Source organism: Thalassophryne amazonica, chromosome 1, assembly GCF_902500255.1.
Source record: "Thalassophryne amazonica chromosome 1, fThaAma1.1, whole genome shotgun sequence".
NCBI classification, from domain to species: domain Eukaryota; kingdom Metazoa; phylum Chordata; class Actinopteri; order Batrachoidiformes; family Batrachoididae; genus Thalassophryne; species Thalassophryne amazonica.
Window position 1 is genome coordinate 97,018,847 of NC_047103.1, and position 72,089 is coordinate 97,090,935.

The 72,089-nt window shown below is 43.3% G+C and overlaps 1 long non-coding RNA gene across 1 annotated transcript; it reads right to left on the reverse strand.

Moving 5' to 3' along the window:
• Positions 1-13,037: 13,037 nt before the first annotated feature.
• Positions 13,038-34,788, reverse strand: LOC117519976. The gene is made up of 4 exons (XR_004563498.1): positions 34,776-34,788; positions 34,589-34,597; positions 31,514-31,518; positions 13,038-13,210 (listed from the first exon to the last, which is right to left on the reverse strand). It is a non-coding gene; the product is annotated as an uncharacterized LOC117519976 (long non-coding RNA).
• Positions 34,789-72,089: the final 37,301 nt, after the last annotated feature.

Below are 72,089 nucleotides of genomic sequence, written 5' to 3' on the forward strand. Positions count from 1 at the left end.
GACTAGCATATGGTTGAATGCTTATTAAAAAATTGAGGTTTTACATAATAAGCTGACTACATTCAGTCACATAGATAGTGACAAACAGTAATTGCTGTAATTTTACCTCTTTCACAATTGAGTCCAAATGAAACAATCAAAATGTGCTTGACGTATAGTCTTTCAGCTGTAAATCAAGGGGTTTAACAAAAATATGACATTAACCATTTAGGAGGGTGGCTGGGCACTCCCTTAGAGATAGGGTGAGGAGCTCGGTCACTCGGGAGGAGCTCGGAGTCGAGCTGCTGCTCCTCCACGTCAAAAGGAGCCAGCTGAGGTGGCTCAGGCATCTTTTCCAGATGCCCCCCTGGACGCCTCGCTGGAGAGGTGTTCCGGGCACGTCTCATCGGGGAGGAGGCCCCGGGGAAGACTCAGAACATACTGGAGGGACTACGTCTCTCGGCTGGCTTGGGAACTCCTCGGGGTTCCCCCGGAGGAGCTGGGGTAGGTGTGTGTGGATAGGGAGGTCTGGGCGGCTTTGCTTGAGCTGCTGGATGGATGGTTTGACTCATTTCTGGAAACAGAAATTGCATTCTCCAAATAACATAAACAAACCTTCAAACCACTTGGCAATTCACAACAGAATTGAATTTCTCGTTTAAATCATCAAATTATAAATATCTTAATATGTGTCTCAATGTCTCAGTATATCTTTGCAAATGATTAAGTACAGGTCGTCTACAGTTAACATACATTTAGCACAATGTCCAGGTGAACAGATCTTGTTGATCTAAACTGATGTTGCTTTTCAGTCTAATGGTTATTTTCTCCAAAACATGACAGCATCATTTCATTGTATAGGTTATCACATGCACATGATCACATGTCTGTTCAATTGTCAAAATAAGTCAAGAACACATTACCATGAATACCATATATGAGTCTTTTGGACCATTTGATAAATTGATTTCAGTAATTTACAGTCAAGTGAAACTCGAACTTGACTAATAATGGAAGAGTTTCACACACCTCAGATGACCAATCAAATAGTATGTTCATTACCTGGAAAGAGCTGTCCATGATTGTGAATGCTGCCAAACGTATATATAGAGCTTGACCAGGATCAGTGCAATTTCCAAACATGGGGCATCTGGCCAAGTAAATGAACAAGGGCAACTGCCTGCTCGAAGAAGCAGGCAGCTGCACCTGACAGAGTAAAGGTGCATGGTGGTGGAATAAGGGTAAGAGGCTGAGGAGCACTAAGACACCATTATAGACACTATTATAGACCATTTTATCAACCACTGTCTCACAATGGTGGGGGCAGGTCGTGCCTCACTCTACAGTGACCTTCATCATCCAAACCTTTTGCAGGGAAAATAGGTATATACTCAGTCAATGATGGAATTATATGTCGTATAGGACGGGACACTGTACCTAAAGCAAGAAATGTACTTATTTACTTATTTATTCATTTAGTGTACAGTATGTGTGTATGTGTGTGTCATCAGTTAATTTTGACTGAATTTGGACTCAACATGGTGTAATGATTGAATACATTTTGAATCTTTTTTTTGTTTGTTTTACATTTTTCAATTGAGTTTTACCAATGTCTGCTCAGCTCTGGTCCTTCACTACAACTGATATACAGTTGTGCTCAAGCGTTGACATACCCTAGCAGATTTTTTTTGTTTTGTTTTTTTGTCCATTTTTGATAACACAAAAACTTTTCTATCACTCATGGTTAGTGGTCGTATGAAGTCATTCATTGTCAAACAACATATTTACTCTTTTTTTAATCCTCATGACAACAGATACTACCAAAATTCCCCTGATCAAAGTTTACATACCCCAGGTCTTAATACTGTGTGTTGCTCCCTTTAACATCAATGTCAGCTTGGAACGTCCAGGTACGGCCCATGTGCAACTTCAGGGCTGATGAGTGCAAATTTTCTTCCAGTATTTTCTGATAACATGCTGTGTTCATCCTGCCATATATTTTAAACAAGTTTCCTGTGCCTTTGTAGCTCACACATCCCAAAAACATCAGCAATCCAACTCTGTGCTTCACAGTAGGAAGGGTATACCTTTCATCATAGGTCTGGCTGACTCCTCTCCAAAAGTAATGTTTATGATTGTGGCCAAAAAGTTAAATTGTGGCTTCATCACTGCAAATGACTTCACTCTTTGTGCTGTTTGGTGTATTGTAAGTGGGGAACTTTGTGGCATTTGTATAGTAATAGCTTTCTTCTAGCGACTCGACCATGTGACTACTTATTGTGCATCTTGGAACAGCCATGCCACTTTTTTCAGAGAATCCTGTATTTCAGCTGAAGTTATTTGAGAGTTTTTCTTTGAACGCTGAACAATTTTCCTGGCAGTTGTTTCTGAAATTTTTATTGGTCTACCTGACTGTGGTTTGATTCCAACAGAATCCCTCATTTTCCACTTAATTCGAGTTTGAACACTGTTGATTGGCATTCTCAGTCCCTTGGATATTTTTCATATACCTTTCTTTTTTTTATGCAGTTCAGTTACCTTTTCTTTGACAATACTTTTTCTTTCCCTATGACTAGTGGTGGGCACAGTTCCGCTAACCTGCTAACCGGTAATTAGCAAAGCTAACATTTTTGTTAGTGGATTAACTTTTCAGCTAACTCTGAAAACCATCAGTGGACCAATTAGCTTCTGCTAAATTTAGTTCCAATAACTTTCAGTCTGCTAATATTTCTTTTTTTTGTTGTTGTTTTTTGCTGGCATAGAGATAAAGCTGAATGCTGAGAAACATCTGTAAAACCTAAATCCTACATGTTAATTCCTGTTGTGTGCTTTGCAATAAACAGACCACTGTGAGAAGCTCAGTCCTCCCCCAGTAAAAGTGATAAGAAGAAGAAAAAACACCATTTACATTCAACTAGAGTGCCTTGATAGAGAGAGTGGTGACATGACAAGTAAAAAAAAATCAGTCACATGACTCATGGTGCCATCTTAGGTTCAAAATAGCATTTGCTGTTAATCTGTCTGCATGGAAATCCAGCTATTTTTTATTTATTTGCTGAAAATGCCAGGTTGCTGTGCATTTGGAGACACAAACAGACACAGGAAGGGCTTCAAGATGTACAGATTCTGTTCAGATCCGAACAGAAGCAAAATTTGGGAAAATAATGTCAGCCATGTGGGATGGAAGCTGACATCATTGTCAAATGTTGGAGAGTTAAATTTATTGTTCAGTCCCATGTAGAGTAAAACTCACCTAAACTGTCATCGTATAAACCAGATATTCACAGTCACTGGACAAAAAAAGTCCCAAAGTTTTTGTATTGTTTTCCATGTAATAAACACCGTATATAACAGATTTTGTACAGCGGATTTTTCACTCACATCGGATAAAATGTGCCATCCGATTACAATGTATTTCCATTAAATCCCTCGCATGTGGGAATGGAGTCATTTTCGTGATTAAAAGCCCGGCCATTTTATTATTTTTTTTACATCGTGCTCAGACTTGGACCTGCAGCAGCCTGACGGGCGCTGCAGGCTGATAACGGATCAAATACATTTGGCAGAAAAAAAATCAGAGAAAAGTTTGACCCAGTCATTAAACGAGGCGCAGGTCCCAATTGAAGATTCCCCATAGATGTTTGGTGCCTCCTCACTGTAACTAATCTGTTACATATGGCTCACAATGGATAAATATATTTCCATTAAAAACCCTGAGCAGTCTGGACGTGCAGAGTTACAAATTGAAGTTCAGCTCTGACACTTGCTGATTTGACGAAAGTGGGACCATTTTTCCAGTGGGAGCCATTTTTTTAAAAAGTCAGACCGTTTAGTTTTTTCAAACTGTGTTCAGACTGGGACCTGAAGCCTGACGTGCACCTGTTAAATCAGGCACAAACTGCTGTGATTTGACATGTTTCTGCTTTCAGTCCTTCATCTCCCATCATATTATAACAGTTTTTATAGGGTGCATGCTGATAAATGGATCAGAAAAGTCCACACATTTACAGCACAAAGTTGGTATTAGAGAAAAATGTACAGCTTACCTTTGATTTGGAGGTGAAGATTGTAGAAAGAAAAGCTTGTTGAGGGTCAAATTCTAGGGCGTAATTTTGGGTAGGGACGCTAGGGTCACGTCCCTACCAATATTCAGCCCCCTACTGTGTAATCACGACCAATAAAACGTAGATATCCTTGTCTGATTAGCAGTGATGCCGGTCTAATCTGACCACTTTTTTTAGTAACGAGTAATCTAACGTTAATCTTTCCAAATCAGTAATCAGATTAAAGTTACTTCTCCAAATCACTGTGCGTTGCTATTATTTTTGCATTATGGGTTGATAGCAGCATTAAACTTGGTCAGTGGGCAGGGGGTCAAGGTTCGACTGAACTACACACTTTAAGCGAGCTGTGAGCTTTTCATCCGCGTTTTTCTGCAACAGCTGTGACTCGTCCTCACCTCTTAAAGCACAGTGACAACAGCACACCTGCACTGAGCTTTACAAAGACATTTTTATGCTTTTTTTTTCTCTGAGCCGCTCCGTATCTGCTGCTAAAAACAGCTGATCCTCCGCGACGCGTCAACAACTAACACTATTTTCCACTCAAATGCACCTAAACTCTCTTTCTGAGGACCACATGATGTGAAAATGCAATAAAACTTTCTTACCTGTAAATCTGGTCATGTTTTCTGCATAAATAAATGTTATCCATTCTTTGTGCTCAAACGCCAAAGCAGGGGTGAATCCAGATGGAATGGGGGCGTGGGGCAAGGATGTGCCCCCCCCTCCCCCACAACACCCCTTGATTAAAGGTCCAGTTTTGAAGCCTTTTTTTTACTACAACTACTAATACTACTTAAAATAATAATTTCGACAAGTAAAATGTTTAGAGAGAATTTAAATGTTAGAAAAATGTTAGAATGAATTTAATAGTTACATTTACATTTAGTTACAAGAAAGAGGTCTTTATTTTACTTTTTATAAAACAAGTATTTATTTTCATTGAAGCCAAGAAAGGGTGACTATAAAGTGAGTTTTGGTAAAACAAGTATCATTGTCATGTTGAGGTGGCAGAGGGTTGTTGTCGGCATCTGGGGAAAGTAACTAAAAAAGTAACTAGTAATCTAACTTAGTTACTTTTCCAATTGAGTAATCAGTAAAGTAACTAAGTTACTTTTTCAAGGAGGAATCAGTAATTGGATTACTTTTTCAAAGTAACTGTGGCAACACTGCTGATTAGCTACCCATTTCTCGCTAACTTGGTTGGCTATCCCACTTGTCACTCCAAGCAGCACACTTCCCACAGTGGCCGCGCCCATCGACCCCTATCCCCCCCGCCCCTATCTCTCTCTCTTGAGCTAGACTTCGGTGATATTTGGTAATGGATGACGGCCCCCCTCCCAAGAAACTAGATATTCGTTCATTCTTCACAGTCAGTAATGTAAGTGCAGGGTCTCCGTCAAGCTTTACAAAACTAAGCAAAATCCCTTTCATGAATGGAAACCCTTCTTAAAAGCATTAGGCTTCTTCCTTTTCCTTTTCTCTCAAAAATTCTTGAAAGGGTAGTTGTAAAACAGCTAACTGATCATCTGCAGAGGAATGGTCTATTTGAAGAGTTTCAGTCAGGTTTTAGAATTCATCATAGTACAGAAACAGCATTAGCGAAGGTTACAAATGATCTTCTTATGGCCTCGGACAGTGGACTCATCTCTGTGCTTGTTCTGTTAGACCTCAGTGCCGCTTTTGATACTGTTGACCATAAAATTTTATTACACAGATTAGAGCATGCCATAGGTATTAAAGGCACTGCGCTGCGGTGGTTTGAATCATATTTGTCTAATAGATTACAATTTGTTCATGTAAATGGGGAATCTTCTTCACAGACTAAAGTTAATTATGGAGTTCCACGAGGTTCTGTGCTAGGACCAATTTTATTCACTTTATACATGCTTCCCTTAGGCAGTATTATTAGACGGTATTGCTTAAATTTTCATTGTTACGCAGATGATACCCAGCTTTATCTATCCATGAAGCCAGAGGACACACACCAATTAGCTAAACTGCAGGATTGTCTTACAGACATAAAGACATGGATGACCTCTAATTTCCTGCTTTTAAACTCAGATAAAACTGAAGGTATTGTACTTGGCCCCACAAATCTTAGAAACATGGTGTCTAACCAGATCCTTACTCTGGATGGCATTACCCTGACCTCTAGTAATACTGTGAGAAATCTTGGAGTCATTTTTGATCAGGATATGTCATTCAAAGCGCATATTAAACAAATATGTAGGACTGCTTTTTTGCATTTACGCAATATCTCTAAAATCAGAAAGGTCTTGTCTCAGAGTGATGCTGAAAAACTAATTCATGCATTTATTTCCTCTAGGCTGGACTATTGTAATTCATTATTATGAGGATGTCCTAAAAGTTCCCTAAAAAGCCTTCAGTTAATTCAAAATGCTGCAGCTAGAGTACTGACGGGGACTAGAAGGAGAGAGCATATCTCACCCATATTGGCCTCTCTTCATTGGCTTCCTGTTAATTCTAGAATAGAATTTAAAATTCTTCTTCTTACTTATAAGGTTTTGAATAATCAGGTCCCATCTTATCTTAGGGACCTCGTAGTACCATATCACCCCAATAGAGCGCTTCGCTCTCAGACTGCAGGCTTACTTGTAGTTCCTAGGGTTTGTAAGAGTAGAATGGGAGGCAGAGCCTTCAGCTTTCAGGCTCCTCTCCTGTGGAACCAGCTCCCAATTCAGATCAGGGAGACAGACACCCTCTCTACTTTTAAGATTAGGCTTAAAACTTTCCTTTTTGCTAAAGCTTATAGTTAGGGCTGGATCAGGTGACCCTGAACCATCCCTTAGTTATGCTGCTATAGACGTAGACTGCTGGGGGGTTCCCATGATGCACTGTTTCTTTCTCTTTTTGCTCTGTATGCACCACTCTGCATTTAATCATTAGTGATCGATCTCTGCTCCCCTCCACAGCATGTCTTTTTCCTGGTTCTCTCCCTCAGCCCCAACCAGTCTCAGCAGAAGACTGCCCCTCCCTGAGCCTGGTTCTGCTGGAGGTTTCTTCCTGTTAAAAGGGAGTTTTTCCTTCCCACTGTAGCCAAGTGCTTGCTCACAGGGGGTCGTTTTGACCGTTGGGGTTTTACATAATTATTGTATGGCCTTGCCTTACAATATAAAGTGCCTTGGGGCAACTGTTTGTTGTGATTTGGCGCTATATAAAAAAATTGATTGATTGATTGATAGGCACTAGGCAGGTTTTAGCAATGTGGCAGGACGCATTGTTAGAGCTAGGCTACTGCACAGTTGCAGGGAACTTATTAAAAGACTGCGCGGGCGGACACAATAACAGACAGACAAACGGGAATCGATTCATTCACGAATAGGGATGGGTATCGAGAACCGGTTCCTTTCAGGTATCGTTAAGAAATGATTCTATCCACTGACATCAATAAGCTTTTTGCTTAACGATTCTGTTATTGGTCCTTCAGAGTCGCCGTTATTTTGGGGGGTGTTTGTCAGGAAAATGATAATTTCTCTACATTGATTACAGACCCTGCAGCGGGTCCGTAATCAACTTTTCTGCAGCGCGGCTTTGCTTTGAACCTTGAACCAATCAAAGCAGTGGTTCGCAGATTGAAACAGTGCTTCGATTGCTTCATTTATTCTTTCTTTCTTTCGCTTAATTTCCCCCCGCTAACACCCTAAAGAACATACATCTGTGAGTATTATTTACCTTTTTTATGTTAAACCGACCTGTTATGGTCTTCTGAAACAGTTGATAGATGTATTTTATAACTTAAAAACAGGATCGATGCTAATGCGTTAGCATGTCTATGGCATTTTCAATGTTAAAAATTAGCATTAAGCAGTTGCAGCTGTCATCACGTTCGGGTGCATTTGTTTTCAAATTGTAATATTTTTTAAGTTTATTTTTGTTTATATATTATAATCTAATGATTATTATATACAATATATACTTATTATATACAGTTTTAGAGAAAGCGACAAAAAGAACCTGAGTAGAAACACAACAGAAAATATAAAACCAACTAACAATGAACATACATAAATACATACATACATACAGAAATACATAATTGTTTCCTGTGAACACCTCGTGACTCTTACACCTTCATTTCATCCCTGTCTTATTTAAGTTTAATGACAATGTGTTACGGTCAAACTATATTTTCAGTTTGTTAATTTCTTCAGTGATTTCCTCCAGAACTATCTGCCAAGCTAGAAAACTGCTGAATCCTAGTAAGAGCAGAATATTACTGGAATGAATTTGAATAAGGAAAGTTGGGTTTTTTTTTTCTCACTAAATGGATGCTGCACTCACTGCAGTTTATTGTCTGGAATAGTCCAAGATTGCATTTCACAGCTTCTAGAATTCATTTTCGTGCAGGTGGTGTTGGGGGGTAATTTTGGGTTTCAGCTTTTTTGTTTTTCATCACTTTCATCCCTGAATATGTCAATCGTGAGTCACTTTTGTGCAGATTAAAGTTACTAACTGGGACTCCTGTCTTGTTGCGAGAAAGAAACGAGAATCATCCTCTGTTCTGTTTACACGGCTCCAAACGCTGCGCGGCTCTCTGCCAAGTCAAGTTAGAACGATAGAGTCCAGTCGGAATTAATAACTTCAAAGCAAAACACCGTTTTGTTTATTTTTATTTATGTCCAGAGATCAAGGATACAGTGACCAATTTCATATTTATTTACTTTAAGACTCAGTGAAATACATAGAAAACCTGTAAAGCCTACTTTTAGTACAAAATTCACGAGGTATCGATAAGGAATTGGATCGATAAGCAGAATCAATAATGGCATCGATATCGATAAAATCGTATCAATACCCATCCCTATTCACGAACATCACAACACTAGCAGATAGGGTCATTGCAATACTTCGTGTTAAATATCCATCCTCGATGAATTCAATTTAAATGTATAGCTGGAGCAATGTTGGGTTAGTTGCTTTGCTCAAGGTCACTCCAGTCATGGATGGAGGTGTAAAGAGACGTAAGGTTGGGATTTGAGCCTGCAACCCTGTGATTGAAAGACCAACTCCCTAACCATTGGGATGGCTCGTTAACCTATAACATCTGCATGACATGAACTTATGATTGGTAATGCAAAAAAAAAAAAAAAAATCTTTGTCTTGGAGCACTTTTGTGTCCCCACCAATATCAAAATCAGAGTTACTCCCTTGGTCAAATTAGTCCAGAAAAAAAGCATAATCCAGAGACGGAGATCTTTAAAACCATCACGCACGTCATTCCATGACATGAAGTTACAGAGCTGCAGCTGCATAAATCAGGCTTTAAATTAATTAAATAAATCATCATAAATTATAAATGTATGTAAATCTGACAGCTTAGCTATTTTTATATTTATTTTGTTAGCACCTGTGCCTGGATGTGTTGCTGTATGTGGTTAAATGATTTTTTTTAAAAATGTTGAAAACATTGAAGGTTCATTCAGTAGTTCAGCACAGTTGGAACCAAATGGCACCAAGTTCTGAGTTGACACCACACTCTCTAATCAAGGCACACTACTTTCAACATGCTGATACTCACAGAGTGTGCAGGAGTCATGAAGCGCAAAGCACCTTTCACTCATGGTTTCATTTAAAACCAAGTAATTCCGAACAGTTTAGTGAAAATAACGGCAACTCTCTCATTTTTACAAAGTGAAAATATCACCTATATGTTTTAGTTTTAAAGTGTAACAAGTGTAAACTTGTAACATCTGCTAAAAGCACAACCTGCTTATTCGACCCGATACCAACAAAACTTTTTAAGGACCTGTGGCCCACTCTTGGGCCGACTGTGCTGGAAATTATTAATCTGTCATTTTACCTCGGGATCTCTCCTAAATGTTTCACATCTGCAGTGATTAAACCATTACTTAAGAAATCTAATATTGACACAAGTGTATTGAAAACTTATAGGCCGATATCAAATCATTTTGTTCTAAAATTCTGGAATAAGTGATTTCAGAGCAGCTCATGGACCACCTTACTGAGAATAATCACTCTGAGCCACTGCAGTCTGTATTTAGAACATATTCCACAGAGACAGATCTGACTAAACTGGTAAATGAGCTTGCACTTGCAATGGATTCATACACCACTGTGGTTCTAGTGCTGTTAGATCTTAGAATTGTGTTTGATGTGGTGGATCACTGTATTCCACTTGATACGCTGGAGAATCATTTTGGGATTACTGGGAATGCCCTTGAATGGTTGACATCATACCTAACCAGTTGTTCTCACTGTGTCTTGTACAACAACATTACCTCTAACCTTGGTGACCTGAAATATGGGGTTCAATCTTAGGCCCCCTGCTGTTCTCCTTTTATTTAGCACCCCTTGAGCACATATTGTGATGTTTTAGGGATTAGCTTTCATTGCTATGCTGATAATACTCAGTTGTACATGATGAAAACTGCTGGTAACCTCCTACACATAAAATCCTTAGAGGATTGCCTTGCATCAGTGTAAAGATGGAGGTGCAGCAATTACTTACTTTTAAACTCGGACAAAACTTAAAAGATGGTTCTTGGTCCAGCGAGACACCGGCATTCATTTGACCAGCTGGTATTTACCCTAGGCTTGTGCGTCACAAATCACACTGTCAAAGTGGGGAACCTTGGGGTGATTTTTGATCCCACATTGTCCTTTGACCTACATATTGGAGATATTATGAGGACTGCTTTCTTCCACATGCGAAATATATAAGTGATTCATCCAATGCTGTCTACTGCTGATGCTGAGACCCTGATCCAAGCATTTGCTTCTTCTATACTGGATGACTGCAAGGTTCTATTTTCTGGTTTACTGCAGTTCAGCATTAGGGGTCTCCAACTGGCTCAAAATGCTTCTGTCAGACTCTTGACAAGAAGAAGTAAGTTTGATCACAATTCACCCATTTTGGTGTGTCTTCACTGGCTTCCTGTCACATGATATTATGGTCCTGCTATTAAAGTATAAAATTATTTGCGGACTAACACCTCCCTACTTATAACTGCCACTGACACCAGGGCTATTGAAAGTGTGGAAATCATAGGTCCTGTGCACCCTCATTTTCCTTTACGACTCTCTGGGCCTGTGAGTGAGTGATTGAGTGAGTGGGTGGAGTGGAGCAGAGCAAAGCAGGTGGATGGGTCCTTGGTGTGAGCAACCACTGTTCCCGCACAAGGTTGTAACTTTGTGCAGGGACTGTACCCACATTCCCACACATTTCACCCTCTGTCCCCAATCTTGGGGACCTGACACTACAAATAGCTCTGTCAGTATGGTTCCATACTGCGTAACATGTTTTTTGTGTCTTTTTCCAACTACATTTATTGCAAAACAATAGAAAAAGCCCAATTTTCATGCCAAACTTTGTTTTTTGGGGCTGCATAACAATTTTATCCCCTCAAACACCTATTTTTGACAATTTTCTGACTTTTTAACAATAAAACTAAAATACGCAACATAGCTGCAGCAAGGTTTATTTTCAAACATTTGAGAACAATTTTACAAAATTAAAAATGAACAGTTTTCCTTGATTTGCGAATGTGCAATGAATCACTTTCCCTTATCAGACCCCAAATGTAGTCCCCCATCATGTTTTCATTGTAAGATCCCTGATATCTGTGTTCAAAGTCCATTATGTCTTGGTGGAAGTGCTCCCCATGTTCTTCTGAGTATACCCCCATGTTGTCCTTAAAGTTGTCAAGGTGAACATCCAGAATGTGGACCTTCAGTGACATCCTACAGCCCATTTGGATATAGTTTCTCACCAAAGTCTCAACCATCCATCCATTTTCTTCCGCTTTATCCGGAGTTGGGTCGCGGGGGCAGCAGCTCAAGCAAAGCCGCACAGACCTCCCCGTCCACACACACCTCCCCCAGCTCCTCCAGGGGAACCCCAAGGCATTCCCAAGCCAACCAGTTCCACATAATTGTTAGCCTTGTGGTTGCCCAGAAACCCATGGACAACATCAACTTTTCCATGCCTCCTGTTTCTTTGCTGTCAGTTTCTTTGGAAATTCAGGGCACTCTATGATTTTCTTGACTTGCTGTCCAATGAAAACACCAGCTTTCACTTTTGCCTCTGACAGTTTTGGGAAAAAGTCTTGAAGATACTCAAATGCTGCAGACTCTTTGTCAAGTGCTGTGACAAATTGTTTCATGAGACCCAGTTTGATGTGCAGAGGAGGGAACAAAACTTTGTGAGGATCCACCAATGGCTCATGTTTAATATTCTTCCAACTGAGAATTCAGTCCTTTCAGGCCATTGCTTCCAGTGCTAATGTGCTGCCCTGTCTCTACTGTCCCAAAGGCAGAGAAAACAGGGAAACTTGGTGAAACCTCCCTGGAGTCCCATCAAAAATGCCACCATTTTGAAGTCCCCAATGACCTCCCATCCATACTCATCATAGTTCAAAGCTTCCAGCAGATATGTAACACTGTAATCCTCCTTGAGATGCACTGAATGAGCCAAAGGAAGTGATGGATACTTGTTACCATTGTGCAGTAGCACAGCATTCAGGCTTCTGGATGAGCTATCAATGAAGAGTCTCCACTCATTTGGATTACATGCAATTCCAATTGCATTGAACAGTCCTGAAATGTCACAACAATGGCACAAACTCTCTTCCTTGGCAAAGAAGCTAGAGAAAAGTTGGTGACGTTTTCTTTGGCTTGTTACTTGCACACTTTTCATCCAACAAGTCACGCCATATTCTTGGAACAGCAAACTTCATTGCTCTCTTTTCCCCTCTGTTGTTTAGGTTGTTTAATTTTCTTTGATTAAAGAGTGAAATATTCATGAACAAAGGAGATTCTTCAAACCTCAGTAAATTATTTTCCTGTTCTTGAAAGTTCTTGCTCAATCTGTACAAATGAGGAAGGTTTTCATAAATATAATTGCTTTGTCAACATTGTATTATGTTTGAAATGATGTTTGAACCCTTTTGACATGATCACAAAAAGAAAATATGATGACCACAACTCTGACAAATGGACTTAACTTTTCCAGAAATTAGCAGTGACCACTCAGTGAATGCAAAAACTGGTTAATTTGCAATTTCATTGTCCTGACCACAAAACCAAAGTTTGGAGGTCAAGACCACTCATTTCTCTTTTGATTGGTTGTGAACAAATGGGAAATTATGGTTTCAACCCAGGAACAAGACAAAAGTGAAAATTTGTTACTTAGTTGATAAAGATGGCAAAGTGATTCTCTGTTCAGGCTGCCTTACAGTTGATATTGGAAGAGACAGAGGGTTTTGATGGTAATGCAGAGGAAGAAGTTTCAGAATGTGAGGATTACATTTCTGAAACTTCAGAGACTGACACTGAGTTTGTAGAGGAGGATGGCATCAGGCAGCTCTGAAGCGTGAAAGAGCCTCAGGACCAGCCCTTCAGCAGCCAGGACTAGTTTGTGATGTGTGTGGACCCAAGATGGACAGAAAAACACAATATACACCCAGTGCATATGTACAGTAAGTACATATGCAATATACACACACAGTGAAACTCTGCCCTTCGTGTGGTAAAGTCTGGTATGAAAATGGCTGAGTTCAGTGGAACTAATGTGTTGTTCAGACAGATGTTATGTATAGACTTACCTGAGTAGGTTAAATTTCTAATGAAATTGAAACAAATAATACACTATAATTTTAGAAAAACTTAATTTGTACATTTCTTAATTATTTTCCAGTTATGCCTGTGTTATGATGCATTTCCTTATTTTCTTACAACCCCAATTCCAATGAAGTTGGGACATTGTGTAAAATGTAACTAAAAATAGAATACAATGATTTGCAAATTCTCTTCAACCTATATCCAATTGAATACACCACAAAGACGAAATATTTAATGTTCAAAATGATAAACTTTATTGTTTCTGTGCAAATATTTGCTCATTTTGAAATGGATGCTTGCAACACATTTCAAAAAAGTTGGGACGGGGCAACAAAAGACTGGGAATCTTGATGAATGCTCAAAGACCACATAACTGGAAACAGGTGAGTGTCATGACTGGCTATAAAAGGAGCATCCCCAAAAGGCTCAGCCATTCACAAGCAAAGATGGGGTGAGGATCACCACTTTGTGAACAACTGCATGAAAAAAAATAGTCCAACAGTTTAAGAACAATGTTTCTCAACATTCAATTGCAAGGAATTTAGGGATTCCATCATCTACAGTCCGTAATACAATCAGAAGATTGAGAGAATCTGGAGAACTTTCTACACATAAGCGACAAGGCTGAAAGCCAACACTGAATGCCTGTAACCTTCGATCCCTGTCTCAGTACTGCATTGAAAACCGACATCATTGTGTAAAGGATCTTACCCCGTGGGCTCAGGAACACTTCAGAAAACAATTGTCAGTTAACACAGTTTGTCGCGACATCTACAAGTGCAAGTTAAAACTCTACCATGTAAAGTGAAAACTATACATCAACAACATCCAGAAATGTCGCTGCCTTCTCTGGGCCTGAACTCATTTGAGATGGACAGACACAAAGTGGAAAAGTGTGCTGTGGTCTGATGAGTCCACATTTCAAATTGTTTTTGGAAATCATGGACGTTGTGTCCTCTGGATAAAAGAGGAAAAAGACCATTCAGATTGTTACCAGCACAAAGTTCAAAAGCCAGAATCTGTGATGTCTGTATGGGGGTATGTTAGTACCCATGACATGGGCAACTTACACATCTTTGATGGCACCATCAATGCTGAAAGGTACATCCAGGTTTTAGAGCAACACATGCTGCCATCCAAGCAACGTCTTTTTCAGGGACGTCCCTGCTTATTTCAGCAAGACAATGCCAAGCCACATTCTGCACATGGTACAACAGTGTGACTTCGTATTAAAAGAGTGTGGGTACTAGACTGGCCTGCCTGCAGTCCAGAACTGTCGACCATTGAAAATGTGTGGCACATTATGAAGTGCAAAATATGACAACGGAGACCCCGGACTGCTGAACAACTGAAGCTGTACATCAAGCAAGAATGGGAAAGAATTCCACCTACAAATGCTCCAACAATTAGTGTCCTCAGTTCCCAAACGCTTATTGAGTGTTGTTAGAAGGAAAGGTGATTTAACACAGTGTTAAACATACCACTAGAGGATTTGCAAATCATTGTATTCTGTTTTTATTTACATTTTGCACAACGTCCCAACTTCATTGGAATTGGGATTGTACATTTTAATTAAAATATAAACAAAAACAAGTTGCATTTCTTTCATTAATGTGATTTAACAAAGGTAAAAGGAACAAACTTAAGTTATGTGTTGTTTATATTACTTGCAACTGGGATGGAGTAAACATCTGCGGAGTAGTTTAACAAAAAAAAAAAAAAAAAAAAAAAAAAAAGATTATGTTGAATCTAAATCCCCAAAATGCCAGAGTCAGCAGGACTCCCTGTGTAACAAAAAAGACCCTAAGAAGGTTAAATTCATTTTATTAGCAACAGAACAGATCTTGGCCTCAACTTTATCTAAATTCTTGGTGTGTTATTGAAGCTTAGGGCTAGCGGCTGGTGATTGCCTTAGTATTTTCTCTGCTTTCTTGTTAATACTGATGAATTATAACTTAGATGTAGTTTTCCCAGCTGACTGATTCTGCTCTTTTTCTCTCTGATTGTCATATAGGATTGCAGGATTAACGGTTACAGACCGCAGAGTGCCGGACTGACCATGAGATGCCATGTCTGAAGCCGATCCAGTACACTGCAGTCGATGTATGGAATGGACTCTGCCACGGGAACAGGCCCACTGATGACATGAGGAATGCTGAATGACCCCTGCCTGTGGAATAAATACCTTCATGGACTTTTCATCAAATGCATCTTATTTTGTTGTGTTATGTTATTTTGATTTTCTGTTTTGCTTGAGGTTTCTTCCTCAATATCACGAGGGGGAGTTTTTCCTTACCACTGTCACCTATGCGCTTGCTACAGGGGTTGGTAAGGTTAGACTTTAATTATGTGATGTGCCTTGAGGCGGTATTGTTCTGATTTGGCACTATATAAAAGGAAATAAAGTGAAATTGTCTTCCTTCAGTTGTCCACATGTCCCTACTTCCCTAGCTGACCTCCCTAGTGGTCTCCCTCGCCACAACTGCAATGCTTTTCCAGTTGTCCGAAATCACTTCATGTCCATCCAGTGCCTATCTGAGCTGCTCCCTAAATTTCACATGGGAGTTCCCATGGGATAAAAAGCTTTTCATCCTACCATCCCTGGTTCTCAAGACCAGGCACCTAAGTGGCTCGACTCTCTTTTTTTTTTCTTAAAGATATTTATGTGTACCTTAGTAAACACTAGTAGAGTTCCACCTTAGATTTGGAATGTATAATAGAAGATATATCTTACTGAATTTTCATATCAATATGATATATGGTATGACTATGATTTGACACAAAGTGCAGCAACAGTGAAAATTAAACATTCTTAAACAAAACAGTAATAATACCACACTCATTTTGCACTCATCATAAGGTTAGGATACTGTGCCCTCCAAAAGTACTGGAACACTTGGAATTTCATACATTTTAATTTGTTTATGTCATTTTAAATACAAGTAAAACAAACAAACAAAAAAAAAAATTTCTAAAATTATCTTCCTCAAACTCAACTGAAAGCAAATCTCTAAAACTTGATAAAACCTGTAAATAACAATCAGTTTTATTGGCAGTTTTCTTTAGACAAGTCAGGGGATGGAAATATAAGTGATAAGAATAATAAATGATAAGAATGGTTACAAAGGTCAGTTTCAGTTTGTACAGGAGTCAAAAGTTAAAGTTGCTCCATTAATTTTGCTCCAGCTGTATTTGTGCTGAATTTGATGCTTATATCACCATTTGAAGGACTGTTTCAGTTAAATGCTGCACGAATAAGCCAATATGTTTGCAGTCTTAAACAGCTAACAGACAGACAGGGCAACCTGAATTAAAGGAGAAATGCTGCTTTTAACAACCTGGACCTCATTTCTGGCATAAAATATGCTCGTTTACTCATCAATATAAGTTTGGTGTGATTAGAAGTCCATAGTTCAAACGACATGTTCAGTTCAAATCTGGAGCAAACATTTTTCTTCTTCTAACGTGGATTAGAACTTTTTGTGGTACACAGCACAAACTACTGGACAGGAGGAACCTAGCAGTCAATGTGACTCGCTGATTTGAAAATGCAGCTCTTCTAACCAGACGTGTGGTGCCATGACATGTCAATCATCTGTGTCCAATCAGATTTCAGTGGAGTCCAGTGAAACCCCGGCCTCCTCTCTAGCTCCACCCATGCCAGGAAGTGTTCAACATTTCCTGTTTCACTGTGACTGAGAATTTGGCACTTCCTGTTTCAGCGTGAGCTTGCCACTGAGTTCCCGCAAGATTCCATGGGATCACGTCTGTCATACCAGGAAATGTTGACATTTGAACATTTCCTGTTTTACTGTGGACTTGAATTTTGGCACTTCCTGTTGAGGACGCTCTGTACCATGAGTGAGCTTTGCTCATATAAAAACTGGAAAATATGCCAGATTGTAAAGCTTAAGGGCAGCACGGTGGCTTAGTGGTTAGCACTGTTGCCTCACAGCGAGAAGGTTGTGGGTTCAATTCCCCTGGCCTTTCTGTGTGGAGTTTGCATGTTCTCCCCGTGTTTGCGTGGGTTTCCTCCAGGTGCTCCGGTTTCCTCCCACATCCAAAGACATGCGGGTTAGGTGGATTGGAATCTTTAAATTGTCCGTAGGTGTGTGGGTGTGTCTGTGTTTGTTTGTCTGTTTGAGGCCCTGCGACAGACTGGCGTCTTGTCCTGGGTGTACCCCACCTCGCGCTCTATGGCTGCTGGGATAGGCTCCAGCCCCCCACGACCCTTAAATGGACTAAGCGGTAGAAGATGAATGAATGTAAAGTTTAACACCTGCAGATGCTAAGTCGGCTAAAAGTTTCGTTCCAATGCTCCTCAGTGCACTCATGCAGGTGTTCCACCTGCTGCTGTACCTGATGTTTGGGAAAACGAGTGAGACGAGAGCCGTGTGAAGCCCCACATCTGGCTCGCTCAGTCTCCTCCTTCTCTCTGCACCACTCCATGGCACAGAGCCCAATGAAGCATGCGGTCTCAGAGTTCTTCTGCTGTGGAGCAAACTGGAGCGATCTGAATTATTCAGCAGCTGATGGATGAATATGGGTGTGTGTGTGTGTGGAGACAGTTAGCCTCATTCACAACATGACAGAACTTAACGATGCACTGTTACGATAGCGCGCAACAACTCGCTGAACATAACGCAAGAACATTATTCTTGACCGTGCATAATGGATCCTGATAATTCTCCAGCAACACGTGATTAATCGTAATGCATGGTAACAGGTTGCAGCAGTTCCTGAGGATACCTGATACCTCCGGCCTGAATCATCACATTCATGATCAGTGGCCAAGAATGTATACTTCGTGGCATTCATGACGTGCCATCGTTATGTGTAAATGCAGCATAAGCAGGTCACTACCAGAAAGAGCGCTCTGGCTACCGTCGGTGTGAAGAAGCCTCACCATTACAGGCGGGCACCGTGGCACTGAGAGAGATCCACCACTGTCAGAAATCCACCAAGCTGCTGATCTGCAAGCTGCCCTTCCAGCGCCTGGTGATAGAAATCACTCACTCAGGACTTCAAAACCGACCTCCGCTTTCAGAGCTCCACTGTGATGCTCTGCAGGAGGCCAGCGAGGCTGACCTGGTTGGCAGCTTGCGAATCAGCAGCTCGGTGGATTTCTGATAGTGGCGGATCTCTCCCAGCTTCATGGTGCAGGGCCTGTAACGGTGAGGCTTCTAAACACGGATGGTAGCGTTGGCTTTGGCTTTATGCACGGTCTGCTTGGTTCTGGCCATATTAAAGCTTCCTTCAGATCTGCTGAGCCAGGTCTCTCTGCATTGTTCAGAAAACTCATAGCACTCCACTGCTTGATGCACAATAACTGCTGGCAGCCTGTTAAATCCTTAGATAGGTAGCCTATTTAGGAAACATGAAATTAACCTAACATCTATTAGTAGGCCTATGCCCACTTCTGAATCGTGTTGCATCTGGACGTAATTAATGAAAGGTCATTATTTTACACATATCAGACATTCCACAGGTTAATCATCTGTAACAGATTTGGAGAACAATTGAATTGTATTTACGCATTTACCCGATCAGCAATATGTTGCCAACAAGCCTGTCTTGCTTTATTGGCAGACGATGTGTTCGATTTCCCCCTTAACGTTAATTTAAATTCCTCGTAGCTCCGCATAATAATCGTGCATTCTTCTTCGGTAAAGTAAGGTGACCGCGCCATCACTGAAAAATGGTGATGTGTGCTGCAACCTGCCCCTTTTATGTGAACACGCACAAACTCCAGTTAGGTTAACACAGGTTCAACAAATCAACATCTTATTCAGCGTCGTAGTACCGATTAGCACCACTTGAGAACACCAGGTTTTGTCAACCCGGTTTAAGAAGTTAACCCTGGGTTACATCTGAGTAAGTTAACCCTGCTTCCTAGTACAGGCCCCAGGTAACTGCATCAGAAACTTTCCAATCAAAACAATTGAATACTCAGCATGGCAGCAATCAATGTATCTGAGTGACTGCTCTTCTCTTTTTTATGGTTCCTTTTGCTTTTCTCTTGGATTGACTGACACTGAACTCATTTGTTTATTTTCCTTCACTCTGAGTTTTCTTTTAACTGCCGCACTGCAGCTTCTGCCCTTACCAAAAAATAGTACTGATAAGTATATAAAAAGTAAACTGGAAGTATACTTGAAACATACTTGCATATACTACTTTTTGGTAAGGGTGTTGTTCTGGTTTTGATCCCCGCCTGGACACCTCAAGGTCATTTGGTGTTGGTTGTGACAGGTGTTTGCTTTTGTTAGCCACCATGAACTCATGGTTGACAGAGAAAGTATGCACAAGCTTACTGTGAATATATCTTTTAAACACTGCTGCTGTTCAATAACTTTGCTTTGGAGCAAGTACAGGGTGTCCCAAAAAATGTGCCACCAAAATAAAGCCATAGAAAATCTATACACTTTTGGATACTGATATCCGTCATATGTCATCTAGAAGCATGTCTCAGGGAATTTCATATCTGGTGTTCATTTCTAATTTCACCTGTTTGTCAGAGTTTTGTATGTGCTCAATATGTGTTCAATATGTGCACCACTCCTCTGGTTTGGCCAGATCTACCTTTGTTAACATTGTGAACAGTTCTTTCAGTTTGAAACTTTTTTACACTCCTCCATATTGTCTTTCTGTCTGGTGCTTTCCTAACTGCAAAATGACATTGATATTGTTGTTGGGTTTGTACGATTGACTTGAACTCAAAGTAGAATTGCCCCCGTTTCCTTGATCGATTGTAAGCGGCATCCTCATTGATGTCTTGATGTCTAAAAAAAAAAAAAGAAAAAAAAAAATGAGAGTCAAACGATTTTGTGGCACTTTTTTAGGACACCCTGTACATCTGCAGTGTCGTTGAATAACACAAAATATGAGCAGGCACCAGCGTGTCAAATCATCCAGCTTTATGAGGTGGTGGGGGGGGGTCAGCAAATTTGGTCCTGGACATGATATTAAATTGTTGTATCCAGGACTCCAGGTGGATTTATAACTCCCCATTTGCTAGCTGTTGCATCCCAAGCTGCTGGCTGCTTTAGTGAATGACGATGTGCACTAGTGTTCATTCAGCTCAATGTGTCAACCTCGAGAGGACAGCTGGGGTAATCACAAAACTTCACCCAAAAGGAAAAGTTATACAGCAGAATTTAAACTTAAGATTATAATGTATACAACTTGTTGTGTGTTGGGGGGTTTGGCTGGATGTTTTTGTGTTGTTTTCTTTTCTTTGCTCTCCAGGTGGTATGCAACTGGTTTTTGTCTGTGGAGAAGGTGCTGGCAGAAGAATCCTTCACCCTCATCAACATTATTGGCTGCACTTGTGGAGGATGTTCATGTGCAGGCCTAATGACTTGCAGCACCTATGGATGATGCTCACGTGCAGACTTAAAGACTTTCAGCTGAAGGTATGCCATAGGTATTAATGGCACTGCGCTGCGGTGGTTTGAATCATATTTGTCTAATAGATTACAATTTGTTCATGTAAATGGGGAATCTTCTTCACAGACTAAAGTTAATTATGGAGTTCCACAAGGTTCTGTGCTAGGACCAATTTTATTCACTTTATATATGCTTCCCTTAGGCAGTATATTAGACGGTATTGCTTAAATTTTCATTGTTACGCAGATGATACCCAGCTTTATCTATCCATGAAGCCAGAGGACACACACCAATTAGCTAAACTGCAGGATTGTCTTACAGACATAAAGACATGGATGACCTCTAATTTCCTGCTTTTAAACTCAGATAAAACTGAAGTTATTGTTCTTGGCCCCACAAATCTTAGAAACATGGTTCTAACCAGATCCTTACTCTGGATGGCATTACCCTGACCTCTAGTAATACTGTGAGAAATCTTGGAGTCATTTTTGATCAGGATATGTCATTCAAAGCGCATATTAAACAAATATGTAGGACTGCTTTTTTTGCATTTACGCAATATCTCTAAAATCAGAAAGGTCTTGTCTCAGAGTGATGCTGAAAAACTAATTCATGCATTTATTTCCTCTAGGCTGGACTATTGTAATTCATTATTATCAGGTTGTCCTAAAAGTTCCCTAAAAAGCCTTCAGTTAATTCAAAATGCTGCAGCTAGAGTACTGACGGGGACTAGAAGGAGAGAGCATATCTCACCCATATTGGCCTCTCTTCATTGGCTTCCTGTTAATTCTAGAATAGAATTTAAAATTCTTCTTCTTACTTATAAGGTTTTGAATAATCAGGTCCCATCTTATCTTAGGGACCTCGTAGTACCATATCACCCCAATAGAGCGCTTCGCTCTCAGACTGCAGGCTTACTTGTAGTTCCTAGGGTTTGTAAGAGTAGAATGGGAGGCAGAGCCTTCAGCTTTCAGGCTCCTCTCCTGTGGAACCAGCTCCCCAATTCAGATCAGGGAGACAGACACCCTCTCTACTTTTAAGATTAGGCTTAAAACTTTCCTTTTTGCTAAAGTTTATAGTTAGGGCTGGATCAGGTGACCCTGAACCATCCTTAGTTATGCTGCTATAGACGTAGACTGCTGGGGGGTTCCCATGATGCACTGTTTCTTTCTCTTTTTGCTCTGTATGCACCACTCTGCATTTAATCATTAGTGATCGATCTCTGCTCCCCTCCACAGCATGTCTTTTTTCCTGGTTCTCTCCCTCAGCCCCAACAGTCCTAGCAGAAGACTGCCCCTCCCTGAGCCTGGTTCTGCTGGAGGTTTCTTCCTGTTAAAGGGAGTTTTTCGTTCCCACTGTAGCCAAGTGCTTGCTCACAGGGGGGTCGTTTTGACCGTTGGGGTTTTACATCATTATTGTATGGCCTTGCCTTACAATATAAAGCGCCTTGGGGCAACTGTTTGTTGTGATTTGGCGCTATATAAAAAAAAAAATTGATTGAAATTGATTGAATTGAAGCAGATAATGAGATGGCGTTCTGCATTTAAGCCATGAGTGATTCAAGCAGAATTGCCGGGAACTCGACCTTGTGACGTTCGCTTGTGAGACGCTGAGGACCGCACCTGGGTTTGACACATCGTGCCTGTGAAGGAGGACGGGTGAGGGACATATGCTGTCAGCACACATCAGAGGTGATTGATTGTCTAATAAGTGTTAATAGTAATTTGGTAATTTGTTACGCAGTATATTTGAACATTGATGAGAATTGTGCAGCTCGCTTCTCACGGCTGTGGCGTGCGGACTGATGATCCTCCACCTGTTGTGAGAAGCTGCGCATTTACATAAAGCTTAAATTCAGACCTGAATGTATAGCTGATAGTGTGTGCCTTTGAAGGATATTAGTTGTAGCTGTTGACTTACCTCACCTCTTCTATCCTTCACAGAGTCAGTTTGTCATGTCCACCTGGGGGGTGTTTGGTGGTGAATTTAAGTCCAGAAGCGCCGGGCTTCGATCCCTTTGGGCGCTGGAGAGCGCGCCGTCCTTCACTCCGCCAGACAACCATATATTATGTTGTACACAATTATTGCACAGAAAGGGAAATAAATGTTTTGTTTTTGGAACCGCTTTCTGGTTATTTAGCGCTGGGTTCAGTCAGACGCAGGTCCGCTCCTCAACCCGCGTCGGCACATAACACAACTGATCCCATGATAGTGCAGTGGATAACTGAAAAAAAATGCTTCAAATGGTGATGCAAGCACCAAATTTAGCACACTTACTTCTTAGACATTACTATTTTAAAAATGCCGGGTACCCACGTGAACTTTCAATAGGCGGCCAAGAAGGGGTCAATTGAAGTATTACACAGGAGTCAAAATTTAAAAATGCTCCAATCATATTGAAAGGTATTCCATATTATTTGTCTGATCATAAAGATTCCAAAAAGGTATAGTTTGGACTATCTGTGAATGAATGGTCTGGGCGTATGGGGTAAAAACAGCAAGAACACTGAGAAAGGTCAATTTCAGTTCGTACAGGGGTCAAAAGTTAAAGTTGCTCCAATTTTGGTAAAAAGTGGTGCAAATTACTGGTTGAGCTAATAGGATTAATAAATGGAATAGTTTTGACTGTGTTGCGTGCTTGGTTTGCAAAGTAAAGCTTAAACAATATCAGCATCCATTGGATTCTATGACATGTGACATATGCTACCCTGTAACATGATACCTAAGCATGATACATGATGCAAACTATTCCTTTTTAAAACTGTATTCACCAAACTAATAATTTGCAGCACTTTTTACCAAAATTGGAGGAACTTTAACTTTTGACCCCTGTACAAATTGAAATTGACCTTTGTCATTGTTCTTGCTGTTTTTACACCATAACTCCGGAACATTCATTCACAGATAGTCCAAACTATACCTTTTTGGAATCTTCATGATCAGACAAATAATATGGAATAACTTTCAATATGATTGGAGCATTTTTAAATTTTGACCCCTGTGTAATACTTCAATTGACCCCTTCTTTGCCGCCTATTGAAAGTTCATGTGGGTACCTGGCATTTTTAAAAGAGTAATGTCTAAGGAGTATGTGTGCCAAATTTGGTGCTTGCATCACCATCTGAAGGATCCCTCAGTAAATATTCACTTATCTGCTACACTATGAATCAAGAAGTAAAAAGATGGTTTGGAGTGAACAAGAAACTAGTCAGGGACTGGAGAAAAACAGAAGTAACTCTTACTGCTATATATATATATGCAGCACAACTTCCTGACAATTATAGCATGACCAGGATGTGTCAGAAGCTCACAGCAGACTTCCAAACTAAGGATGGAATTTTTTAAGCTTTCATTGAAAATGAGATTACTGCATAAAGTGTTAACAGATCATGCAATTAACATGAACATGAGCACCATGATATTCACTTGAGCCAAAGTGTCACAGAGAAAGGGGAAAAAGCTTGAATATTGTGACAGCTGGTCATGATAAGTTCACCCCACAGTGGTGCTGGCATGCAGGGTTGAAATTGCCACCAATGGTCATTTTCAAAAGGAAGACCACATCAAAAGCTGAATTCCCTTCCAGTGTTGCTATGTCTATAAACAAGAAAGGTGGGATGGATGAAGGGGTGACTCATGAAGGGCTATTCTTAACATCCTGATTGCTTCTTTAAACCACACAAAGTCCCACTTGTGATGCACAATATGTGAGCACATCACCACATAAATCAAAGACAATATCAGAGTTTGCAACTCTACAGCTGCCATCCCTGGAGGCTTAACAAAACTACTTCAGCTACTTGGTATAACAGTGAACTGGACTCTTAAGGCCACCTTACTTCACCTGTGGGAGAAATGGATGGTGGATTGAGAGCACGGCTTCATAGCAACCAGGAAGATGTGTGATGTAATTTCCAAGATGTGTTAGTTTCCCCACGAGATGGCACTCTCAGTTTTGTTTCACACCTGGATCAGATGAGTGACTGATTATTGATAGACTATTTAAACCAGGGGTGGGCAATCATGTGCCATGAAGGGCCAAGACCCTGCAGGTTTTCCTTGCAACCAATCACCTCAGCAGGTCATTTCATGAATGATCAGGTGTTTATGCTGAGGGGAGAAGCTCAGCAGCAACCCACCTGCTGAGGTGAGTGGTTGCAAGGAAAACCTGCAGTGTCTCTGCCCTCGTTGCCCACCCCTGATTTAAACCCTGACTTTCTGTTCATGCATTGCCAGATACTTGTGTGCCGTGTTTGTCTGTTGCCTTGCTTGCCTCATTTTGGCTCACCAGCTTCCAGAGCCACCTTCAATGATCCAGGCAGTCTCCAATAGGATCAAACCTGAATGCTGCCCTGTAACCTTGACTGCATCTTCCAGCTGTGCACTTAAGACGCCGAAGCGTGCCGCAGCAAAAGCTCAGGTAACCTGGCCTCCCCTCTCATTCCCGTATTAGAGTCTTTTCCTGATGTTCCAGACGATTCCGGTACGGCTCCCAAACAGACCATTTGCAAATGAGCAAATATCTGCACAAAAACGTCTATCAGTTTGAACATTAAATATATTGTCTTTGTGGTGTATTCAATTGAATATAGGTTGAAGAGGATTTTCAAATCATTGTATTCTGTTTTTATTTACATTTCGCACAATGTCCCAACTACATTGGAATTGGGGTTGTATGAAGAAATCCTAAACAGTGAACTTTATTTCTTAAGAAGAGAAATTTGGCCCAATCTCAGTTCTCTTTTGTACCCCTTCCCCTTCCACTTGGCCCTACCCCTATGCCTACCCCTTTAAAACAAGGGGTAAGGCGAAGGGGTATGCCTCTAGCCCTATGAATTGAGACACCCCTCCACCTTCGGGGGAAAAAAAACTGCCTGTCTCATGAGTTTGACGTCATCATGTTGCGTCCCTTAAAGTGCTCTCTTCACTGTTTGTTAACATGGCAACCGAAGCCTGTTTGCTCTTTTTATTTTCTCGCCTTTCTGCATAAATGCAAAGAAATAGAAGTTGCATATTTTTTCGATGCATCGCAATCATGTCGGAGAATTTTATGGGATTAATAATTAATTTAAGTAATTAGTAATTAATAACAATAATATTAATAATTAATTGTATTAATAATTAACTAATGTTAACAATACTACTAATAATTAACAATTAATCATTAATAATAGTCATAATCAATATTGTTACTTGATTAATCATTAATTGATTGATTAGTAATTAATTAATTCATTCATTCATTCATTAGAAATTAAAAGAAATAAACACTTGAAATATATCAGTCTGTGTGGAATGAATGTATACATTATACAAGTTTCACTTTTTGAATGAAATTACTGAAATAAATCAACTTTTTCATGATATTCTAATTATATGACCAGCACCTGTATGTATGTTATTGGCTGCATCTATTTCTGTTAACCTTGTATTTCTTTTTCAAATTCTCCCATTTTTTGCATCCAGCACTTTTTCCTTCAGAAATTTCCTTGACAAATAATAGCAGTCTATTAGTCTATCTCCTCATTTTCTGCCCGAAAGCTTATTAGGAGACAAGTGCGCTCAGGGCTCCCTGTTTGTTTACAAAATACACACGTGTTGCAGTCAGTTTTGGCAAGTTATAACTTTCTAAACAGTGTAGTTTGTAAGGAAAGCCACTTACATTTGTGCAGCTCTTTTGGCGCCATGTTTGTTTCTTTGGAGACAGCGGTAAGCTACTCCTACCCCTCTAAACAGAGTGTGCATCCAGAGTCCCTCTGTTTGAAGGGGTTTGTAGTCCTCCGCCTACCCCTCTGCCTCACTCCAAAAAGAGAATTGAGACACCCCTCTGTCTCTCGTGCCCGCGCAAAACGGAGGGGAAGGGGTAAGGGGATGGGCTGAGGGGTAGAATTTAGATTCACCCTTTATTTTCTCACCTCTGTAACAACTTGTGTTAAACCTCTTCTGAACTGTGATTGTTTTGAGGCTCCAGCGTTACAAATGCATTCACTCACCCTATGTGTCTTTATTCCCCATAGTTCCTGGTCTCAGAGGCAAGCGTTCCACCTGGTCCTGAACCCTGAAACCTAAAGCCCCTTTCACATTGGCGTATTCATAGAGCTGCATATTGCAGCATTGTGTTTCATTTAAATACGCCCGAAATGCGCACATACTCAGCCTTTATCCATGTTCGTTTCATACTTGCATATTTCATACTTGCTGTGTGTGTTCGCTTTTTTAATGTGTGCACACAGTCAAGTGTACCATGCCGCTATTTAAAACCTGTTCACTCCTGCCGGCTGTGCAGAACACAACACATCACTGCACTTGGAAAACAGTGGACTGTATCATAAGGTTTTTTTTACCGTTGCATTACTGACAAGATCAGGGCGTTTGATGAGCGCACGACATGCAGCGAGTGAGCTTTTGCTATTTCTGTTGTGTTTCTGGATTTCTGAGTTGAGGTTCGATTCCTTGTTCTGAGCACAAAGGCGCTGTGTGCTGTGTGATCATGTTCTCCAGCTGGATGCAGCACTCCATTTTTGGTTGTGTACAGGAGGGCCGTGTTGCACAGTTTTGCATGCAGTAATGCTCTGCTGCGCAGACCTGCTTCAAACTGTGTCCAGCGCTCTACACTGAAGAAAATTAAACATGTTTAATTTCTTCCATCCTACACACGTAGCCCTCAACATACTGCTGCGTAGGGAGAAAAAACTTGACGTAGAGCTGCTAAAAGTGGGCGTAGAACTGCTCAACTCAGTGTAGACGATATGCTGCAATGAGCAGCTCTACGAATACGCCAATGTGAAAGGGGCTTTAGTTGATATTATCCTTCAAGACTGCCTCGGGATCCTGCAGGTTCCTCATTTCACCGCCAGGAGGCGAGCCATCTCTCCACACTGCAAGCACCCCAGAGCAGCACCTTTAATTTATGTATTATAAATAAATATATTTTCCTTTCCATGTCCAGCTCCCTGCATTTGGGTCGCTTGCCTGCAATGGTTTGGTTCCACCCAAACCTCTAACCATAACAACTGCTTTATGTTTAAACATTTATTAAACTCAGTCAGGTGTTAAACAGGACAGGACATATTGCAGTGATACAGTTTGGCAATGACAGTGATGTTTAGAGGATAATTATTATATAAGGATAATTGTTATATTACGTATATTATTATAGTCTTGTAGCACAGGGGTGGTGGCCAAGTGGTTAGTGCACTTGATTTTGGTGCGGCAGGTTCCTGTTTCAAATCCCACCCCTGCCACATTTCTCCATGTAAGGTGGAGTTGCGTCAGGAAGGGCATCTGACATAAAACTTGTACCAATTCAACATGCAGATCCACCTCGGAGCAGCCGAAAGGACATACAATTATTATTGTCTTGTAACACAGGAACAGCTGTGGGAAACTTAAAAATGCGCTATTTTGTCTTCTGTAGAGTGTTTGCTTTGGTGTTTATTAAAGTTAAATTGAACTGAATTGAATTTATTTATTTATCCAGCACACAACTGAGCAACAACAAAGGCAATAACAAAACATAAAAGAAACAACGTACGAAAACCCGTGTGGCCAAAAGGGTGAAGGCAGAAGCAAAGCTTATAAGCACCCTCCCCTTATACCATTAAAAATAAAGAACCTATACGAGGTCTATTAGATAATAAACCGACCCTTTTATTTTTATTTTTTAACTATATGGATTTGAATGACATGCGATTACACCAATCATGCTTGAACCCTCGTGCGCATGCGTGAGTTTTTTCACGCGTGTCGGTGACGTCATTTCCCTGTGGGCAGGCCTTGAGTGAGATGTGGTCCCGCCCTCTCGGCTGAATTCCTTTGTTTCACACGCTGCTCGAGACGGCGCGCGTTGCTTTATCAAAATTTTTTCTGGACCTGTGAGGAATATCCGAGTGGACACTATTCAAGAAATTAAGCTGGTTTTCGGTGAAAAGTTTAATGGCTGATGAGAGATTATGGGGTGTTTCTGTCGCTGTAAGGACTTCCCACAGAGCAGGACGTCGTGCAGTGCTTCCAGGCGCCGTCATCGGCCTGTTTCGACCTGAAAACATCCTAATTTAAGGCTTAATTCACCCAGGACGTCGTGAGAGAACAGAGAAGATTCAGAAGAGGCCGACATGAGGACTTTATGCGGACATTCCACTGTTTAAGGACATTTTTTAATGAAAGACGTGTGCGCAAATTCGCCGAGTCGTTTCCGTGACGACTCGGCAAATCTGTGTGCGCTGCGACAGGAAAAACACCTCCGTGTTGAAAACCATTTGTAAAATTCAGGCGGCTTTTGATGGCTTTCAACAAGTGAGTAACTGAGAAATTGTTTAACAGCTTGGGCATGTTCCAACTTGCCCGTTAAGGTTTCCAACGGAGGTGTTTTTCCTGTCGCGACCCCCCGCGGTCGAGTCCGGCCCGACATGCGACTCTGCCCGCACGTTCTTTCATTACAAAATGTCCGTTAACAATGGAATGAACGAATAAACTCCTCATGCCGACTTCTTCTGAAAGTTCTCTGTTCTCTGACGACTTCCTGGATCAACAGAGCCTGAAATGTGGAAGTTTTCAACTTGAAACGGTGAGACGCTGCCACCTCGAAGCGCAGATTGCCGTCAGGCGCCGTGGGCCGTCCTTACGGCGACACTACCAGACCAAAATCTCTCATCAGCCGTTAAAATTTTTACCGAAAACCAGCTGAATTTATCGAATGGTGTCCACTCAGTTGTGCCTTACAGTTTTGAAAAAATTTTGATCAAACAAAGCAGCAGTCTCTGAGCCATTCCTAAACAATGAAAAAAATGGACGAGAGGGTGGGCCACTCCTCACTCAAAGACTGCCCACAGGCGAATGACGTAACCGACAGGTGTGAAAAAACTCTTGCATGCCCACGAGGGTTCAAGCATGTCTGATGTAATCACACGTGATTCAAATCCATATGGTTTTTGAAAAAAATAATAAGGTCAGATACTTTTCTAATAGACCTCGTATATATACATATACACACATATACATATATACACATATACTCAACAAAAATATAAACGCAACACTTTTGGTTTTGCTCCCATTTTGTATGAGATGAACTCAAAGATCTAAAACTTTTTCCACATACACAATATCACCATTTCCCTCAAATATTGTTCACAAACCAGTTGAAATCTGTGATAGTGAGTACTTCTCCTTTGCTGAGATAATCCATCCCACCTCACAGGTGTGCCATACCAAGATGCTGATTAGACACCATGATTAGTGCACAGGTGTGCCTTAGACTGCCCACAATAAAAGGCCACTCTGAAAGGTGCAGTTTTGTTTTATTGGGGGGGGATACCAGTCAGTATCTGGTGTCACCACCATTTGCCTCATGCAGTGCAACACATCTCCTTCGCATCATCCGTGAAGAGAACACGTCTCCAACGTGCCAAATGCCAGCGAATGTGAGCATATGCCCACTCAGGTCGGTTACGACGATGAACTGGAGTCAGGTCGAGACCCCAATGAGGACGACGAGCATGCAGATGAGCTTCCCTGAGACGGTTTCTGACAGTTTGTGCAGAAATTCTTTGGTTATGCAAACCGATTGTTTCAGCAGCTGTCCGAGTGGCTGGTCTCAGACGATCTTGGAGGTGAACATGCTGGATGTGGAGGTCCTGGGCTGGTGTGGTTACACGTGGTCTGCGGTTGTGAGGCTGGTTGGATGTACTGCCAAATTCTCTGAAACGCCTTTCGAGACGGCTTATGGTTGAGACATGAACATTCAATACACGAGCAACAGCTCTGGTTGACATTCTTGCTGTCAGCATGCCAATTGCACGCTCCTTCAAATCTTGCGACATCTGTGGCATTGTGCTGTGTGATAAAACTGCACCTTTCAGAGTGGCCTTTTATTGTGGGCAGTCTAAGGCACACCTGTGCACTAATCATGGTGTCTAATCAGCATCTTGGTATGGCACACCTGTGAGGTGGGATGGATTATCTCAGCAAAGGAGAAGTGCTCACTATCACAGATTTAGACTGGTTTGTGAACAATATTTGAGAGAAATGGTGATATTGTGTATGTGGAAAAAGTTTTAGATCTTTGAGTTCATCTCATACAAAATGGGAGCAAAACCAAAAGTGTTGCATTTATATTTTTGTTGAGTGTACATACATATATACATATACATACACACCTACACATATGGTCATAATAACTGTACAAGAAAACAGAGAAAAGAAACGGAAAAAAGTGCATAAACAATTTAACGTAATCACAAAATTTCAAAACACAACCAAACAAGTAAGAGTGAACAGTGACAAAATGTAAACCTAATCCTTCAATCTATAACGGGTAAATATATTCTTTTTGTAAAGCCTTTTAAAACCAACCAATGTACCAAGTATTTTAATATTATCAGGACAATTATTCCAAATATTAACACCCCTGACGGAAACACAATGACTTTTAACAGTAGTACGGATCTTCAATTTCTCAAATAATAATGTTCCTCTCAAACAGTAGCTGCAGTCTCTCATTTTAAACAGATTCTGGACATGTAGAGGCAAAAGCTTATTTTTATGTTTATACATAATCTGTATTGTAATATAATCAACCAAGTCCCAGAATTTTAAAATTTGCAGACAAGCAAATAACGAATTTGTTGGCTCTCGATATGGTTTATTACTGATAATTCTTATAGCTTTCTTTTGCAACAGAAAAACTGGTTTAGTATTAGTTCTGTATGTATTTCCCCAAACCTTGACACAATATGTCATATATGGAACAAGTAATGCATGATATAAAGTGGTCAATGCATGTTGGGTGAGGAAGTCCTGGGCTTTGTGCAGAATTGCAATGGCTTTTGACATTTTAGTTTTAACATAGTTAATGTGTTTTCCAGCTTAATCTATCATCAATATGAACACCAAGAAATTTTGTATCTGTTACAATTTCAATATCATGTAGTAATAGTTTTTTGCTTAAATTCCTGGTCTTATTCCCAAATATCATATAAAAGTGATGTAATAATGGTAAATGGGAATAGATTGGATAAAGAAAATTCTGCTACATTCTGACAAAAGAAGACAGCTTACTTAAGCTGTGAGGGATGTCTGTGGAGTTCAGTGCCAAAAGCAGTCTGTGGTCACATGTGCCATCCGTCCATCTCTCTCTGTTTGGCTTAAGCAGCTTGATTGGATGGGCCCTGACAGAGGGGATATGCTGGCAACAGCCTGAGTTGGTTTGCAGGTAATCTCTTACTGAATCAGAAGTAACATTGGGTAATTCAGAGCTTTCTCTGAATTCTGTTCATGGACTGGCACTTCCACTGATATGCTGTCATCTCAGTTTATCAGAAAAAAAGGTTTTAGTGACTTTATTAATCAATTTATCAAAAAGAAAATCCATGTCTTCAGTCAAGTCTGGGTAGGCAAGGAAGTGGATCAAAATTACTTGGAAATAATAAATACATAAATAAATGAAGGGGATCTGGAGTTTTACAATAAAAAGATTGAACTTTTAGTTTGGAAGGCCTTACTAGGAAGTCACATTCACCAGCAAACATTAGCTTTACAAAAGGTTCGAAGCCACTTGAACTCAAAATTAAGAAAGTTGGTTATTGACAAGCAAAGTATACAAAACAAAAATTATAAAAAGAGTACAAATGTACAAACAAGAATATCAGAGTAAGGGCAAGCATGTAAGTGCAAACAGAGCATCTGGATGGAGATGCTGGGTGTTAGGTTTGGGCTGAAACAGAGTCAATTTGAACCCCAAAAGCAGGCAGCCAGAAGACACAAAATTAAAGTGCAAAAACCACAGTACTTTATTCAGTCACAGAGAGCAAACTATCCAAAACGTCAGTGAAGGGACAAGCATACAAAAAGTTCAAACACAAAATCAGGGCGGAGATCTAATGGAAACAGCAAGGTGTGGACAAAACTACCAGAAGCAGGAAACACAGCTGGGGAGTAATGAACATAAGGTACTTACACACGGACCATAGGAGAGTCTAATGGAACATGTAACATTGGCAATAGACTGGCAAAGGAGGAAGCAGACAGGTGTGACTTAAAAGCAAACAAAACTAATGAGCACAGGTGTGTGGAATCAGTGAAGATGGAAAAGCCAAGACACGAATTAACAAAACACAAGGAGGTTAAACAGATATCAAGAGGTATGTGCAAATAAAACATGATCGAGAAACATAAAACCAAAACAAAGTACACAAAATGCAAAAACAAATGTGAACCTAATATGTGAGTGTAACAAAGGGCAAACTGACAAAAAGGGCTCAAAATGAACCAGAAGACAGTCAGAACCTAAACACAAACTAAACCATACGCAACAACTGAATAAACAAACTCACACAGTGAGACAATTGGAACTCAAATGGAAAATAAGCACCAAAGAGGAAAACTGACAAAACAATAACACAAGCGGAGGCAATCAATAATCAAACAGCAAGAAAACAGAACAACAACAAAGAACTAAATCAGAGAACATAAGCACAAGATAAACATGGAACTGAGAGTGATGTGAAAACCACAGAATACGTAATGACCACAGAGGAGCACGAAGACTGGGACTACGGATGGATGACAAGACAGACAGACAACAGACACAGATAGGGACTGACATGGAAGACAGAATACCAACACACACATGTACGCATGATTCAGAAATTAACCATGGGTGGAGACTACACACATACACACATGAATGACGGAAGAGGAGGACATACACATAATGGACAGACATAACTAACAGGACACATCCACAACACCTGGGTTTAAAAGGGGCTCTAACTCTGCCCACAAGATCTGTGGGTAAGGTAGTATTAACAGTATTTCATTGTTTAAAATGATAATATTTTATTGTACTTCAGTCTTAAATTTATCACTCAAACAAAATTGTCCTGTGGTGAACACAAATTTACCACTGAATACAGTCACAAAAATAAAAAAATGAAAATCACAATGTTGATAAAACACCTTGATAAGTTTACACAAATTCTAACTACATCCCAGGATAAACATGTTCATAAATAAATTGGAATATAAATTTGTCTTTGGTTGATTACGGTCATATTTTTTTTCAAATAATAAAAGGCAAAAAAGGAGGAATTACATTTTTTGAGTTTTTGATTAAATGTAGAATTTGTGGCAGTATGCATAAAGGTTTTTACCCTTTGTGTTCTGTTGGCCATCTGGATGAGGGACAAGAAAGTTGTTTATTCTGTTCTCGATGATGCAGGAAGGAGTCTGTCCCTCCAGGAGAACTGGGGTGTTATAAATAAATTAAGGTGTTACTTTGGGGTTGACATCACCTGCAACATCACCTGAGAGTCACTTTGCACCTGATTGTGGTGGATTAATGAGGTGGGCTCACTGCAATTAGGGTGAAGTTGGGGTGTGTCAACCTACTCATGGTGTAGCCTCTGCTCTCAAAACCTGATGTATGTATGTTATGTATTTCACTTAGGTAATTGTCACAGGCTATGTAGATTGATTTGTCTGAATACAGAAGTTAATGAAATTTTCACTCAATGTCCTGTCACAGTAGTGCGTAGGCTTTAGGTCCTTTCAACAACTGAATCATCCTTGGCAAGTCCCATGGAGGTTTGGTGTAGTTTGATCAAATTGTGATGTACCCACTTGATGATGTATACTCTTTGGCCATTGCTGACCTTGATTTGGTACACAATGGTGGAAAGCTTGTCAGTCACCAAAAACAGCCTGTTATCAATTGAAAGGGGAAGAACCCTATTAATTGGGTACCTGTGTGTCTACACAGACAATAAACTGAACTGGACTATAAAGACAGATGCTGTATATAAGAAAGGTCATAGCCAACTGTACTTCCTCAGGAGGCTAAGATCTTTCAATGTCTGCAGAAAAATGCTGTACATGTTTTATCACTCAGTGGTTTCCAGCATCATCTTCTGTTCAGGTGTTCAAATACTTATTTGCAGCGTTACCATACAAATAAATTATTTAAAAAATCATACATTGTGATTTCCGGATTTTTTTTTTTTTTTAGATTATGTCTCTCACAGTGGACATGCACCTAAGATGAAAATTTCAGACCCCTCCATGATTTCTAAGTGGGAGAACCTGCAAAATCGCAGGGTGTTCAAATACTTATTTTCCTCATTATATCTTTCAGTCATTTTGCATAAATTTGTTGTACTTGTGCTTTATTTTATCATTTTAGGCACTATTCTACACTTAGTTGTTGAACTTGTATCCTATAGTTAGCTTTTTTTTTTAACTACTAGCACTTTCTGTAATTGTGTATTTAACTAACCATTGTTTACTATTTCTGTATTCTGGCAAAACAATTTCCTACAGGATAAATAAAGTTGATATTTAATTTGTGAGGGGTTGCCTCGATGGCCATGAGGACCAATGGAAGTTTCACATCCCAATCTCTGTGAGTTGGCTGTCACAAATTTGTGCAGGACAGTGACCACAGTTCACTTGGCCCTTTACACCTGTCCTGAAGACTGGGGGTCGTGGCTGATTTGTAAGTTTGCCTTCACCCCCAGCATTTTCCAGAGTTGTTGCATGACCTCAGTGGAGAAGTGGGTACCTCTATCCGAGTTTATGAGGTTAGGTAGCCCAAATTGCAAGATGCAATTCATCATCAAATAGGCTGATGTCAGAGCTGTGTCATTTGGAGACTGTAAGCATTCCAGCCATTTGGTGAAGTTGCACGTGACTGTGAGGAAATATTTGCTTCCTCTTGCAGACTTCCACCCAGTCTATTTGTAGGTCTGACCATGGGAAGGAGATGCCCCTCTTCTGTAAGGGAGCTCTGTGAAGTGGGTTTGAAGAGATGTCCTCAGAAGCATGGACCAAGAGACCATGGAGCACATCTTTTTCAACTTTGAAATAAAGGTCAAATCTTCCTCAGTCAGGAGGTGAGTCTGTCGATTAGTGAAGTGTAGTGCCATCCTGTGAATGGCAGAATCAAGAGCCTGAAGTGAGGCCAGGTCAAAGTCAGGGAAAGCAGGAGTGACTTAAGCATTCTTGCGACAGGAGCCATGTCACGGTTTGCAGCAACAGTCTGCGAATGACAGTCTGCGGATCCTGACCCTCATAATTGCGCATACCGTCAGGATGAGTGGGTGGGACAAAAGTGTCTGAATGAATGCCCGTGGTTATAGCTCACTTCTTGGCTCGTGTGTCAGTCAAGTCATTGAGCTGTTTTTCTTGGCCTGGTGTGTGGGAGAGACCTCTGTCCATTTCACAGTATATCTAGAGGTTGTGTGTAGTTATTATATGGTGACAGGCCACACAGAGTTCTCAGTGTTTGACCAGTTTCCTGTTGGAGGTCACGGGGCCATTAGGTTTCCAGCCAAGCAGATGGCACAAAAAGCTGAGGCATGCACAGTTAGAGTCTGTGCATAGGGCAAATATTTTGACATTTTGTTTCACAGGTAACTGGCATGTGATGAGTTTGACTTGTAACTTCTAAATATTGGGAGGAATGTGGTCTGAGCTGAAACTCCTGCTGAATGGTTGTTTCATGGTGGAACGAACAGATGTCAACATATGCAGTGCTCATGCCTTGACAGATATTTTGATCAAAGTAATGGCGGTTAGGGGACTGAGGTGGTGATGTGTCCTCATTCAACAGGGTTGCAGCAGGAATATTCTCAGTGGATCGCTGACAAGCAACTATGCTTGTATGCTTAAAGGAGTTTTCCGACTTTGTGTATACCACACCTCCATGTTGAGGTTTTGTAATGCCATCAACCAAGAGCAAACCAATGAGTTTGTCACCACGCCTTCTCTAAGTCTCTAACTGTTAAAGGCCCCTTCACACACAGTACGAATAAATACAAATCAGGGCGAATCATGGCTAAACAGCTCGTATGAGAGAAGCACGAAAACATCGAGCCCACTGAAACATAACATTCACAAACATAGTGCGAGCAGCTGGAGAATGTGTAACCACATCGCGCAGCTGCTGTGGAAAAAAAATACATGCCATCCACAGGATTTGACCCTGCAATTTACAAAAGCTCTGATTGCCAGCCAGAAACTTTGCCACTGTGCTACCATCGCTGTCCTATAAAAGGTGTGTAAAATGCCTGAAATCAAGGAGATAAACGTATTTAAAAAATCAAAATAATACCACACACCATAAAAAACACTGCATTATATTGAATCCCTTTTATTGAGCAGGTAATAAAAGTACGAAACGTCTGTTCCTCTGCAGATCACCCATGGTCACAGACGTACAATCATGAAATGACCTGAATGAAGCAGTGCGCTCTTATCATGGCCACATCTGCTAGCCCGGTGTGTCCAGCTGGCCCACGTCTATGTCTGGCCTGACACGCGTGTCCTCTGGACGGCACACCACAGGACAGACACCGCGTCATGTGGAACAGAGCACACGTGGGTGAAGTGACATTCAGATTGCCTGCTGCATGTTATGATCTGACCATCCGTTTCACCTGGGGCAGCATGCCATGTGCTCGCTCGCTGCAGCCGGTTGCAACAGCGATATATGTTTTTAAGTATGTCCATGTGAGGACAGCAAACAGACACACGTGCGTCACAGTGGACAGATGGTGCGTCATGTCCCTCCAAACATGGTACATGTCCCTTAGATGGGACAACCAGAACCAGAGATCTCAACAGCTGCAGCTGTTGGTGAACATGCCCCCTGTCAATTCAATGCACACACCAACGTATCACTCTCTGTTAGGTGATCATTATTTTTTCGTCATTTGTTATGTAATTGTGTAAGTAGGTAGTGTAATACTTATTAATATACGTGTCCTGGCTGTCGTCTCTCCACAGAGGAATGCTGGAGCTCTGCCAGAGTTCTTGGTCACCTCCCTGATTTAGGCCCTTTGCCCCTGATCACTCAAGTTAGATGGGTGGCCAGCTCTTGGAAGAGTCCTGGTATATCTGCAATTCTTTCATTTACGAATGGTGGAGGTCACTGTGCTCACTGGGACCTTCAAAGCAGGAGAAATGTTTCTGTGACCTACCCCAGAGTTGAGTCTTGGGACAATCCTAGCTCAGAGGTCTAAAGGCAGTTCCTTTGACTTCATGCTTGGTTTGTGCGCTGACATGCACTTTCAACTGTGGGACCTTACAGTGGGGTAAAAAGTATTTAGTCAGCCCGTGATTGTGCAAGTTCTGCTACTTAGAAAGATGAGAGAGGTCTGTAATTTTCATCATAGGTACACTTCAACTATGAGAGACAAATTGAGACAAAAAAAAAATCCAGAAAAATCATATTGTAGGATTTTTAAAGAATTTAATTGTAAACCATGGTGGAAAATAAGTATTTGGTCACCCACATAGAAGCAAGATTTCTGGCTCGCACAGACCTGTAACTTCTTCTTTAAGAAGCTCTTCTGTCCTCCAGCTGTTACCTGTATTAATGGCACCTGTTTGAACTCATTATCTGTATAAAAGACACCCGTCCACAGCCTCAAACAGTCAGACTCCAATCTTAACCATGGCCAAGACCAAAGAGCTGTCGAAGGACACAGGAAGAAAATTGTAGATGTGCACCAGGCTGGGAAGAGTGAATCTACAATAGTCAAGCTGGTTGGTGTGAATAAATCAACTGTGGGAGCAACTGTAAGAAAATGGAAGCCATACAAGACCACTGATAATCTCCCTCAATCAGGGGCTCCACGCAAGATGTCATCCCGTGGGGTCAAAATGGTCATGAGAATGGTGAACAAAAATCCCAGAACCACACAGAGGGACCTGATGAATGACCTGCAGAGAGCTGGAACCAAAGTAACAAAGGCTACACACTATGCACAGAGGGACTCAAATCCTGGAGTGTCAGGCGTGTCCCCCTGTTTAAGCCAGTACATGTCCAGGCCCCTCTGAAGTTTGCCAGAGAGCATATGGATCATCCAGAAGAGGATTGGGAGAATATCATGTGGTCCAACAAAACCAAAATAGAACTTTTTGGTAAAAACTCAACTCGTCATGTTTGGAGGAAGAAGAATGCTGAGTTGCATTCCAAGAACACCATATCTACTGTGAAGCATGTGGGTGGAAACATCATGCTTTGGGGCTTTTTTTCTAAAAGGGGACAGGACGACTGATCCGTGTTATGGGAAGAATTAACAGGGCCATGTATCGTTAGATTTTAAGCCAAAACCTCCTTCCATCAGTGAGAGCATTGAAGATGCAACGTGGCTGGGTCTTCCAGCATGACAAAGATCCCAAACACACCACTCGGGCAACGAACGAGTGGTTCCGTAAAAAGCATTTCAAGGTCCTGGAGTGGCCAAGCCAGTCTCCAGACCTCAAACCCATAGAAAATTTGTTGAGGGAGTTGAAAGTCTGTGTTGCCCACCGACAGCCCCAAAACATCACTGCTCTTGAGGAGATCTGCATGGAGGAATGGGCCCAAATACCAGCTACAGTGTGTGCAAACCTGGTGAAGACTTACAGGAAACGTTTGACCTCTGCCATGAAGTATTGAGTTGAACTTTTATTATTGACCAAATACTTATTTTCCACCATAATTTACAAATAAATTCTTTAAAAATCCTACAATGTGATTTCCTGGATTTTTTTTTCTCATTTTGTCTCTCATAGTTGAAGTGTACCTATGTTGAACATTACAGACCTCTCTTATCTTTCTAAGTAGGAGAACTTGTGCAATCAGGGACTGACTAAATACTTTTTTTGCCCCACTGTATATGTAAACAGGTGTGTGCCTTTCCAAATCAAGAAACTGATGCTATGATGTCAACCCCAGAACATAAAAAAGTCCTTATGACCAATGAGGGGAGAATGTGCGCAAATGTATTTTTCTTTACATATTTTGGTTCACTTAAGAATATTACGAAAGGAAAGCAAATAAATGATAAAATGCAAAACTGTAACATTTTGGTCCCTACTCTGGATCAAACAAAGGATGATTTGTAAAAAGTCAAACAACAGTCAAACAACAAATTGACTAGGTACCCACTGGGGGAGGTACAGGTTTGGTGGTAGGGTTTTTGATTATTGGTTTGATTCCCTGTCAACCAGCAAAGACACTGTTATATCCTTATACCTCCATCACACATAGCCAGAATCATGCAGAATGGGATCAGAATGATGAATCAAGGCACATCCAAAAAGTGTCGGATTTACAGTTCCAAAATGATCTGACAGCCATCTGCGTGAGTCCACATAGATGGTCAAAACTGGCCAGTGGCCCCTAGTGTGGTGCACATGTTCACAACCTTCCAGGCACTGTCGAGTTGGGACACCTATCCGACGGTGGTCTGAGCGCCACCTGACAGCAATTTACATATTCTGAAGGCGGCATAAACAGGATCCGAAATGATTTGAGCGCGTAAGAGGGGAACCTCGAGATGGATTGGGCATGGCAAAGCCTACCGGCATGACCTGCACATGCCACTTATCAACTTATAATCCCCCCCGGTGTGCAAAGGAACCGTTGATCATTGATATGTATGTGGCATGCAGCCATCCATGTGCAGGGGATGTGAACAAAGCATGAACAAACTGAAAGCACCGTGTCTACTGCAGATCACTGTTTCGCACAGTGCATGGTGCTGCAGATCTGGACAGGCTGTTATATGCATAATAGACCTTACAGTACAGGCAATATTCCTCCCCATGGGTGACATAAATAATGTGAAATATTGTGCCCATCAGATCTGCGACACCACGGCAGCTGGCGGGCAGGTGCGCAGTCTGTCACACATTACGTCACAGGCTCAGAGCTGAACGGATCTCACCGCAGTTACTGCTTGACCACATTTAATTCTGTTGGACCTATGATGTGGAACTGTTTCGCCATGACAACATATGAAACATGAATCTCACCTCCAGGAGCATTTTGCAACCCAGTGTGTTAGGAGCCAGGACGACAGCCTGTGGTGGAATGCTGGAAACATTAATGCCATAAATAAATCCCATGTGATAATCCAACCAGAAATCACAATGTGGAGTTGCACTGTGGGGAGAAAATAAATAAATAAATAAAGAGCCTGGGAAAAAGAGGATGAGCGAAGGAGTGATTTAATCTGAGTGGGTGACCACATGAATGGACACATATATGGCGTGAGTCTGGTCCATACATTGGTTGTTCTTTGATGTCCAGTACAAATCCTGTGCAAAGGGAGAACAGAGCGCTGCTTCCCACTCCGTCCGGTGTTTGCCATCCTGCCATTTGGACATCGGACAGTCTTCAGCACCTTTTATGGCCATCTGACAGCTCTGTCTTGTCTACATACGCTTTGGATGCGATCTGACAGGTGTGCACGAGACAGTCTGGTTGCGTTCTGACACAGCTGACCACGCCTCTTTTCCTCCTTACTGCATCTGGATTATGTGTTATAGTTAGGGGTCCGGAGGGGATGGGACTTTTACAGGTGATGGACATAAATGCTGAAAGCAAGGAACAGAACTGGTTGTGAATGAAAAGAGACTTATTTACAATAAACCAATGAACAATTCTGCACTAGATAGACAGCCTGCTGAGCCAAGACAGGGTCCACTTGTAGTGCTGGAACATCTGGGAGCTGGAGTGCACACACAGACAGACGTGGGAGTCTGAGAACAAGCAGGAATCCTGTGGTATATGGGAACTGGATCCAGAGCCAGATGGGTACACAGAGCCAAGGACGAGAACTAGGATAATGGAGAACAGAGGTGTGGGCTTGCACTTATAACACTGAAGCCTTTAACAACAAGCAGTTCACTGTAGGCTTCAAACAGGAATGTTCACTGTTCTGGAAATAATGTTGACAGTCTAGGAAATAAGGTTTGTTGTTCAGGAATTGTTCACAGTTCATGAGTATCTTCAGAGGTCAGAGGTCAAGTGCTGTGCATCTGGACGCAGTTCCAATTAAGCAGGACTTGACTTTAGAAATAACTTTGAAAGTTCTTAGTGGTTCAATATCAGAGTTCATACAGTTCTAGGAAAACAGTTCTTGGAAATAGTTCTTGGTACTAGCTGTTGGAACAGTTGTTGGAGCCAGTTCTTGGAAACAGTTCTTATTCATGCACATTCATAATCACGAGCATCATGGAGAACGGGATCTCACAGACATGCAGGAACTTAACTGAAGCATGGCAGAGCTACGCGCTCTGTAGTTGAGAGCGGGAGAGTTCCACAGTGACATGGTGCAGATAGCTGTGGAGCCAGGAACAGAAGCGACACGGAAGACACGCAGGAGAGTGTCTGGAAGCAGCAGAGAAGTCAACAAGCTCTAATACGGGAAATAGAGTTGGCCAGGTTACCTTGAAATGAACTGCGGAAAGCTCCAACGTCTGAGCGCATGGAAGCAGCAGGACAGATGAGGTCAAGGTCATGGAATCTCATGCAGGATGTGATGCAAGAATCTGTCTTCATGGCATGGAAAACCAAGAATCCGGCAATGAATAAGCTGAAACCTGGGTTTAAGTAACTCGCTGCTGATGAACCACTCATGCACGTCAGGTGTGTGGCGGTGATGAGCAGCAGGTTTTCCTTGGCTCTGCAGCACACCATCTGAGGGAAAAACTAACAAACTACACACAAGGTTAGCAAAAGGAAAGGAGAGCAGGAGACAGAGGCAGACTATGACATTATGACCATTTTTGCTATGTTGGCCTGCTTCCTGCACATTCTGGCTATGTGTGACTTTAATGGGCTTTAATCTCCAGATTGTTCCCGATGTGCAATTTAGGGCTTTGTATAGCAGCTCATTGACACCGATGTGTGAGTTGGTGCGACTGAGTAAATATGAAGAATCACAATAGAGTGCTTTGAGCACCTGTGTCAAATACAAATTCCTATGTAAGTGTAGGGCATTTACAGTTTGTGACTGTGGCTAATGTACTTTGGCATGGACTGAGCAATGTTACTTCTGCATTGTGCTTTGGGATTAATTGATCATGATTTTGCACTACTAATTAACTCCATGTGTGAGTGGATGTGATAAAAAAGAACATCAGCCCACGTTGGTGTGCTTCCATCCTGACACACAGTAGACCCAGACACTTGTTTCTGTCCCCTGCTCCATCCCTCACCATACTGTGGGTTCGAAAAAGGAGATGGAAATACAGAGACATGATTGTAGAAGCAGAAAGAAAGTGTGAACAAACATAAAGAGAAATGCAGTAGGACATTGGTTTTCAAACTGTGAGGCACAGAGGGGAGCAGAGTTCTTTGGGGGGGGGGGGGCGCAAGGGATGGGTATCGAGAATCCTTAAGGGGCCCTTCACACAGTGCAAATACGTATAACTCCAGGGTGACTCATGGCGAAACAGCTCCTATGATCAAAACATATGAAACATCTCGTCAACGGGCAGGCATGCACAATGCCGGTGACACAGTTCGGGCACACAGTAACACACTGTGTGCCCGTGTAGCTGCTGTGAATTTTTTCTTCACAGCAGCTACATGTTGTGTAGCCACATCGTGCAGCTGCTGTGAAGAAAAAATAAATAAAAACATTTAAAAACACATGCTGCAATGGTTTTATGCACACGGGAACACAGCAACTTTTCATAGCGGCTTTTCACAGCACAGCTGCTGAAAAAAAAATTACATGCCACCGTCGGGACTCAATCCCACACCTTCCAAAGGTTCTAATTGCCAGTCAGAAACTTTACCACTGAGCTATAATCGCAGTCCTGTAACAGTTGCAGGACTCTGCCAGATATGTGGAAGGAGATGGACATTTTAAAAATGAAATAAAACCACACACCATATAAAAACACCACATTTATCAAGCGGGTAATACAAATATGATCCGTCTTTTCCTCTGTAGATGACCCATGGTCACAGACATACAGTCATGAAGGGGCAGTTAAATAACCCTTGTTAAATAAAAAGAACAGGCTTCGAACCCCAACGCTGTGATTACCAGTCTGAAACTTTACCACTGCACTACAATCACTGTCTTTTAACAGAAGTGTGAAATTGGTAAAATCAACAAGCAGATGAATGTATTTTCTAAAAAAAAAACATGCGCTGTGATAACTGACCAAGCATTGTTTGGTACAGCGTGTTTCTAACAATATGTGACTGAAAGTGGCGTATTTGTCATACTGTTGGCTTGTCCTGGTCATGCGGTGCACCACTCATAGCCCATATGGCCCAACACGCGTGTCCTGTCAGACGTGACATTCAGATTGCCTGCTGCATGTCCAAACGGACTGACGGCCCGTTTCTCCTCCCATCGCAACAGCAATATATGTTTTTATGTATTTCCACACAAGCACACACACACGTGTCCGTCAAAACACAGCACATGTGCTGCAGCTGTGATGTCCAGAACCTGAGCTGTCCCAACAGCTGTAGGCAGCCAGCCACACCCCATGTCCTGTCAGCGCACAGATGAACACATCTGTGTGAACTACACGCACAGATGTGTTGTGGGTGGGGGGGTGTGAATCACTCGCACAGATGTGTTGTGGGGGGGTGTGAATCATTCGCACAGATGTGTTGTGGGGGGGCGCACAACACATGCACACATGTGCTGTGGGGGGGAGCCGACACTCTGGCATGCCACATGTACACTCGAGAATTTCACAGTCGTGGGGCACTTAGACAAATTTCACATCCAGCTCAACAATGACTGTCTGCACACTGTTTTCGTGATGATAGTATGAATGGCCACACATTTTCTAAGTGCATGTGAGCAGTGTTAGATGTGTGTCACCTGGAATTTGGCCGACACCTGCTGTGAGAGGGTTCGATGGGCTCTCACAGTGCACACTCTGTCTTTCAGCCACTGGTGTGCACAAATAGTTGTAGCAACAGGTGTATGAGGCATTGGAGGCAGCTACAAAATTGCAGTTTCTGCACAAATTGACAAAATTCGCACATCGCGTAAAGGGGCCCTAGGAAATTATTCGATCCACCGACATCAATAGCCTTTTTGCTAAACAATTCCCTTATCGGTCCTTCAGAGCGGCCGTTGTTTTTGAGGGTGTTTTATCGGGAAAATGATCATTTCTCTATGTTGATTGCAGATCCTGCAGTCAACTGCTTCTGCAGTGAAATAATGAAGCAGTGCTCCAACCCACTGCTTCGTTGGTTCGTTGCTTTGCTGCTTTTCAGAACTGGCAAGTCCGCTTCTTAACCCCTCTCAAAGGCATTTAAAGATGTCAGTCATGAGTCACTTTTGTGTGGATTAAAGTCACTAACTGGGGCTCTTTCTTGTTACAGGCAAGAAACAAGAATCGTCCTCTGTTCCATTTGTGCAGCTCCAAACACTGCAACGCTCTCTGCCGAGTCAAGTTAGAGTCCGGTCGGAAATAATAACTTCAAAGCGAATCACTATTTTAAATCAAATGGCACCTCTTTCCAGATGCTGTAACACAGTCAATAAACTACAACAGACAAGAACATTTATTTCCTCCCAAAACGAGACATCCTGCATTTTTTCATGAATTACATTGATGTTGACGTGCAGCATAGCCAGCCGCAAGAGCTCAACTCAGAGGTATGGAGAGACATTCATGCCATTCATGTCTGAAAGGAAATGGTTTTGAGAAAAACTACAGATTTTTTTTTAATGTCCAGAGATCAAGGATCCATGCAGTGACCAACTTCATATTTATTTACTTTAAGACACAATAAAATGGTATTTACATATAAAACCTATTAAGCCTACTTTTAGTACACGAAAAATTCACAGAAGGTATTGATAAGGGAATTAAAAAGGAATCAGATCAATCAATCGATAATGGCATTGATATCAATAACATCTTATCAATACCCATCCCTGAAGCTGAAATGATATTATTTATGTTAAAATGCGTTAGTTACGCCAAAGACATTTAAAAACACACAGAGATGTTTAAAAAATAAGTTTAAAGTATGACAAAAGTTAAAAATAGAAGAATAGAAAGTTAATTAAAACTGTTTGAAAACAGTGAAAAATGTGACAGTTCCCTAAAAAACACACAAATACGAGGTCTGTTAGAAAAGTATCGTACCTTTTTATTTTTTCAAAAACTATATGGATTTGATTCATATGTTTTTACGTCAGCCAAGCTTGAACCTTCGTGCGCATGCGTGAGTTTTTCCACACCTGTCGGTTGCATCATTCACCTGTGGGCAGGCTTTGAGTGAGCACTGCTCCACCCCTCTCGTCGTTGTTTCATTGCGAGGAAATGGCGGAATGATTTGGGCTTTTTTTCCATCAGAATCTTTTCAGAAACTGTTAGAGACAGGCAGCTGGAAACCATTTGAAAAATTTATCTGGCTTTCGGTGAAAAATTTACGGGCTTCACAGAGAATAAGGAGTGTTACTACAGCTTCAAGGATGGCCCACAATGGCGCACAGCGCACCGCGCTCCGAGCCGCCATCGAGAGGCAGAAACCACCACATCATTTGTAAACAGATCGCTGTGTGGAGCCGGGACCGTCGTGTGCAATTTCTCTGGTTATCACAAGAGCTGGACATCAGCCATTTTCTGGCAGATTTCACTTTTAACAAGAGATTTTGTCATGGAAAGCCGCACGGAGGCTTCGCACATCACGACCGATTCGCTGATGAAGAGAGACAAAGGAACACCTCCGTTTCGGAGTGTTAGAGGACAAGTTGGGACATGTCTATCTCGACTTTCAGTGCTTACCAGTCGAGTGAGTATAAGACAAATTGTGGAGAGCTGGGATTGTCCCAACTTGTCCTCTAACACTCCGAAACGGAGGTGTTCCTTTGTCTCGCTTCATCAGCGAATCGGTCGTGACGCGCAAAGCCTCTGCAAGGCTTTCCATGACAAAATCTCTTGTTAAAAATGAAATCTGCCGGAAAATAGCTGATGTCCAGCTCTTGTGATAACCAGAGAAATTGCACACGACGGTCCCAGCTCCACACAGCGATCCGTTTAGAAATGATGTGGTGGTTTCTGCCTATCGATGGCGGCTCGGAGCGCGGCACACCGTGCGCCATTGTGGGCCATCCTTAAAGCTGTAGTAACACTCCTTATTCTCTGTGAAGCCCGTAAAATTTTCACCGAGAGCCAGATAAATTTTTCGAATGGTTTCCAGCTGCCTGTCTCTAACAGTTTCTGAAAAAATTCTGATAGAAAAAAAGCCCAAATCATTCCGCCATTTCCTCGCAATGAAACAATGACGAGAGGGGTGGAGCCGTGCTCACTCAAAGGCTGCCCACAGGCGATTGACGCAACCGACAGGCGTGGAAAAACTCACGCATGCACACGAAGGTTCAAGCTTGGCTGACGTAAAAACATATGAATCAAATCCATATAGTTTTTGAAAAAATAAAAATGTACGATACTTTTCTAACAGACCTCGTACTTTTAAAATGTGTTTAAGATGTGTAAAATAATGAAAAGAAACACACAAAGATGTTGAAATTGTGTGTATGTGTGTTGTGGGGGAGCAGCTATTCACTTGTTCTCTTGGGGGGGCTGACTCTCCCACATTTTGAAAACCCCTGCAGTACGATATGAAGAAAATGTGCGCCAAAACAAAAGGAAAACAGAAATTACATATAATTCTCTTCTCCATGCAGGGCACCCAGACACACAAGCAGAAGTAAAAAAAAAAAATAAAACCAACTTAAACAAAACTAGCCATGAAATGTACTATTCCAGTAAAATAACACAAACCCACTGTGCTGCTTCATTAAACTTCCAAACATATGTGCCTGTGATTTGCAAAGAAAAAACAAAAACAAAACAGGATGTTTTCCTCAGATTAAGACTTGATATTCTTACGTACCTAGACCCTTTGCTTCTTCAAAAATGAAGCTGGATTAGTTGTTACAGCAAGCTATTACAGAATGACACACCAAGGACCAGGTTAATTACATGTAAACACTGTTAGAAGACAGACAGATAAAGTGTATATACACCATGAATTCCCTTTATTGTTCTCATGTTCTCTTACTCAAATGTCTTTCAATTTTGTCTTGTCCTTCATTTTGACTTGGCATGTTTTTGTTTTTTTTTCCACTGTGTTAGGTAGTTTTAGTAGTATAATTATTACGGAACTTCCCCCTTTTATAGCCACAGGGCAGGAGAGAGGAATAGCACCTCCTGGTGGCCGGGACCTCCGGACACACAACAAACACATTAGGATGGCACAACAAACACATTAGGATGGCAGCAGGGCCCCCCCCCCCCCCCCCCACACACACACACACAAAACACAGGTCCCACCAGGACCCTGTGTAGTGTGGTCCTTATAAAGGGGTGCACGACAAAACAGCCGCTACCAGATTCTCTTTTCCTTTAATATGTTTTATGTCCAAATTATATGTTTGGAGGTACAAAGACCATCGAACCAAATGCTGGTTAGGCACTTTAACAGAGGCTAGAAACGTTAGTGGAGTATGGTTGGTATAAACGGTAATTTTGGCACTGCCACACAAGTACATTTCAAAATGGTTTAAGGCCAAAATTAGCACGTGTCTTTTTTTCATCAGTTGAATAATTTAGCTGGTGTTTGTCAAATTTCTTAGATAAAGTAGCTAACAGGTCTATCCAAACCAAAATTATCACATTGCGTCAGGACCGCTCCAGCCCCCACGTGACTTGCGTCCATGTACAGCTGAAATGGCTGGTTTAAACGTGGGGCGGCCAACACCAGAGCTGCACAGAGGGGCTTCTTCACACTCTGAAACGCCTGCTGACAAAGAGAAGACCAGACAAATTTAGCATCTTTGCACAACAGATTAGTTAACGGCACAACAACTGAATTTCAATTTTACAGGTTCAATTTAATTTCATTTATATTGCGCCAAATCACAACAGAGTTGCCTCAAGGTGCTTCACACAAGTAAGGTCGAACCTTACCAACCCCCAGAGTAACAGTGGTAAGGAAAAACTCCCTCTGAGGAAGAAACCTCAAGCAAACCAGACTGAAGGGGGTGACCCTCTGCTTGGGCCATGCTACAGACATAAATTACAGAACAATTCACAAAACGAATATACAGGAAATGCTGTTGGTGCACAGGACAGGAGGGTCACCAGCACAAATACAACTCCCATCTCTGGATGGAGCTGCACCTTAAACAGACAGAAAAACAGAATCAGGCATCAGAAAGACAAGAAATACTGGAAATTTGCCAGCATTAAACAACAAGAAAACAGAAGAAATACTAAGGTGATCGCCAGCCACTAGCCCTAAACTTCACTAAAAGACCCAGAATTTAGGTAAAGTTGAGGCCGCGGCACACTCCGTTTCATAATAAAATGAATTAAAAGAGTAAAAAGTGTAAAACAAAACTATACCAGTATGCTAGCCATACGAAAAAGAAAATAAGTGCGTCTTAAGTCTGGACTTGAAAGTCTCCACAGAATCTGACTTTAATTGATGCAGGGAGATCATTCCACAGAACAGGGGCATGATAAGAGAAAGCTCTATGACTTGCAGACTTCTTATTCACCCTAAGGACACAAAGTAGTCCTGTACCCTGAGAACGCCAAGCCCGGGCCGGTACGTAAGGTTTAATTAGGTCAGCTAGGTAGGGAGGTGCCAGTCTGTGAACAATTTGTCTGTGAACAGGAAGCCAGTGAAGGGATGCTAAAATGGGTGTAATATGGTCAAACTTTCTGCTTTGTGTCAAAAAGTCTGGCTGCAGCATTTTGAACCAATTGGAGAGCCCTAATGCTAGACTGCGGTAAACCAGAAAATAGAACATTGCAGTAGTCCAATCGAGAAGAGATAAATGCATGGATCAGGGTCTCAGCATCAGCCATAGACAGGATGGGATGAATCTTTGCTATATTTTGCAGGTGGAAGAAATCAGTCCTTGTAATATTTCTAATGTGGAGGTCAAAGGACAATGTAGGATGAAAAATTACCCCAAGGTTCCTCACTTTGTCTGTGTGATGCATGACACATGAGCCTAGGCTAAGCATTAACTGGTCAAATTGATGCCAATGTCTCACTGGACCAAGACCCATAATTTCAGTCTTATCAGAGTTTAAAAGTAGACATCCATTTCTAGACATCCAACTTCTCACTGATGCAAGGCAATCTTCTAAGGATTTTATATGAACGAGATTACCATCAGTTATCTGCAAGTATAACTGAGTATCATCAGCATAGCACTGAAAGGTAATCCCAAAACAATATGTGCCCAAGGGGTGCTATATAAAGGGAGAAAAGCAGGGGGCCTAAGACAGACGCCTGTGGAACCCCAAATTTCATGTCACTAAGGTTAGAGGTAGTGTTACTGTACAAAATACAGTGAGAACAACTGGTCAAGTATGACGTCAGCCATGCAAGGGCACTCCCAGTAACCCCAAAATGATTTTCCAGCCTATCAAGTAGAATATGATTAGCCACGGTATCAAATGCAGCACTGAGATCTAACAGCACCAGAACTGTAGTGGTGTCTGAATCCATTGCAAGCAGAAGATCATTCACCACTTTAGTGAAAGCTGTCTCTGTGGAATGATATTTTGTAAAAGCAGACTGCCGTGGCTCAAAGAGATTATATTCAGTAAGATAGGCATGAGCTGCCGTGACACCACTATTTCCAGAATTTTAGAACAGAATGATAGATATGATATTGGCCGATAGTTTTTCAATACACTAGGGTCAAGATTAGGTTTCTTAAGTAATGGTTTAATCAACTCAGCCACACGGGGTGTGCAGCCAGTACATTCTGAGTGCTGGTCCCAAGCCTGGATAAATGAGGAGGGCTGCGTCAGGAAGGGCATCCAGCATAAAACAAGCCAACACAACTATGCAGACTAAGAATTGAATTTCCATACCGAATCGGTCACAGCCCAGGTTAACAACGTTCGCCACCGGTGCTCTTGCCCAACAGGGTGCCGGTGGAAATTGGGCTACTGCTGGGCGAAGATGACGAAGAAGAGGAGGAGAACATTTCCACAAACAGCGGGAAAAGAAGAAAACTAGAAGGGTGGAAATGAGAGTGGGGACTTTGAATGTTGGTAGTATGACTGGTAAAGGGAGAGAGCTGGCTGATATGATGGAGAGGAGAAAGGTACACATATTGTGTGTGCAAGAGACCAAGTGGAAGGGAAGTAAGAGCAGGAGCATCGGCGGTGGGTACAAGTTGTTGTACCATGGTGAGGACAGAAAGAGAAATGGTGTTGGGGTCATTTTAAAGGAAGAGTATGTTAAAAGTGTGTTGGAGGTTAAGCGAGTGTCTGACAGGGTGATGAGTGTGAAGTTGGAAATTGAAGGGGTGATGATGACCGCCTGTTATGACCGACTCAAAGCCATAACAAAAATGGAGACCATGCCAGAGTAACGTGCACAAAATAAGAATTTATTTAACAAAAACAAAGATTAGGTGTGAGTGTCAGCGTCAGTGGTGAAGGCAGGTGTTTGGATGTATTGTGCGTGTATGTGTGCGAAGCTGCATGGTATGTGAAATTAAAAAACAAACTCAAAAGTGCATGTCGAAGGACCCGGAGCCTGGCAGCAGCATGTCAGGACCCGAAGCAGCACAGAGGGAGGAATAAGTGGAAGAACAGGTGCAGTTTTATAGGGTGTCCTCCGGAAATGAGCACCCTGCAGACAAAGAAGAGGGCAGAAACAAACACAACCAAATACCCAGCCCAGAAGGCCCAGGGCCGTAACAATATGCCCCACAGGTAGGTTGTGAGATGAAGGAGAAAGATTTCTGGAGTGTGTTAGATGAGGTGCTGGAGAGTGTGCCCAAGCATGAAAGAGTGGTGATAGGAGCGGACTTCAATGGGCATGTTGGTGAAGGGAACAGATGTGATGAGGAAGTAATGGGTAGATATGGTATCAAGGATAGGAATGGGGAAGGACAGATGGTAGTTGATTTTGCAAAAAGGATGGAAATGGCTGTGGTGAATACCTACTTTAAGAAAAATGAGGAGCACAGGGTAACATATAAGAGTGGAGGAAGGTGCACACAGGTGGACAACATTCTTTATATGAGATGCAAGCTAAAAGAAATCAGAGACTGTAAGGTGGTAGCAGGAGAGAGTGTTGTTAGACAGCATAGGATGGTTGTTTGTAGGATGACTTTAGAGGTAAAGAAGAAGAACAGAGTGAGAGCTCAACAAAGGATCATATCGTGGAAGCTGAAGGAGGAAGACTGTTGTGTGAAATTTAGTGAGCAGGTGAGAGAAGCACTGGTTGGAGGGGAAGCAATTTTGGACAACTGGACAAGTACTGCAGATGTGGTAAGGGAGACAGCTAGGACAGTACTGGGTATGACATCTGGACAGTGGAAGGAAGACAAGGAGGCTTGGTGGTGGAATGAAGAGGTCCAGGAAAGCATAAGGAGAAAGATGTTGGCGAAAAAGTTTTGGGATAGTCTGAGAGATGAAGAAAGTAGACAGGAGTACAAGGAGATGAGGTGTAAGGTGAAAAGAGAAGTGACAAAAGCGAAGTAAAAGGCATATTGTGAGCTGTACAAGAAGTTGTAAGGAAGGAGAAAAGGACTTGTACCGAATGGCCAGACAAAGGGATAGAGCTGGAAAGGATGTGCAGCAGGTTAGGGTGGTGACAAGTGAGGAGTGTGTGCTGACAAGGTGGAGGGAATATTTTGAACAGCTGATGAATAAAGAAAATGAGCGAGAGAAAAGGCTGGATGATGTGGTGAGAGTAAATCAGGAAGAGATTAGTAAGGAAGAGGTGAGGGCTGCGATGAAGAGGATGAAGAGTGGAAAGGCAGTTGGTCCAGATGACATTCCAGTGGAGGCATGGAAATGTCTAGGAGAGATGGCAGTAGAGTTTCTAACCAGATTGTTTAATAAAATCTTGGAAAGTGAGAGGACGCCTGAGGAGTGGAGTTGAAATGTGCTGGTTACTATTTGCACGAACAAGTGTAATGTGCATAGCTGCAGTACCTACAGAGGCATAAAGCTGATCAGCCACAGCATGAAGATATGGGAAAGAGTAGCAGAAGCTAGGTTTAGAAAACATGTGAAGATCTGTGAGCAGCAATATGGTTTCATGCAAAGAAAGAGCACTACAGATGCAATGTTTGCTCTGAGAATACTGTTGGAGAAGTACAGAGAAGGCCAGAAAGAGTTACATTGTGTGTTTGTGGACTTAGAAAAAGCTTACGATAGGGTGCCAAGAGAAACAGCTGTCGTATTATATGAGGAAGTCTGGAGTGGCAGAGAACTATGTTAGGGTAGTGCAGAACATGTAAATGAATAGTGTCACAGTGATGAGATGCGCAGTCGTAAGGAAAGACTCATTCAAGGTGGAGGCGGGATTACACCAAGGATCAGCTCTGAGTCTTTTCTTGTTTGCAATGGTGACGGACAGGTTGACGGATGAGATCAGACAGGAGTCCCCATGGACTATGATGTTTGCAGATAACACTGTTATCTGTAGTGAGAGTAGAGAGCAAGTTGAGTCTAGTCTGGAGAGGTGGAGATGTGCTTTGGAGAGAAGGGGAATGAAAATCAGTAGAAGCAAGACTGAGTACATGTGTGTGAATGGGAAGGAGCCCAGGGGAATAGTGCAGTTACAAGGAGAAGTGGTGAAAGTAGATGAGTTTAAATATTTGGGGTCAACTGTTCAAAGTAATGGAGAGTGTGGTAGAGAGGTCAAGAAGAGAGTGCAGGCAGGGTGGAGTGGGTGGAGAAAGGTGGCAGGAGTGATTTGTGACCAAAGAATATCAGCAAGAGTGAAGGGGAAAGTTTACAAGACAGTAGTGAGACCAGCTATGTTGTACGGCTTAGAGATGGTGGCATGAACAAAAAGACAGGAGGCAGAGCTGGAGGTGGCAGACCTGAAGATGTTGAGATTCTCTTTGGGAGTGATGAGAATGGACAAGATTAGGAATGAACATATCAGAGGGACAGCTCAGGTGGGACGGTTTGGAGACAAAGTCAGAGAGGCGAGATTGAGATGGTTTGGACATGTGCAGAGGAGGGACGCAGGGTATATAGGGAAAAGGATGCTGAAGATGGAGCCACCAGGCAGGAGGAGAAGAGGGAGGCCAAAGAGGAGGTTTATGGATGTGCTGAGGGAGGATATACAGGTGGTTGGTGTGACAGAGGAAGATACAGAGGACAGGGTGAGATGGAAACGATTGATCTGCTGTGGCGACCCCTAACTGGAACAGCCGAAAGACAGAGAAGAAGAAGTAATGTTTTAATCACTGCAGATTTGAAACATTTAGGAACAGATCCAGAAGTTAAAGAAAGATTAATAATTTCCAGCACAGTCAGCCCAAGAGTGAGCCACAGGTCCTGAAACATTTTTGTTGGTATAGGATCAAATAAACAGGTTGTGCTTTTTGTTGACGTTACGAGTTTCGTCAGCATGCCAAGTGAGATACTATCAAATTCTGTAAATCTAGGTAATACCTCAGTAATGGTGCCCACCTCAATAGCAGGGTGTAGTAATCCAGGAAATCTTGTGCTGTAAAAGGAGAGCGCACTACAGATGGTTGCCCATGAATAAGTTTTGCCACCATGTCGAACAAGAACTTTGAGTTATGCTTGTTTTTGTTGATCAAATCAGAGTAATAGGCCAGCGTTGTAGCCAATAATGCATGCTTATAGTCTAAGATAGCATCATGCCACGCAAGGTAGAATACTTCTAATTTTGAACAACCCCATTTCCGTTCTAGACCTCTTGCCTTATGTTTGAGGTCATGCAGGTAATCATTGAAGCAAGGTGACTGTGATTTGGGGGAGCACGGTTTTAACACAGGTGGCACAATCATGTTTTGAGCACTGAGTTTAAACTATCCATAAGACTGTCTACTGATAGGGTAATTGCCAAATGTGAAGCTAAGACATCAGGCAGTCTGGCTTCGAGTTTAGTTGAGGAGTTGATGCATCACCGTAGTGATATATAAGGTTGTTGTTCCACTAAACACGGCAGCAAAACTGTAAACGTAATGTCATCAGAGACCACTGATGTAAGAGGCATGATGTCATTATTCGTGACAGCAATATCACATGCAAGAACCAGGTCCAGGGTATTTCCACTAATGTGCATCAAGTCCCGAATGCATTGTCAAAATCCTAATGCATCCACAATTTCCATAAATGATTTGCAGAGGGGATCAGAAGGCCTACTGTATTTATATGAACGTTAAACTCACCAATGATCAGAATGTTATCTGCACTAGTTGACAAGTTACAGATGAACGCACCAAATTCATCTAAGAATTCAAAATATGGGCCAGGAGGCCTATATACAGTGACAAAGTAATACGACTGACTTTTATACTTCTGACCTTGGCAATGCGTAATATCCTGAGCACAGCGGAGAATCAGATGCTCAAATGAGTTATATTTGTGACAGCTAATAAGCTGAACCTAGATTTATAAATAAGAGCAACACCCCTGCCTTGCTTTGCATCACGGGGTACGTGACTAAATGTATATGCTGGTTTGCAGGCCTCATTTAAGGGGAGGACAGCTGTAGGTTTAAGCCAGGTTTCACATAACCCAATCATATCTAAGTGATGATCAATAATTAGATCATTAACCAACAATGATTTTGAGGACAGTGATCTTATGTTAATGAGACCCAGACTAAGGTCTTCAGTGGGGTTGACAGTTGAACTTTTTGTATAGGGGTGGTTCCAGAGTAGCATATATAAGATGCCTAGAAGTAGATTTAGGTTTGAGACATTCCACACCTGTTGTAGGTAGCAGACATGAAATCTTGCCATTGCTGGAACAACCACTGGGCCATCCTCCATTTCGACATCATCCAATGTAATAATGGGTGTTAAGTTTGCCAAGCATATCCCTCTATGATTTTTATGGACACATCTACGGAAGCAGGCCACAGTCTCAACTTGTTGAATTTCCCTCCCTGGCAGATAAACTGCACTATCACCATAGTGGATTTTCTGCACTAATTTCCTCGCTAAGCTAATGGATTCCACACCCACATTTGTCATAAGCCTTGCAGGGTCTGTAATCACCTGCTCCATGGCCTGCTGTAAATTCCTAATGTTACCCTCCCTGTAGAGCTCTAGCTATGTTCGCAGACAAGATGGCAGCGACTTCCCCAGTATGGTGGAGGCTGTTCGGCATCAGCAAGCCATGGTGGCCCCAGAAAGAAGGCCAGTTATCAATAAAGCTAAAGCCTTGCTGTCTGCAAAATTGTGCCAGCCACCTATTTAACAATGTCAGCCTGCTAAATGCCTCATCATTACCCCGGGGGGGTAGACTATTAATCGATGCCGACACATCTTTCTGGCAAGGTCACAAGTCCTCTCTATGTCCATTTTTGTGACCTCTGAGTGCTTCATCCTGATATCATTGGTGCCGACGTGAATAACTATGTGACTATATCACATGTCATGTTCCTTAGTTTGGCTTCCCTTCTACAGCGTCAGCACCCTAAGATGGGATGCAATGTAGGGAGCTCTGGCCCCAGGAATACATTTAACATCAGCCGGCATCTGTAACCTGACTTTGCGGGTGATAGAATCCCCTATCACTAAAATCCGGTGTTTCGGTCTGGAGACAGGAGTGGAAGTCACTTGTGGGCTCAGAGAATTCACATCAGGCAATTCCAAGGGGGGGAACCAATTCACAGTTCGCAGTGGTGAGTGTGATCAGGGTACCACAACCGGGCAACAAGCCCTATAGGGCTTCCTCCGCCTAGCCACAGTCTGAAAGCCATCCTCCACATCCAGCATTTCCAGGCTAATGCTAATGGGCTCGCTAGCTGGCACAACACTAACCTCATCTGGAGTGCCCATAACATCTAACTCCACTGAGCTAAGAAGCTGCTCTAACTTACGGAACCAGCTCTCTAAGAGAGCCACCCTATCTTTCAACATCACGCAAGATTTACGGAGGGTGTAAAGTAGTTAAAGTAGTGTATACTTTGTGCACTAAGAAATTCAAGAGTATCGCCAAGCCAGCACGAACTAACCAATAATGGATAAGCTAACCACTCCCAAGGATCATACAGGATTCACACAGAAAAAGCAACAGAAGTGTTGTGTGGGCCGCTGAAGAGGAGGTACTGCTGGCCCACCACCACCAGAGGGCGCCCTATCTGGAGTGCGGGCTCCAGGCACCAGAGGGCGCTGCCGCCTCACAGGAGCAGCCGGGGTGACAGCTGTCACTTATCACCTACAACAGCTGTCACTAATCATCTGATCAGCAGTGGTATATCAGCAGGACGACATCTCCACCTCTTTGCCGAGATATCGCTCTACCTAGAAGGTAACGTTCTCAGCTGACTGTGAATATCTGTTGCTTGTGTGTGTTGGACAGCAGATATTCTGTTTCTTTTTTCGACGAGAGGTGGAGGTGGTTTTCCCGCCATACGGATTGCTGAGTGCAAACGCACCCACATTTAACTGTTTTTGTTCCTCGCCAGCAGTACCAGATCCGACACGCGGAGGCAATGGCCACCTGGGAGTTCGGGACTTGGCGGCTCCAGTATTCCCGGGGTTCAGTGGCGGAGGAAATCGTGTGGTTCCGGTTCTGCTTTGGACAGACGTCTCTTATCTTCGAGCCTGCCCACGTGACACATTCTTGTGAATTGACTTCTTTGTCTATTGTTGTGATCCGTTGTGTTTGTTGTGCTTATTCACAACAGTAAAGTGTTGTTATTTGACTTCCTCCATTGTCCGTTCATTTGCGCCCCCTGTTGTGGGTCCGTGTTCCTACACTTTCACAACAGGATATCTCGGCCAACGTCATGGACCCCGAGGGGCGTCAACCGGCTGTTGAACGGCCAATGGAAGAGCAGGGCGCACAGGCGTCTGCAGGAGGCATGATCGGTGAGTTGCAGCGAATCCTCACCGCCTTTACGGCTCAGTTGGATCTAATGACCGAGCAGAACGTTCTCCTTAACCGCATGGTGGAGGCTCTCGCTGCGCAGGTGGAAGCGCGCCCCCAGGGTGCTGCTGAGGCTCCCCCTCCTGCCGATCCTGTGCGCAACAGTGACGTTCCACAGGTCGTTCAACGACCCCTCCCACCTTCCCCTGAAGCATACATTAGCCCTCCAGAGCCGTACGGGGGTTGTGTGGAGACGTGCGCGGACTTTCTTATGCAGTGTTTCGCTCGTCTTCGCACAACGTCCCGTCATGTACGCGACTGATGCCAGTAAGATAGCTTATGTGATTGCTCTGCTTCGGGGTAAAGCACGCGCCTGGGCTACGGCGCTCTGGGAACAGAACTCACGGTTGTTATCAGCATACACTGGGTTTGTGGGGGAGTTCAGAACAGTGTTTGATCACCCTAACAGAGGAGAGACCGCTTCAACAGTGCTGCTGTCAATGAGACAGGGACGCGAGAGCGCAGCCGCTTATGCAGTCAACTTCCGCATCGCGGCTGCGAGGTCCGGCTGGAATAACGTTGCGCTCCGCGCCGCCTTCATAAACGGACTGTCGTTGGTTCTGAAGGAGCAGCTGGTAGCTAAGGAGGAACCGCGGGATTTAGATGGACTTATCGATCTCGTTATACGGTTAGACAATCGGTTGGAGGAACACCGTCGGAAGCGAGGCGAAGGACGTGACCGGATACGCGCCGCCCCTCTCCCTTCCGGGTTCGAAAAGGGGCCGCCCTCCCCACGCTCCACAGCCACAGCGCTTTGTGGGGCAACAGCTCCCCCTGCTGCCGTTGTTAGGGAAATGCACAGGGCCAAAATGGGGAGGCTGATCCGTGGTGAGTGTTTTCTCTGCAGCTCAACTGAGCACACACAGAGAAACTGCCCCAAATGGCCAAAACGACAACACTCACCCTTAGAGACTAAGGGGGGGTCAAAACATTCAAGTAAGACACACACAAATTGCCACACGACTCCCAGTCACAATCCTGAGCGGGGATTTAACCCTTCAAGCCCGAGCGCTGGTGGACACGGGGTCAGAAGGGAATCTGCTAGACAGCAGATGGGCAAGGGAGGTAGGGCTCCCTCTGGTGGCGCTTCCTTCGCCATTGCAGGTGCGGGCACTAGATGGCACCCTCCTCCCTTTACTCACACACAAGACACAAGCAGTAACTCTGGTGGTGTCTGGAAACCATCGGGAGGAGATTGAGTTTTTTGTAACTCCTTCTACCTCCCGCATGATTTTGGGCATCCCATGGATGTTGAAGCACAATCCCCGGATTGATTGGCCATCTGGGGTGGTGGTTCAGTGGAGCGAAACCTGCCATCGGGGGTGTTTAGGATCCTCGGTTCCTCCCGGTTCACAGGCTAAGGAGGAGGTCAAAGTCCCTCCCAATCTGACGGCAGTGCCGGTTGAGTACCACGATCTTGCTGACGTCTTCAGTAAGGATCTGGCACTCACCCTTCCCCCGCACCGTCCGTACGATTGTGCCATTGATTTGGTTCCAGGCGCTGAGTTCCCGTCCAGCAGGCTGTACAACCTCTCACGACCTGAGCGCGAATCAATGGAGACCTACATCCGGGACTCATTAGCTGCCGGGCTGATCCGGAACTCCACCTCCCCGATGGGGGCAGGTTTCTTTTTTGTGGGCAAGAAAGATGGCGGACTCCGTCCATGCATTGATTACAGGGGGCTGAATGAGATTACGGTTCGCAACCGATACCCGTTGCCATTGTTAGATTCTGTGTTCACCCCCCTGCATGGAGCCAAAATCTTTACTAAGCTGGATCTTAGAAATGCGTATCACCTGGTTTGGATCCGGAAGGAAGACAAATGGAAGACGGCATTTAACACCCCGTTAGGTCACTTTGAGTACCTGGTCATGCCGTTCGGCCTCACCAACGCCCTCGCGACGTTCCAAGCCTTGGTTAACGACGTCTTGCGGGACTTCCTGCACCGATTCGTCTTCGTATATCTGGACGATATTCTCATCTTTTCTCCGGATCCTGAGACCCATGTCCAGCATGTACGTCAGGTCCTGCAGCGGTTGTTAGAGAACCGACTGAGAAGTGCGAGTTTCACCGCACGTCTTTGTCCTTCCTGGGGTTTATAATCTCCTCCAACTCCGTCGCCCCTGATCCGGCCAAGGTTGCGGCGGTGAGAGATTGGCCCCAACCAACAAGCCGTAGGAAGCTGCAACAGTTCCTCGGCTTCGCTAATTTCTACAGGAGGTTCATTAAGGGCTACAGTCAGGTAGTTAGCCCCCTGACAGCCCTGACCTCTCCAAAAGTCCCCTTCACCTGGTCGGATTGGTGCGAAGCCGCGTTCAAGGAGTTGAAACGAAGGTTCTCTACTGCGCCAGTTTTGGTGCAGCCCGACCCTAGCCGCCAGTTCATGGTTGAAGTGGACGCCTCTGACTCAGGGATAGGAGCCGTGCTGTCCCAGAGCGGAGAGACCGATAAGGTCCTTCACCCGTGTGCCTATTTTTCCCGCAGGTTGACCCCGGCTGAACGGAACTATGACGTCGGCAATCGAGAACTCCTTGCGGTGAAAGAGGCTCTTGAAGAGTGGAGACATCTGTTGGAGGGAACGTCCGTGCCATTCACGGTTTTCACTGACCACCGGAACCTGGAGTATATCAGGACCGCCAAGCGGCTGAACCCCAGGCAAGCCCGCTGGTCACTGTTCTTCGGCCGTTTTGACTTCCGGATCACCTACCGCCCCGGGACCAAGAACCAGAGATCGGATGCCTTGTCCCGGGTGCATGAAGACGAAGTCAAAACTGAGTTGTCGGATCCACCGGAACCTATCATCCCGGAGTCCGCTATCGTGGCCATCCTCACCTGGGACGTGGAGAAGACCATCCGGGAGGCCCTGGCATGGAGCCCGGACCCCAGAACCGGGCCGAAGAACAAACTTTACGTCCCACCAGAGGCCAGGGCTGCAGTCTTGGACTTCTGTCACGGCTCCAAGTTCTCCTGTCATCCGGCGGTGCGAAGAACCGTGGCAGTTGTCCGGCAGCGCTTCTGGTGGGCGTCCCTGGAGGCCGACGTTCGGGATTATATCCAGGCCTGCACCACCTGCGTCAGGGGCAAGGCTGACCACCACAGGGCACCGGGACTGCTCCAGCCGCTGCCTGTGCCTCATCGCCCCTGGTCCCACATCGGCCTGGATTTCGTCACGGGCCTCCCGCCGTCCCAGGGCAACACCACCATCCTCACGATAGTGGACCGATTCTCCAAGGCGGCCCACTTCGTGGCCCTCCCGAAGCTCCCGACTGCCCAGGAGACAGTGGACCTCCTGGTCCACCACGTCGTCCGGCTGCATGGGATTCCAACAGACATCGTCTGCGATCGCGGTCCCCAGTTCTCCTCGCAAGTCTGGAGGAGCTTCTGCCGGGAACTGGGGGCCACGGTGAGTCTCTCGTCCGGGTATCATCCTCAGACCAACGGGCAAGCAGAACGGGTAAATCAGGAGGTGGAACAGGCCTTGCGCTGCGTGACGGCCGCGCACCCGGCGGCCTGGAGTACCCATTTGGCCTGGATCGAGTATGCCCATAACAGCCAGGTGTCTTCAGCCACCGGCCTCTCCCCTTTTGAGGTGTGTCTGGGGTATCAGCCCCCATTGTTTCCGGTGGTTGAGGGAGAGGTCGGTGTGCCCTCGGTCCAGGCCCACCTGCGGAAGTGCCGTCGGGTGTGGCGCGCCGCCCGTTCTGCTTTGCTAAAGGCCCGGACAAGGGCAAAAGCCCATGCAGACCGTCGGCGGACCCCGGCCCCTGCGTATCGGCCAGGGCAGGAGGTGTGGTTGTCCACAAAGGACATTCCACTGAAAGTGGACTCCCCCAAACTACAGGACCGTTACATCGGCCCCTTCAAAATCCTCAAGGTCATCAGTCCAGCCACAGTGAGGCTTCAGCTTCCGGCCTCACTGCGGATCCATCCTGTTTTCCGTGTGTCCCGGATAAAGCCACATCACACCTCACCCCTCTGTGCTCCGGGTCAGGCGCCGCCTCCTGCCCGGATCATCGATGGCGAGCCGGCTTGGACTGGAGGCGCCCGTTGAGGGGGGGGTCCTGTTGTGTGGGCCGCTGAAGAGGAGGTACTGCTGGCCCACCACCACCAGAGGGCGCCCTGTCTGGAGTGCGGGCTCCAGGCACCAGAGGGCGCTGCCGCCTCACAGGAGCAGCCGGGGTGACAGCTGTCACTTATCACCTACAACAGCTGTCACCAATCATCTGATCAGCAGTGGTATATCAGCAGGACGACATCTCCACCTCTTTGCCGAGATATCGCTCTACCTAGAAGGTAACGTTCTCAGCTGACTGTGAATATCTGTTGCTTGTGTGTGTTGGACAGCAGATATTCTGTTTCTTTTTTCGACGAGAGGTGGAGGTGGTTTTCCCGCCATACGGATTGCTGGGTGCAAACGCACCCACATTTAACTGTTTTTGTTCCTCGCCAGCAGTACCAGATCCGACACGCGGAGGCAGTGGCCACCTGGGAGTTCGGGACTTGGCGGCTCCAGTATTCCCGGGGTTCGGTGGCGGAGGAAATCGTGTGGTTCCGGTTCTGCTTTGGACAGACGTCTCTTATCTTCGAGCCTGCCCACGTGACACATTCTTGTGAATTGACTTCTTTGTCTATTGTTGTGATCCGTTGTGTTTGTTGTGCTTATTCACAACAGTAAAGTGTTGTTATTTGACTTCGTCCATTGTCCGTTCATTTGCGCCCCCTGTTGTGGGTCCGTGTTCCTACACTTTCACAACAAGAAGTATTAAACAGGTAAAAAAGAAACGGCTATAAAAGTAACAGCGGGGGGAGGGGGAGTCGACCTAGCTAGCAAAAGCTAACTGCGAGCGAAAGCTAACCACTAGTGACTGCTAACTGCTAGCAAATGCTAACCGCTAGCAATAAGACTGTAATTAAATAAGGTTCAGAGTAGATACACTTAACAACCAGAAGAGTGCTAAACAGAAATAAAAGAAACGCATACAACCGTGTAAAGTTCAGAAGAGCGTCACAACAGCAAACAATCCATTGGAAGCAAGTTGCCAGATCTGTGAGCCAGCCAAGCCAAGATTTCTTCATTGAAGAAAAGTTTTTGCAAAAACAACGATAATAACCGACCAGTCCATGAAAACGCTTTTTTTTTTTTTTTTTTTTGTACTTGGGACCAGAAATTCCCCAACGGCTTGAACTTTAGCTGCAACAGGACGGACTTCACCCTGACCAACTACACGACTCAAGTAGGTAACAGTCACCCTCGCAAACTTACACTTTGCGAAACTGATGGTCAACCTCGTCCCCGCCAAACGAGTGAAAAGCTCCTCCATGCACTCCAAATTTCCTTCCAAAGTGTCAGAGTAAACCACCACGTCATCAACCTTTGAAACATAGAAATGATGCCATTTCTAAGTCCAAATGGCATCACTGTGTAAGAAAACAAACCTGACAGAGTAATAAACACAGACACCTTGCATGCATGCTTAGACAATGGCACTTGCCAATAGCCCTTCAAGAGATCAAATCTACTCACAAATTTAGCTGAACCCACTTGATCTACGCAATCATCCATCCTTGGCAAGGAAAACAATCTGGTTTTGTAACCGCATTAAGCGTACGGAAATCAGAACACAAAGGTAATGTATTACCTGATTTAGGAACCAAAATACATGGAGACGCCCAACTTGACACACTTGGCTCCACAAAGCCATTCTCCAACATGTATTCTGCATACAGATATTGCATCTATCCAAACTGAGTCTGTAAAAGCATTGCTTAATCGGCCTAACATCTCCCACGTCAACATTATGCTCAATAAGATGTGTACGCCCTGGTATATTTGAAAACAAACATGGAAAGCAATGTATTAGATGACGTAACTGTTCAGCATGATACCTAGGCAAATGACCAAACAAAATATCCAAATTTGACAAAGCTTCTGAGTTTTTAAGACGCCCCTGTGTAAGAGTACTGTCCAAAGTACCAGCTTCACTATCACCCCCAGGTCCACGGCAGTGAGTTGTCCAAGGCACCAGAACTGTCAAACGTCCCAATAGGTCTACTTGCCATACATACAGCAGAAGCCTCAGCACCCTCCATTTGCTGTGACACTTCCCAAGAATAATAAGGTTTTAACAAATTGAAATGACACATTTGTTGCTTTCTCCTGTGTTCAGACATAGAGATTAAATAATTTTGATCAGAAAGTTGTTCAAGCACAGTGGAAGGAACACTAAACTTTGCTTGAAAAGGTGACGTGATAACTGGACAAAGAGCCAACACTTGATCACCAGGCAAAAATGAACATCAGGGGCGGTCCTGGAGGCAGGCTGACCGGGCAGCCACCCGGGGTGGCATCACGGGGGGAGCAGCACGAGCGTGCAAAAAAACGGTCAAAGCCATCAGGTGCCCAATTTCGAAAGAAAAAGAAAGAAGAAAAGGAGAAACGAGCAAACGAAAAAGGTATGTATTGATTTACGTATTCACACAGCTTCACAGTGCTTTAGCGAAGCAAAGACTGCAGCAAAACGTGACGAGTCATTGGATAAATGCTGGGCTTTGTCCCGCCCATCGGACGCTCAGCGTGTCTGGGGGTCTATGGGGCAGTGGGCTGGCCTCGGCTGGCCCGGACGCTCAGCTTCTGCATGATGATTTGATGATCTGTCTGAGGCTGAATCCCTTTTTGATTGACAGCGAAATGAGCGAATCAGCGATCTTTTGGTGTAAACATCCGTGGGAGCATTTTCATTCTGTTCTGAGTTGAACCGGAGACTTTCCTAATCCTCTTAGCGGTATTTTCTTTGTTAAAAACGACTAGCGACAAATCGAGCTTCTATTTCTGGTGGTTTTTTTTGTAGCTGCTTGTGTTTGGAGACTGACTTCTATCACTCTTTCTGACTTCTATCGCAGTTTCTGTCGCTACCGAGCAGCGGGTGTTGCTGAGCTCCTCCACCGTCACAAAGCACTCACAGGCGGACAAACTTCACACTAGCCTCGCGCCAGTCCCAGCTAGCGAGCTAGCTAGGTAGCAAGCTGCACATGATGGCAGACAATTTGAATGTTGTGGACCGGATTTTGGCGAAGCCATTTGATAGTCTTCCTTACGAAGAAGCCATGGCTGCTGTCATGGCTTCAGCTCTCAATGGTTTGCAGGCCAAAGTTAAAGCAATAGCCCCCAGTGCAATGTTTGTGCATTGCTATGCACACAGACTGAATCTGGTTCTGTCTCAGGGGGCTAAATGCTTATCTGAGTGCAGAATATTTTTTGCATCACTCTCTGGGTTTGCCACATTTTTCTCAAAATCCACAAAGAGGATGTCTTTTCTTGAGTCTGCAGGCTGCTCAAGGTTGCCCAGAAATGCTCCTACTCGATGGAATTTCACATCACGGATAGTGAGCACTGGGGCAAACAATTATGATGCCTCCTGCTAACTTTTGTATATAGACTGTTTTCCTCTTACTTCTTTTGCACTTCTTGTTATTTATGACAAATTATTGTGGTTTGCCATTTTTGCCTTTAAAGAGTGTTAACTTCTTCACTTGTTGCTTCCTGTTACTTATGATACAAATAGTGTTTGTTATTTCTTCTTATGTGTACAGTAATGGGTATAGAATTTACCTCTGTCGTTAGTTCATATATTTATGATATATGATTGCGCTTTACCATTTTTGCCACTTTAATGTATGGGGTTTTTTTGTACATTTTTTTGTCACTTCATGGTATTCTGTAATATACAGATTAACTTCTTTTGTTATTTATATGGTGCGACTTTAATGGAGGTTTAAGTCTTGTTCATTATGGTGAATGGTACTCTATGATAATGCAAAGTGCACTCTGTTGGTAAAACTGAATGACGTGCAATATTTTGACCATCGGGTGGTGCTGTAGTGCAGTTGTGCTTTCTTAAATACCTGTACTGTACATAGTTGTAATGTGAAGTCACTGAGTCTTTTGTTTTTTTATGTTCAAAAACTTTATTGAAGTAATTATTGTTTATCTTTGTGTTTGTTATTGCAGTAGACATTAAAACCGGAAATTTGTTCTTGAAAATAGCTGTTGTGAGTTAATTTGTGGGATTATGGGTGTTCTGGACGAAGTTAGTGTTTTCATGGGTGGTGGGGCGGAGGTGGTGGCCATGTTAGTGTGCGCGGGGGAGGGGGGGCACGCAGGGGGTTTCGCCCGGGGAGTAAATCACTTTAGGACCGCCACTGATGAACACACCTCTGAACGCCCATCAAACAGGGACTTCATTTTATTCTGTGCAGCAGTCATTTTCAACTTGACCAAATCTCTTGCAACATACAAGCATCGTCAGAATCCATTAACATAATCTATCAGATTTTTAGGTGGATTTGGCTCCTTGAAACTGTCTGCCACTACAGCCAAAGGACCTTTCACTGTATGTGCAAAGACCAACTCATTTGGGCTGAACCCAGTACTCTCTTGAGTGACTTCACGAGCGGCCAGCATCAGCCAAGGCAAACCTTCTTCCCAGTTGCCACCCAACTCAGTACAGTAAGCGCGCAACAGCGACTTGAAGGACTGGTGAAAACGCTTCAAAGCGCCTTGCGATTCAGGATGGAAAGCCATCGCTCTGCTATGCCTCACTCCGAGCTGCTTCAAGACCTGGCCAGACAAATGAGATGTGAAGTTACTGCCCTGATCCGACTGTATTACTTTTGGAATGCCAAACACAGAAATAAACTGAGTAAGTGCCCGCACCACTGCCCTGGCAGTTATCGTCCGCAATGGATAGGCTGCCGGATACCGTGTAAGTTGACACATCACTGTGAGCAAATATAATGTCCCAGACCTTGAATGAGGTAAAGGCCCAACACAGTCAATTACTAAATGCTCAATTGGTTCAGATGCAACTACAATTGGTCTCAATGGAACTGGCTTCAACACTTGATTAGGCTTAGCAGTAAGCTGGCACACATGACAATGTCAATATATGAAGAAATGCCCCTTTTTAGACGCAGCCAAAAAAAATGTCTTAGAACCCGGTCATACGTTTTAGTGTGACCAGACTCATCACTGTGACTTTTAACACAGCAGCATGAAATTTACTGGGTACAACAATTTGAAACATGGGATCACCGACAATATCAGCATGGGGCAACCATTTTTAACACATTTCTCCTTAACCTCATCCCGCGCCATAGCCTGAGTAATAGCACACGCAGTGAACACCTGGGGGAATTGTTTACTGTTCTCATCAGTCTGAGGAAGTAAGTAAGGAACTGGCTCTGCCTCCTGTACAGATGACCGAGCAACGTCCTCCCACAACCACCCTCCAGCCAAACCATTGCCCAAGATAACGGAGACACCTTCCATTGGCAATGCAGGATGAACAGCCAAAACTGCTTCCCCGCTGAACAGTTCACACTCAAGCAACACTTGATGCAAAGGAACAAAGAGAAAGTTAAGACCCATGCCTCGAACTGGAACCTGCATGCCTGTCTCTGACGCCACAGACAGTGGCAACACATCAGCTCGGATAAACGAGTCAAATGCCCCTGTGTCGCGCAGAATTTTGACATGTACCTTTTTATCATCTCCCACCAATTAGACAAACCCCTCACGAATGAAAGGCAAGTACAAGTTACATGGTTCAGAGCCCATATTTTCCACCTCAAGTTCCACAGCATTACACACCAGTGCAGCTAAGCCCACTCCCTTGGGCTTAACAGGAGACGTCCTTGACTTTAGCAGAGCACAATCTGCTTTAATGTGCCCGCGCCTGTGACAATAGTGACATACCCGATCACTATCACACAAAACAGAGTTTTTTACTTCCCCCTGTTTCACCCAGCTAGGCCGACCGAAGCCCTTAGAGCGCCCCTCTTTTGGCACAGTGGAACCAAGACACAGGTTTGGAGTCACATTTTGTGAAAAAGACACAAGCTCATATGCTCTCTCCACACCGCTTTTCACTTCATCATAAAACAAAGTATCTTCAAGTGACAATGAAGCATACGCCTCCTGAGCTTTACCTGTAAACATACATTGCAACAGCGGCAGGCAAGTTGAGTTTGCACTGCCACCTGAATGTGTTCGCATCATTCGCACGGCATGTTGTACACATATTGGACGAGCTGCATGAAATCATCAGCCATGTTGAACCAGCCGAAAGGGGCAATTGAGGCAGCCTTCACACCAGAGGGCAAATTTTGGCGAATCCCGGATGAATGGCCATTTGACCCACTCTCGGCCAGAGTCAGCCAATAGCCAGGTGCCACCCACGAACTTCCAACACAACTGGTGCAGTGTGCATCTGGATGGCTGTAATGTCAAGCTGGAACAGCTGACCTCTGTGTACTTGCAACTCAGCTGGAGAACACATATCGTGCCATGAACAACATGAACAACACTCCACATAATGCACATGTGTGGGGGGTCTCTCATGCACTCATGACATGCTGATAATTACATACAGATAAGATCACATGAAGACCGGCCAGCAACGTGTGAGCGCACATGGCATGGTGTGAACTTTACTATCAGCTGGCCAGCCACGCGAATGCCCCATCCATCATATAAATTGTAGTCCACATGACAGACAGAAAGAGTGGAAAATAAATAAACATATATATACAATAAGGGGAAAGGTGTGAACTCATTCATGTGTGATCGCTTTGCTCATAGCGCTGTGGACACACGGGGGGTTTCAGCTGATCACCGACCAGCAACTCACTGTCACTGTCACTGTGGAACTGACAGTGGGTCGTTGCACATGTGTTGCATTAAAAATGCAGAGAACAGAGAGACACAGGACAAGTAAATAAATACAGTAATAGCTACATACATATTAACAGAACAAATACATAAAATAAATAATCACAGAACAAAGGAACAGAGAGTGAGACTTTTTTCTGTGAGCTGAGTTGATCTGCAGAGGTGGGCATGTCCGTGCCAGCAGCTGTTCAGCACTGTGTAATTGCAAGTCACAGCTGGAGAACACATATCGTGCCATGCAGGATATCGCCTCACTACATTTCACCGTGAAGCGCATGTCATCACATGGAATTACATAAAAACACATACTGGCTTTGCAATGCGGTCAGCTGTGCCCCATGTGAACAAATCCCTCTGATCATGTGAAGACTCAGCTGGTGATCTGAATGTCACATCCACCACGTGAGTTATGGTCCACATTACATGGTGTCCTTTGTTGCACCACTCGCTGGATAGCTGGACACGCGAGCTGGCAGAAGTGGACATGATATGAGTGTACGGCTTCATTCATGTTAGTCCATTACCTTGTTTATGTACATGGCCATGGGTCATGTACTGAGGAACAGGAGGATGATACTTCTATTGTCCACTCTTTATAACAGCAATGAAATATTAGGGAGTGCAGTGTTTTTTTGTTTGTTTGTTTGTCTGTTTTTTACAGTGAGAACAGATTCGTGACCAGCAAATATGTCTAGCAATTTCCTACTTTTAAACTCTGACAAGACTGAAATGATGGTTCTTGGTCCAGTGAGACATCAGCATCAATTTGACCAGCTAACGTTTAGCCTAGGCTCTTGTGTCATACATCACATTGACAAAGTAAAGAACCTTCGTGTAATTTTTGATCCTACATTGTCCTTTGACCACATTAGAGATATTACGAGGACTGCTTTCTTCCATCTGCAAAATATAGCAGAGATTTTGCTCATCCTGTCTATGGCTGATGCTGAGACCCGGATTCATGCATTTGTTTCTTCTAGACTGGACTACTGCAATGTTGTATTTTCTGGTTTACCACAATCCAGCATTAGAGGTCTCCAATTGGTTCAAAATGCTGCTGCCAGACTTTTGACATGAAGCAGAAAGTTTGACCACATTAGACCCATTTTGGCATCTCTTCACTGGCTTCCTGTCCCACTTGTCATTGTAATTTGCATTACAATGAGATTTTAGTGCAACTACAAAAAGGTGCTTTCCGTGGTGCGAGTAATTTTTAGCCAAATAAGGATAGTGAAATTTAACGGTAAGTTATTCAGAGTATATGTACTAACTAATATAAACATAAGATAAAAATAAAATAAAGTAAAATGTGGACCAAGTAAAATGTAAAACGAGAATTATATACAACTGTGGAATCATAAAATTGCACATGGTTTACAAATATTGCACATGAAACTTGAAAGGTGCAGATTAGAGTGATTTGTTATTGTTCAGTGCAGTGATCACTCTGGGGAGAAAGCTGTCTCTGAGTCTGTTTGTCCTAGTTTTGATTGACCTATACCGTCGGCTGGAGAGTAGTAGGTCAAACAGGTGTTTGCTGGGGTGGGATGTGTCTTTGCTGATGCTGGCAGCTCTGCTGAGGTAGCGAGAGCTGGCAATGTCTTCCAGGCTGGGCAGAGAGCAACCACTGATCCCCTGGGCTGTTTTGATCACCCTCTGCAGCGCTCTCCTGTCTGCTGCTGAGCACCCCCCATACCATGCTGTGATGCAGCACGTCAGGATGCTCTCGATGGTGGCTCTGTAGAAGAACACCAGCAGTTTCTCCTCCAGATTGTTTCTCCTGAGCACTCTCAGGAAGTGGAGTTGGTGCTGGACTTTCTTCACCACCACTGTGGTGTTGGCAGTCCAGGACAGGCTGTCAGAGAGCTGCACTCCCAGGAACCTGATGGAGCTGACCTTTTCCACACAGACCCCTTGGATGTAGAGTGGGACTCGGTCAGCCCTGTTCTTCCTAGAGTCCAGGATTATTTATTTTGTTTTTGTGGTGTTCAGCAGCAGTTTGTTAGCTGAACACCACGCTGTCAGTCGATTGCATCTCTGTAGCCAGTCTCATCCCCCCCTGAGATGAGCCCAATCACGGTGGTATCATCCGCAAACTTTATGATGGCGTTTGTGGGATGCTGCTTCGAAGTGGGCAAAGAAGCGGTTCAGCTTCTCTGCTAGTGAGGCGTCAGACCTAGCATTTCCTGGGTTGCTGCTTCTGTAGTTGGTTATATGATTTATTCCCTGCCACATCCTTCTGGGGTCATTTACAGCGAAGTGGTCCTCTATCTTTTTCTTGTAGGCAGCCTTGGCCTCTCTGACGCCTCTTTTCAGATCGGACATGGCCGCGCTGTACAGGGCTCTGTCTCCTGATTTAAAGGCGGTGTTGCGCCTTTTTAATAGGGACTGGAAATAAAATACAGGTCTGACAATCCTGAGTTTAGCTTCCCTGGGGGAATTGAATTAAAAGCCTCAGTTGTGACCATGAGTACCTTGTTTTAGCCACTTTCAGTCCGAAACATTAAAGCAGTTATGTTTGTGTAAAAAGCTGGATAAACAGCATTTGCTGAAGACTATGTGGTGAAGTACATGACCTACATTTGTAATTACATGCACATTTCATGGCACTGTTCTCTCCACTCTTTTAATGGCACAAACATTCAGATGTTTTACTACTGCTGGAGTGAGCTGATAATTTGATGACTGATGAAAGCTATTCAGAAGCAGCAACTCACTCATTTCACTGTTTGACTGCTTGTGCATCCAAGTCCCCATATTTGTGCCTCAGCATAGAGGCTGGCTGCACAGTTCCTATTAAAACATATCTGATGGCATTCACAGCATCAGTATTAGTTTCATGGCTAATCTGCCAAACTGATAAGGAGAGGAATTGAGTGTCTTACAGACAGAGAGCAAGTGGGAAGACACTGACAGACACTCTGTTTAATCAGTGATCTGTTCTATCTCAACCTTGTCTTTCAAACAGCTGCTGCGTTGCCGCCAACAAAAATCAGATATATTTGCATAAACACCTTATCATTTAATTACAGCTGAGAGTTTTCCAATCACGCGCCAAGATTATGCTTCTGTAGAGACCTTGGTAACTAAAATGATTAAAATCTGCGACAGCATATGGAGAATATTACACAACACATTTTATGTGAAGTACAAGCAAATCAAATGATGGTTTCAAGTGAAAAAAAAAATTGACTGGACTGTAACACCCCTACTAGGATGGATCTTGTAGTTCAAATTTTTAATCAATCACACATCTATAGTGTTTGCAGAGAGGTCTAAGAGATATTTCATTTGTGAAAACAAGGATTACAAAATGACCTTCCAGTCACATAATTAGCCATCAGATAAATGTAGCAGGTATGATTCTGTACTGTGTCTCCAAACAATGTTACTTGTAGTACATGTGCAGCCCAGCCAACATTTCAATCAGTTTGCTTCAAAACGGTTGGAAATGTAATGAGTCCCTATCTCGTGTGGGGATTAACTACATTAGCAGTTGCTGCCTTCAAGTTGACCCACACTTCTATAAAATGCTCTGTGTCAAGGTTGCTGCAAAGGCTTCAAAACAGTGGTTTGCCTTTACTAGTACACTGTAAAACTCAGTGAGTTAGTTGAACTCAAATCATTTGAGGAAACTGAT